Source organism: Azolla caroliniana, unplaced genomic scaffold, assembly GCF_043228905.1.
Source record: "Azolla caroliniana isolate FFs.n. ecotype wild unplaced genomic scaffold, voAzoCaro1.0.p SCAF_5, whole genome shotgun sequence".
Taxonomy (NCBI): domain Eukaryota; kingdom Viridiplantae; phylum Streptophyta; class Polypodiopsida; order Salviniales; family Salviniaceae; genus Azolla; species Azolla caroliniana.
Window position 1 is genome coordinate 5,528,568 of NW_028230440.1, and position 71,560 is coordinate 5,600,127.

General features: G+C 40.3%; 6 protein-coding genes, 1 non-coding gene and 1 pseudogene across 9 annotated transcripts in view; 4 read left to right on the forward strand and 4 right to left on the reverse strand.

The window, feature by feature from the left end:
• The window catches only part of LOC147863872 (pentatricopeptide repeat-containing protein At3g03580-like), a 4,769-nt gene extending 4,173 nt beyond the window's left edge, over positions 1 to 596 (reverse strand). The window contains exons 1-3 of one of the 2 annotated variants that reach the window (XM_087319534.1): positions 481 to 596; positions 334 to 395; positions 1 to 38 (exon numbers count right to left, since the gene is read on the reverse strand). The exon at positions 1 to 38 is cut by the window's left edge and continues 30 nt beyond it. In XM_087319534.1, coding sequence (XP_087175660.1) covers positions 1 to 38; positions 334 to 395; positions 481 to 559 — 179 coding nt within the window. In that variant the 5' untranslated portion in view covers positions 560 to 596. Of the gene's footprint in view, positions 42 to 333; positions 396 to 480 lie in introns of both variants that reach the window. The other variant, XM_087319533.1, reaches the window with a different exon arrangement.
• A 1,148-nt stretch (positions 597 to 1,744) lies between these two features.
• On the forward strand, positions 1,745 to 2,333 carry LOC147863873 (ubiquitin-ribosomal protein eS31 fusion protein-like; the record flags this gene model as incomplete). Its single annotated transcript, XM_087319315.1, has 1 exon — positions 1,745 to 2,333. A coding segment is annotated over one exon (447 nt), but the record flags the coding sequence as incomplete, so codon positions are not given.
• Positions 2,334 to 5,309: 2,976 nt separating this feature from the next.
• On the reverse strand, positions 5,310 to 9,804 carry LOC147863874 (flavonoid 3'-monooxygenase CYP75B137-like; annotated as a pseudogene). The gene is made up of 4 exons (XR_015529836.1): positions 8,881 to 9,804; positions 8,143 to 8,410; positions 6,686 to 6,875; positions 5,310 to 6,188 (listed from the first exon to the last, which is right to left on the reverse strand). The product of XR_015529836.1 is annotated as a flavonoid 3'-monooxygenase CYP75B137-like (transcript).
• A 19,102-nt stretch (positions 9,805 to 28,906) lies between these two features.
• Positions 28,907 to 31,287, forward strand: LOC147863875 (cytochrome P450 76C1-like). Its single transcript, XM_087319163.1, has 4 exons — positions 28,907 to 29,415; positions 29,559 to 29,826; positions 29,937 to 30,125; positions 30,606 to 31,287. Exons 1-4 carry the CDS (start codon positions 28,937 to 28,939, stop codon positions 31,218 to 31,220), a joined length of 1,551 nt encoding a protein of 516 aa, XP_087175289.1. The 5' UTR covers positions 28,907 to 28,936; the 3' UTR covers positions 31,221 to 31,287.
• Positions 31,288 to 35,521: 4,234 nt separating this feature from the next.
• On the forward strand, positions 35,522 to 38,860 carry LOC147863876 (ATP-citrate synthase alpha chain protein 3-like). Its single transcript, XM_087319589.1, has 13 exons — positions 35,522 to 35,784; positions 36,264 to 36,377; positions 36,492 to 36,554; positions 36,724 to 36,885; positions 37,023 to 37,103; positions 37,195 to 37,246; positions 37,353 to 37,467; positions 37,561 to 37,642; positions 37,745 to 37,840; positions 37,935 to 38,036; positions 38,142 to 38,258; positions 38,353 to 38,469; positions 38,557 to 38,860. Exons 1-13 carry the CDS (start codon positions 35,686 to 35,688, stop codon positions 38,626 to 38,628), a joined length of 1,272 nt encoding a protein of 423 aa, XP_087175715.1. The 5' UTR covers positions 35,522 to 35,685; the 3' UTR covers positions 38,629 to 38,860.
• A 1,687-nt stretch (positions 38,861 to 40,547) lies between these two features.
• TRNAA-UGC (transfer RNA alanine (anticodon UGC)) lies at positions 40,548 to 40,620 on the reverse strand. The gene has a single exon. It is a non-coding gene; the product is annotated as a tRNA-Ala (tRNA).
• Positions 40,621 to 41,499: 879 nt separating this feature from the next.
• Positions 41,500 to 47,251, reverse strand: LOC147863878 (uncharacterized). Its single transcript, XM_087319846.1, has 13 exons — positions 46,847 to 47,251; positions 45,687 to 45,856; positions 45,463 to 45,591; positions 45,211 to 45,303; positions 45,040 to 45,119; positions 44,211 to 44,324; positions 43,552 to 43,625; positions 43,381 to 43,457; positions 43,213 to 43,296; positions 43,050 to 43,142; positions 42,865 to 42,972; positions 42,696 to 42,770; positions 41,500 to 42,289 (listed from the first exon to the last, which is right to left on the reverse strand). Exons 1-13 carry the CDS (start codon positions 47,127 to 47,129, stop codon positions 41,798 to 41,800), a joined length of 1,872 nt encoding a protein of 623 aa, XP_087175972.1. The 5' UTR covers positions 47,130 to 47,251; the 3' UTR covers positions 41,500 to 41,797.
• Positions 47,252 to 52,540: 5,289 nt separating this feature from the next.
• Positions 52,541 to 56,175, forward strand: LOC147863879 (Leucine-rich repeat protein kinase family protein). Its single transcript, XM_087319536.1, has 2 exons — positions 52,541 to 55,132; positions 55,701 to 56,175. The coding sequence occupies exons 1-2, from the start codon at positions 52,699 to 52,701 to the stop codon at positions 56,051 to 56,053; spliced, it is 2,787 nt and encodes a 928-aa protein (XP_087175662.1). The 5' UTR covers positions 52,541 to 52,698; the 3' UTR covers positions 56,054 to 56,175.
• The last annotated feature ends 15,385 nt before the right edge of the window (positions 56,176 to 71,560 follow it).

Below are 71,560 nucleotides of genomic sequence, written 5' to 3' on the forward strand. Positions count from 1 at the left end.
AAAGCTGAACTTTTCCTTGCTGCAGGATTACAATAATGCTGCTAAATAGGAGGGTAGTGGACATAAAAAATGAAATCAATTTTGGAAATGAAGATCTTGGCTCAAAAACTATGATATCATTTTTCACAGCAAAAAACCATAATAAATTTCTGGGAATTTACCAGAATACTCTTAGATTTGTAACAAAAATGAGAATACCCCTCATCCATCTGCAAAAATCTTCCGCTATACAGCGGCATTCTGGTAATTTCTGAAACTGGGGAGGAGGGGTATTCTCGTAAATATTTGAAACAGTTCCGTGTATCTTGGTATTTTTCCCATTTTCAAAATTACCTCTGCAAGGATGTTCTGGGGGCAACTTTTCTGACCTCTTTCACAGTTCAAAAGCCTGAATGCTGTAAAGCGAGTTCATGGATTAGCTCACGTACTCTAAACTATGCAAGATTTTAATTCAGACAGATGCGAGTAGCAACAACATACCTTGTTGGTCTGCCAGAGGAAAAGCCTGTGAACCCTGATGTGGTGGAATCAGGGAAGAACATGACGCTAAGGTTTCCATGGAACTTCCCAGAAACAACAAATTCTTGTGAACACAGTGTGATGATATATATATAGATATAGATGTCTGTTTTTGCTTGGATTTAGAGAAAGCCTCCTCCCCAAGTACCCTTGGGTTTCTCTTAATTTCCGATGTACCCCCCATTTGAGGAATGAGAGGGTTATGGATAGCCCTGGTGGTGGTAGCAGTAGCACTAACTAGCCTTCTCTTTGTCCTTGATGGCCTTCTGACCGAACCCATTCGGTTTTCGTTGAGCTATACATCAGAGTCGTGTGGACCGTATGAGACTCTGGTCACAAGTCTCCTATATTTGTGTGACATAATACCAGACTTGTCCTATCTAGTGAGAGCAGTGTTGGCAAAGCTCACTACGAGGATCGAGAAAAAGACATTGGAAAGTTGGGATGCATATTCTCATGTTGTCAGTAGTGCTCAGTGTTGCCTTTTGACGGCCAACATTGCCTGTCATGAGAACGGTATTCCAGAATTTTTGCCCGTCAAATTGACGGTTTACCAAAAAAAATGCCCTTCAAAAAGTAAATACATCGAATATTTGTACGAAACAATATATTATACCCTTCTATCCTTTGCATCTTTCCAAATTTCATATACACGATCCCATTGTATCTCTTCAATGTGTGGCACATTCAATGAGACTCGCATTAAATCATCTAAATGCTCTATATTCAATCGATTTCTTTTCATCTCTTTGATGAGATTTTGCTTAGAAAACCCTCTCTCACACGAAACTGTGCTAGACAGAATAACCAAAGTAGCTTGCCATAATTTCATCAAATGAGGGAAACTATCTTGCCAATCCTTCATTTTGCAAAACATACGCCAAGCTTCATGCATAGTATAGCCTTCACAATTTAAACGTAAAGTGTCAACAAACCTATAGAGTTCCATTTCACAAGCCTTTGCATCATGTAAAATTTGAGGACATGCATTGACATCAACATTTGGCTGTAAGTGAGAAATCAAAATTCCCAACCATGTCTTTGCTTTACTATCCCTAATCACATCATCATCTGCATAATGGCATGGGCTGAATAATTTTGCTGCATTGAAGAGGCTTAAGTCAGGGAATCTTGCATTTAGTCCATCAATAACATTTTGCACATAATTTTGAGATAGTTTAATACAACTTTCAAGTGATCCATCTATAAATGGCCTCATCTATAAACCTTAACTGGTAAGACCATCACTTTAGACGTAGAATCCTCTGATACCATCGACAATGTCAAGGCCAAGATCCAAGATAAGGAAGGGATAGCCCCGGATCAGCAGAGATTGATCTTCGCCGAGAAGCAGCTCGAGGATGGGCGAACCCTAGCAGATTACAACATCCAGAAGGAATCCACTCTCCATCTCGTGTTGCGTCTGCGCGGTGGGGCTAAGAAAAGGAAGAAGAAGACATACACAAAGCCCAAGAAGATCAAGCACAAGAAGAAGAAAGTGAAGCTCTCTGTCTTGCAGTACTACAAGGTGGACGACTCAGGGAAGGTTCAGAGACTCCGTAAGGAATGCCCTAATGCTGATTGTGGTGCTCGTACCTTCATGGCCAGCCATTTTGATCACCATTATTGTGGCAAGTGTGGGCTTACTTATGTCTATCAGCAGAAGGCATAAGCTTCATATTTAGGGTTTGGACTTTCTATGATGGTGTAGGTTGCATGCATGAAATTAGAGTTTTTTGTGTCTGGTTTTTCTTGCGGACTAAATGTATCCTGTTAGTTTTTCTAAATATTCAATTACTAGTGTTCTTTGCATTCCAGAGAGAGAGAGAGAGAGCTACCTTAGATGGGTGAGTAGGACTGCTGCAGGTGTTGCTGAAAGCCTGAATCTATGAGTAGACTGTAGCAGGAAACGAGCAACAAGCTTCGAGTAGGGATAGTTATTAGTGAGCACTGAGTTGCGAGCTTCCAGCAAGGTGCAGGGCTGAGGGAGCAACGAAGAAACAGGGGAAAAGGGGAGAAATGGGGGGAGATGGGGGAAAATGGGGGAAAGGGGGGGAAAGGGAAAGGAAGGTTTTAGATGGGGAAACGGGGCGGGGGAATTGGGAAGAAAAGATTCATAATTTAAAGTCTAGACTCTATTAGTTTTTTTACCTTTTCGTTACACACATATGTGAATCTTTCAAATTCATACACTCCCAATGCAACTTGAACAATTTGTTCCTACTACCTAGAACTATAATACTATTGTATTGGTCTTAGTAAAATTTGACGGTATTAGGAAATTTTAAGCCTTCATTTTTACGTTTTCATAAAACATATGCCCGTCAAGATTGACGGTTTCATTTTTAAATTAACCTTCATATACGGTTAAATTTGCCAAAAACGTTCAAAACGGCCGTCAAAAGGCAACACTGGTAGTGCTTAACAATTTAACTTGTGCAATAGTTCTTTGTTGACTCTAATGTGTAGTCCTTGCGACTAAGCTCTAGATTTGCCTTGTCCTCAAAAGAGTTAATGTCACCTTATAGGTTTTCCTTGCCATGATGTCTTCAATGTTGTAGGGACATCAACTAATATGTATAGATACATAGATATATCACACACACACACACACACACACACACCACAGAAAGTTGGGTCTCAAACCCTAAGACCTAGGGTTACTACTATTAACAACTTACCACTAGGGGTAACTAATTCCTAAAAAACAAAAAGGTTAAGATTCTCAATCTATGAGACAAGGCCTAGCCAAAAGCAAGGATTGAACTTGGGTTCTCATAAATTTATGATTTTTGATATATGACGTAAATCAACACTCCAATAGCAAGAGAAAAGATTAAGTCAAGCCTTGAACACAAGACCCAAGATTTAGAGAGAGAGAGAGAGAGAGAGAGAGAGAGAGTGTGTGTGTGTGTGGTGCGGGATTAAGTTCACAGTATTTAGATCCCCAGAGTTCGAAATATTGTTGTAAGCTAGTCATGATGATGTTTTCTTTTGTAATGAAAGACATTACAGAGAGATAGATAGATATTTTTAGCATCCATAGAGAGGCCAATATGACCCATAGAGGGATATTTTTAGAATCCATGAGGGATATTCATACATTAAAGTTTAGCACCAAGTTTCGATGTGTGAATAAGGCATACACATAATGAGCTCAACCTTCTAGGTGTTCTCTTTAGTGTTATACTCAAGTCATCACGCCCTCTTAATATCATCATAGTTTTCACGAATTGCACTATATGTAGAGCATGTAAAAAGCAAGTGATATTCATCCTCTACTAGCCCACCCTTGCATACCTTACATGCCTTTTATTTGGCTAATTTTGATTCCATAAAGAAACATTCAATACGTAGGTTGTGTGATCGAGTGCGTAGGAATGTTATGGCTCTATGAGAGTTAATACTCATGAATAATGAGGTAAGGTTGAATATAATCAATAGGCCTTCTTGCATTACATAGAACCCAACGTTCAGGATTGATGTTTGCAATGTAATTTTGTAATTTTGTCCTTTTAGCATCATTCCACTTCTTCCTTAGTGGGTCCATTAATCTTTCCTCAATAACCACATATTTCATAGCATTACTTGAAAGGTCTAGGAGATCTTCCACATCCCATCTTTTGATGTGACATTCTTAGTCACATCAAAAGATGGGATGTGGAAGAGAGCCAAATTTTTAGTGTTTTTAGGACATCATCAATAACACCCAAGTGACCTTTGGCCTAGTTACGCACAAAAATGATGAACAAATGGTCAATTGTGACATTCTTAATTATATTGGTGTGTGATAAAATTGCAACTTGCCAAAGTTAGGAGGAAATATTCGCTAAGTGAGTGCAAGTATTATTCCATAACATGGAGATGTGGATATACTACGATCAAAGAAGCCGAAGACCTAGCAAGCGACCCAACCAACTGCACACCCGAGGGATAGTTGTGAAGCTACCATCAAGAACAAAGAAGGGCCAAGTGATGCTACTAGGGAAGAAAATTTGAGAAACGATGAGACAAGTGTAGTCTTACATTAATACTTGATCTTCGTAGACATTTATGTGATCTAATGATCTAACATTAATTACATACCATCACAATCAAATGTTGCAACTATAAGTTTAAATAAACTCACATAAGCAATTAACAACCAAACGAAAAGGTCAAAATCATGAAAATGTTCAATGGCATGAGTAATCAAAAATTGTTTTAATATTAAGGCGAATACTAATCATTCAGGAAAACATGTTATACATTAGCTGGTAGTGAGTTAAGATATTGTTAATAATGAGTTAACATGAGGAATTGAGTTGACAATAAGGTCCTCTAGAAGTAGTAATGGTATGTGCAATATAGATAACATTAATTATGAAAGGAAACATTCACAATATAATACCAAATGTAGCTATTAGTGGTGTCTATTGAATCCTTTGTACATGCCAATCCAAATTGTGTATAAATAAATATAGTAGATTCTAATCAATATTCATGTATCATCAAATATAATTGTGTCAAGAGATTAACCAACACAATTGATTCTATGGTGAAGTTTATGTGGACATTAGAGTTCACAAGAGTATCTACTTCTAGGTAGTGATCATAGATTGAATTCAATGGCTATCTGAGCCCATGGCCATTCAATAGCTAATGAAGCTACTCAATTGTGTTAATTTCCTTCTAGTGATACATTATACAATAGCATAACAACATTCTATTATGTATGTTGACATGTGATGGTAATTGCAATTGCAATTGCATGCATAATGTAATAAATAATTTTGTAGTATTGTTATGACTTGAGAAGAAACAACAAAACACCCCAATCCGGATTCTCACTTAGTTTAATAAATCAATTAGTTGTAAAAGTGGGCATGCATACCTCAACACTCTCTCCTTCAATACACATATTCTTACATGCAATGAACAATATCATTAGAGACTAGTTTGTTTGGGCAACAATTATTTAGTAATTTGCCAAGAGATGAAAGTATAGGGAATAATGGGAAATACCTTAGTTGACATAGAAAACAAACTTGAGATATAACTTAACTAGTACATCATAACACATATTTGCAATTTCAATGAGGTAATCTAGGATAGGCATTTACAACTAAAGGAGTTTCTAGCCTTACAATAATCCCAAGTGATTCATTAAGTTTCGGTTTGCTACAAGCCTTCCACTCAAAACTATGAAGCAGGCTAGCCAAAAGGAACTCGGTAGTTATTACTCCTAGCGGCATCCCTGGGCACATACGTCTTCCTGAACCAAAGGGTAGGAGGTCAAAGTTTACTCCATGTACACTAGTTGCATCTAAAAATCTTTGTGGATGAAATCGTGAAGGATTATCCCACACATTTGGATCATGACCTATTGCCCAAACATTTATGTATATTTCCGTATCAGCAAGAATTTCATAACCAAGTAGTTCACATGATTGTGTTAGCTTATGTGGTAGAAGTAATGGTAGAACAGGATGCATCCTCATGGTTTCCTTTACCACAGCAGATAGATAAGGCAAATTTGGAAGATCTGATATATTAGCAAGTTTTGTATCTCCCACAATCCTCTTGAGTTCACTTTGTAACAAATCCATTTTATCTGGATTTGCTAGCAACTCTGCAAGTGCCCATTCAACTGTGATAGAAGATGTGTCGGTTCCCCCTACAAACATATCCTGTTAAAGAAAGAAAGTTAATTTGGAAATGTTTTAATAAAGGAATTTTTTTGGCACACTATTGCATTGCATTGAGCTCATGTTAGCTCCTACATAATGAGGCTTTCAATTAACTTTCTAGAAGGAAGTAGTCAAATGACAAATTTGATATCATGTAATAATTTGGCACATTTTTATTTTGAGACCCATGCACCTTGTTTTTATGCACATGCAAGTGTCAATCCCCCAACCTCCAAAAAAACACCCATTGAGTCATATATCATATGCATGCATACAAAATCACAATGCATGTGTGTGTGTGCGTGCGCGCACACGCACACACACACACACACACACACACACACACACACACACACACACAAGGCAAAGGCATGCATGCATACAGGTCTCACATATACATACTTGTCAATGTATGTCAACATACATGAAAATGGTTTATGTGTGCTCAACGTAATGGGGTTGATTTTTTTAAGTGTATTCATATAAATATATCATACCATTAAGGTGGACACTATATTGTCGTCAGTGATTTCAACATCTTCATCTTTGATTGATAAAGAGAATATTAAGGAAATCCACATTCAAAGGTATTGTACTTTTCGCCATAGTGTCTCGACGTTCACAAATAATTTCCTTCAAATGATTGTTAAGCTTTATTGAGACATCCTTTGCACGTCGACCACAACCCTTTACCAGTATAAAATCACGGTTCACAACCAAAATATATGCTTAGTAATGAAATTAAAGGTAAAAAAAAGGCCAAAGGGGAAACAAGTTTAAACCCAAATGATGTATTCAAAAAGAGCGAAACCACACATAAAACTGGTGACATCTTAACCAAACATGAAAATGGTCAAAGAGAGAAATCATGATGAAACCAAACATGATAATGTTATTACACTAGCAAGAGTAAAAAACACTCATATTGTAGAACATGGTTTGTGGACCATTAATTTGGAAACTGTCTAACATCAATAGCTTAAGATATTATTATTATTGACTTTTATAGTTCGTATATCCTAATTAATTTAGGAAAAAAAAAATCAACCATGATAATGTTTTTATATTATGAGTAAAACGCTCATATTGTGGACCATTAATTTGGAAACTTGTGGAACATCAACAACTCAAGCTATTATTGTTGTATTGACTTTTATGGTTTGTATAATTTATCCTAATTAATGTGGGACTAATGATAATAATTCAACATCTAACCACACTTTCCAATGTCAGTATTGATGAGTTCCTTAAATCCTTCTCTTTCATCTTTATTTTTGTGCGTTGTAGTATTAACGTAAGTATTTGGATAACCATACGGACATTCAAAGTAACTTGATACTCCATTTTTAAGATGATAAAAAATGCATTTTATGTTTCAATGGTTGCTACATTTTGGAGGTAATCTCCTTGCCAAGTCTTGAAGAAGATCAAAGTGAAACACAAAGAACAAATAATATGATATGTTGAGAGAGGGCCATTACTTGAAGGTCTCTGGAATACCCAAAACTACAAGACTAAGGCATAGTCCCTTTTGTATTCATTAGGTGATCGCCGAAAGCTAGGTACTTATAACATGGACTAGGAGAGTTGCACTTGGACTTGAATGCCACGCAAGCCAAATCACATGAACTTAAAAGAAGAAATACTACTTGTGTGAGGGGTAATATCAGACGAACAATAACAAAAGTACACACCATAAGTTAGTTGTAATATAGCTTCAATGCATAGTAACGTGGGCCTAAATGTAGCAGTAAAGCATGCACCTAAGGAGGAATTTATGTCTTCCAAGTATTTTATGACCTTCAAAGCAATCAATACTATGTGGATTTATCTATGGTTTCCTTGTGTTATGTTTTCATGATCCTTACTAGTAAAATGAGGCTTTAAAGCTAACCATTTCACCGATTCATTATCATAGTACCTCAAGAAACACATTAGCTATAAAGATACTTACCTGGAGATCCATCCATGCCAAAGAGGGGATAAGGTCACTAATATTGTTTTCACCCATGTACTTAATAGAGTTGAGTAATAACTCAACAAAGCTTTCCTTGTGTTGTTTGCTAGATTGAATCTCATCCAAGGTCTTCCCCAAAGTCATCCTTGATATTATGTTGTTAGTGCATTTGTGAAGCCTATTTCGAATGACGAGATTACCATTATATCCGACAGAGTCTCGAATGGAGGATAGCATGGCATGCACTTCTTCGCATATGATTGGCCTGGACAAAACATATAATATAAGATCACTGTATAAATTGTCAGGAACTGAACCCAAATAAGAGGAGATCTTAGTTGAAAGTTTTGGGTTCAATCGTTTTTGTAGTAAAACTTTTATTACTATAGGGCACAATGGACCATCTGGACTTTGAAGTTAGCTTTTTTAAGCAATAATAAGGTCTTTTGATCGAAAACCAACGCATTAGAGTTAACTTATTTAAGCAACCCCTCAGGCAGGTTTGATTGTCTGCAACTTATAGACATCATCACACAACAAATTTACACTCTTTACTTTGAGTGCTTCTAAGCTCTTTAGCGTGGATTAGTGCTTCTTAGATCTTTACTCTCTAATTGACACTTATATTATTCTCTTTATTCTTTGGGTTCAATCATTACAAAACTAAAGGGAGGGCAAATGTGTTCGAGGATTCTCCGTAGAAGATCCGAAGAAAGGTATTGCGAATAATAATACCTGAATCCGAAGAGACTCTTGGGAGTGAAGAGCTGGGTTGTGCACACGCGGCGCATGAGCTTCCATTGGGGACCGGGGTCGGAAAAGCCGATGCCCGTTGGGGGCGAGCCGCAAATGATGGACGCGACCACGCTACGCGCTCGGCTTGAGAAGATGTCGTCGTGCTTCTGGAGGACGAGGCGGGCGGCATCGGGTGACGACACCACCATGAGGCGGCGTGATCCGCCCAGCCGGAACCCCATCAATGGCCCGTATCGCTTGCTCATCTCGCATAATGCCTGGTGCAAGGGCAGGTGCCATGTCAGCACCATAAGATGAGGTAGGTTTCCAATGATGGGCAATGCCCATCTGTGAGGCCCCGGTGGAGGCGACAACCGCTGCTTAGCGGGCGTCTTTGTCGTTGGTTTGCGCCTAGCGCCCAAGGATCCTATAGATGCTACCAACAATCGGACTACTAATATTCCTCCGATCGCAGAGAGCATCAATGCCGGAATTAGCAGCGTGGTGGTGTTCCATAAAATCATCATGATTGCTCCTCAAACATCCCATTTGTATGTATACATTACCTTACACGAAGAGGAAAACCCAAATTGGAGCTACTAACTAGAAACCATTGTGTGTGCTTTGTTTTAAAAGTTGTGCTCTCCAATAATTGAAAAATGTTGTAGCATACATATTATAGTACACACAAATATCTTATATTACATAAAAATCATGAATTCGTTGTCTTCCACCCCGTTTGACCAATACAATTTTGCTTGTTTCTCTCATAGTCCTCTCCATTAATTAGATTTACAATGGGGACTCTATTTTCTTTTATGCACAAAATATGCCTGAAATGCAAATCATAATGAGTGTGGTCTACATCATCGACGCTTTCTTTGCTGTCCGAGGATTGCCAAATTTTCTAGCAGCAAGTTAACTTTCATAAATGCCGAATATCTTGACATTTCAACGATGTTCCAAGTTACGTGTTGTAACGTGAAACGCATATGAGTGTCTGTATCAGCAGTTATTTCTTGTCAAAACTCACATAGAATTTCTAGTGTGGAGTTACATCTTCGTAAATGCTGAATATGTTGACATTTCAACAACATTCAACTATAATCTATGTCTCTCGAGGCAAAACTCATGTTAATGTTTCTCATTCATTGAAAGCGAAGGCATGACATCTTAATGTGTTTCTTATCCAGACCTATAAAAGAATTGTGTTCACTCAAAAAGGGTTACGAGAGTATCCGATGTATTCTGCATCTCCATTTGGTGAAATGATAAGATTAAGAAAGTGACGTACAAAAGTCATGTGATCAATGCATTTACCTACCAAGGTATGATAGAGGTTAAGATTTCTATAGTACCTTGAACCACAAAGATATCCCCATATATTGTGGTTCATCAATCTTGTCTCATCCTATATATGATAATACATAAACTACTTTGTCCCCTTGTACAGCCGATTGCCTTGTCTTCTTGTCATAGTCAATTCCCTCATTGTGATAAAGTGGAATTATCACTCTATAACGTCCTCTTCACACTCTATATGTAAGTCTATTCTACACTTTATATTTTCATTTTCACTATCCATATATATGCTCTTTTTAATGTTGTTTGGCACTTCCTGTCCTCTTTCAATGCCATATATATAATGTACATGTATTTCAGAAAGCTATAGCATGTGTATATAACTACAAATTGATGAAACTTTCTTTGGAGAGAAACGAAAACGATGATAATATTTTGGCCTTCTCTGCAAGCTAGAAGAGTTTAAACTTACAAAATCCATAAACAACAATGCAATATACTCTCTTGTGATGGCAGAGTGAATACATTTGGCTCATGTATTTTCTTATAAAGATCCTTTTTGTATGTTTACGTTGTCGTGAGGATTTCTGGCAATGGCGAGAAAACCGGGTGGAGCGAATAAAACGACGATGTGCAACATTTGCACATCAACATCGAGAAAATGTAAATATTTATGAGAAAGGAAACAGAACTATAAGGTGTTGAAGTCCACTAAGGAGTTAGTGAGAGGTACGTGTGATGATGAGTACTTTAGTGTACATCCCACGTTAGGTAGTAGGTAGTGGGGTAGGAGTTAGAAGAGAGTTAATGTAACACTCCCTAGAATCGAGGCAAATATCCTCCTTTGAAAAGGAGGGAAATATTTTGCTTCCCACATTGTAACGCCCCTCCCTCCTTGGACTATAAAAGGGGGTGAGGGGCTCTTCTTTAGGGGTTCCTCGTTTTTTGTTTGTTCCCCGATTTTGTGTTTTCTCTCTCTCACTCTCCCTCTGAGTTTAAGGATTCCATTTTGTTTGTGTCAAGTGTGTTTTGGTGTTAAGGTTTAGTCCTGCTAGAGCTCTTATGCTCTAAGGGTTTCAGTTTTTGAAGTGTCATCGGCGCAAGGCCTCCACTTGCAATGACGAGCTCGTGAGCTCCCCGACTAGAGGCTTGTTTGCAGACACTCGTTGTGTCGAATCCGTTTGGTCTAGCTCAAAGTCGGAGTTGTAACTTGTCTACACACACACACACACACACACACAAGATTGTGCGTAACTATGTCTCTGTCGGTGTCAGTTGCATTTCTTTCTTTCTAGTTTCTACAGACAAGGGTGTGTGTCGAGTAAGAGCATCGTGCACATATTCTATCTCTCTCTCTCTCTCTCTCTCTCTCTCTCTCTCTCTCTCTCTCTCTCTCTCTCTCTCTCTCTCTCCTTCGATTGCTTACGGTGCGTATCCGGAAATGCTCTAGTTGGTGTCCTGGCCGGTCGTTGGAACCAGTGAAGCTCGTTCTTTCATCCTCCGTTTCTCTCAGGTCCAAGACCCTAGTGGTCCTGCCTCAGATCCTAGACATTGTTGTGAAGATTTTTGGCAACTATGAGAAAATTGCATGGAATGTACAAAATCGAGTGTGGTTCTTCACACACAATATGAAACAATAATAGTGAAGATATTATTTTATATTATTTTAATATCTTGGTACGAAAAGATGGATGTCTTCAAGAGCTTTCGAATGCATTTTACTACATGTGAAACGGACAACTTAGTGTCAAGTTATGTGGGTATGAAGTTTACGAAGAAGAAAAGAAAAAACAAAACTATGAGATATCCCACATAGATAGGACACGTAAGGATCCTAGCATATATAAGTAGGGCCAAAATCTATTACTTTGTGTTTATAAGTGCATTGTAGAATGTTAAAGGTGACTTGAGCTAAATTAACTACATGAATGGGTGTGGCCTAACTACTTGTATAGGTTTTGGTCGACCGGACGGAGCCGCCGAGACGACGACGGGGACCAGGATCGGATCGGTATCGGATTGAACTGGTCAGGACAGATGGATTGGTTAGTTGATCGCGGTGCATGGTGTTTTGAAGATTTTCGGTGTAAATACAAGACCAAAAGCCTAGTAGTATTTTGTGTTTTAAAAAGGATTTGAGCAAAGCTTAAACCTTGCACCTCCAAGATAGGAAGCAATATACTTACCACTAAGCCAAGTCATTTCATTAGAAGCTATATTTTTATCATTATACTTTTACATGTAAATTCTCATACATGAGAGCTTAGATGATGACATGGCAAGCATGCATTGCATGCATTTCATGCATTACGTGCATGTCTTGCACCCTCACATGCACCATATGCATGAGGGCATCTATAAAAGAGTGGAGGAATCAAGCTAATGAAAACTAATGAAAAATTTGAGAAAAATAAGAAACTTGTAATCCTATTGTTGATGTATCTTCTCTCTTAAATCTAAAAGTTAAAAGTTCAATCTTTATCTCAATATCTCTCTTTCGTCAAATCAATCTCTCTCTATCTATCTTAAATACTTTCTCGCTAAAGTTAGTGCAAACTTCAAATCCTTGCGGTCCAGGACCCCGGTGGTTCCGCCTCACGATCTGCACGTAGTGATGGATCTTCACGACATAATTAAGTGGTGAACCCGACGTGAAAGAGGTGGTAAGAAGGATCAAGTCGAGGATCAACCGATACTTGGAGATGGCGTCCTCAAGCAATCAATCAGGAGAGTTCAAAAGGATGATGCTAATTGTCGAACAAATGATGAGATCTCGAGACAACGATGCAACCGTGGAGAAGGCCGTTGACCGTGTCATGGAGCTCGAGGGTCAATTTGATGGAAGGAACATTACGAAGTTCCTTGATGCATACAGAAGGGAGATGAATCAGAGGGACGTGTCTAAAGCGCGTCAAATCACAAGTTTCAAGAGAGTGGTCGGCAACAATATCCAAAGACGCGTCATCGAGCTTCAAGAAGGCAAGACAACATGGTCTGAATTCCAGAAAGCAATATTAGCGGAGTTCGCGACGGAAGATTTGTCGAGGATGACTCGACATGCCTTGATGAAGTGGATAGAGAAGAAAAATAAGAAGATGAGCGCTTTGAGGGTGTACGACGAATTCGACCAGATGTTTAGTCGTCTCCCCAACACGGACCAAGTGCTGCTTGAGGAGGACAAGACTTTGTACTTCTTGAAATCTGTAGATATGAAGGATAGACGAGAATTGGGGACTCTCCTCAAAGATGATACCCAAGTGAACTGGCTTGTGGCAGACTGGGCTGCGGTGAAGCGAGCGTGCAACAAGATCGATACGTGTCATCAATGGCTTGATAATATTGACTTGGTAAGGAAAGGAGTAGAAAAAACAAGACCACCTAAAGAAGTTGTGCCGACTTGGTAAGGACGTTTCAGACGGACGCGTATGTGCGGATGAGCGTGCGGACGCGTGTGTGTGCACGCGCACATGCGTGGACGTACGCTGTCGAGGTATTCCTCGCGGATGCGTGGAATGAGGCGGGACCTCGGGGGTCCTGTACCGAAGAGCAAGAGAGAAAGGAGAAGAGACCACTACGTGCGAGCGTGGATTCACAGGGACACGGCCCTTCGACACAAAGACGCGAGTGGGACAGCGACACAAAGAGACATGAATGTATGTATGTAGTAACAAAGACAACAACAACAAGAACACGAAGTCGGTTACAACCGAACAGGCCGGCGAACAGATGTCGATGCCTGTTCGTAAATGCACAGAAAGAAAGGTGTAGGTTGGAGGTGCTGCCGGAAGCACTCAGGCATTCCTCAGAGCAGCGCGAGCCTCCCGAAACCTGCACAGAAAGAAGCTATGGAGTATGGAAGAGAGAGAAGCCTTCGACCGACAGCCCGACAACACTTCGTCCTTGACTCTTCGCGATCCCTTCCTCCTCCTCGTCTCCCTCCTTTTATAGGCAAGAAGGGAGCCGTTTCCTATTAACTTCCTACCTACCGAATCTACCTACCTAGGATCTCCCATGTCCCTAATTCTCTCCTATGTACAACACAAGGCGTACGTGCATGAAGAGCCGGTTCCTATGCTCCGGCGCACCAATTCCGCTCGTGGACGGTTTTCTTCACGACAACGCGTGGACGTGTATGTGCGGTGCGGACGCTTGTGTGCGCACGCGCGCATGCGTGGATGCGTACACTACGACGCGGTCGGGATGTGCGCATGCGTGGATTCGTACACTACTACGTGGTCGAGACTTTTGTGCGCTGACGCGTCTACGGTTTGGTTGCGACGCACGTACGGATTCAGCACGGGCTAAACTTTATGGATGATTGTGTCATTTGGCCGAATTATACGGACAATCGCATGCAACCAAAAGCCAAGGCCATGCAACTAAAAGTAAAAAGGCATGCATCTAAAAATGGAAGCATGCGACTAAAAGCAGAGGCCATGCAACTAAAAATAGAGGCCATCCGACTAAAAGTGGGCATGCAAAGTAACATTGGGGAAGAGGATCAACGAGGAGCTCGATATATGTCCCATTTTTTCCCTCCTAGTTTTTCTTTTTCTTTTTTTTTCCCCTTCTTTCTTCTTCCCTCTCGGATTGGAGAAGAAAATTATCTCACATATTGATATCAAACTCTTAGCTTTGTTTACTTGAGCTTTCTTGTAAAAAATTATCTCTCGTATTCATATCGGACCACTCCTTGCATGGTTGTTAGCTCCTTTCTTTGAAAAACTAATCTCTCATTTCCATACCCAACCCATTGTAACACGATTTTGAAATTATAAAGAATCGATTTTCTTTTGCAATAAACAAATGATTTGTCTCTCCCACTTGTCTTATGCTTAAAACTTGCTTGTGTTGTACATGTTGCACTAAATCCTTCTAGTCCAGAACCCCGACAGTTCCGCCTCACGATCCGCACATAGTGACGGATTTTCACGACAACGTGGAAAACCCTGAGAGGGAAAAAACCACGGGAGTCCACAGACTCCAAACTATCACTATATATAAGAATGTACAATGGTGGAGCACCGAGGCAACGACCTCGAGCTTGCTATCTTCGCCACAGTCGGCGGTTACAACAGAGATGCGAACTCTTCGTCTCTCTCTCTCTCTCTCTCTCTCTCTCTCTCTCTCTCTCTCTCTCTCTCTGTACACTGTTACACACTCTCTCTTCTTGCACCAACAAGAATGACAACTACACTCTACATAAAAGTTTGCCCTAAGTCATATTTATACTAATATGACTTTTCGGCTATTTACAAATATAGCCTCGATGGACTCTCATAAACATATTTACGAATATGTATCTTCATCCGGTGAGCACTCCTCACCGGGTCTGCACCATCCGGCTCTCCGTAGCCGGGTACTCCTCATCCGGTTTCGGCGGCCTCGGCCGAGTTTGCTCATCAACACTGTTCTTCTCCCTTCCCATCCGGAGGGACCTGTCTCCCAACATTTCCTTTATGTGAGTTCACATAATGAGCTATTAATTGATTAATAGTTTTCCCCTAATGTGAATCCACATAATGAGCTATTAATCGATTTATAACTTTCCCCTAATGTAAGTCCACATAATGAGCTATTAATCGATTAATAGTTTTTCCTTTATGTGAGCTCACATAATGAACTATTAATTGATTAATGGCTTTCCCTAATATGAGTCCACATAATGAGCTATTAATCGATTAATAGTTTTTCCTTTATGTGAGCTCACATAATGAGCGATTAATCAATTAATAGCTTTCCCCTAATATGAGTCCACATAATGAGCTATTAATTGATTAACCGATTGATAGTTTTCGCTTCATTGACCCTCACCCAACCTATGTAATGGTTGGAATGCAAGATCAAAGTTCAATTCATTTTGTGGTTCACAACATCAATTTTATTGAATGTTGATCATTTTGTTGTTTTTTGAATGTTTAAAATATAGTTTCAATTTGGTTTTATCTAATTTCATCATGAAACAATGAAATATTTATGATCTCTATTTTGACCTCTATAAAAAAAGCGCACTTAATAGAATGGCACACTTAAATGGGCACACACTTAACCGAATGTCTATTGTATGTTTGGGGTTAATAACACGGTTTAAATTCTAAACTCTCTTCTCCTTTCCAATTTCAAGACCAATAGAGTTCTAAGATATTATAGACATTTCCTGGCTGATATTATGTTTTTTATTATCTGCTAGAGCACCATATGCCTGAAGAAGGATGACAAAGGCTAAGTGATTTGACCCACATCCTTCTTCTTGCATTTGTTTGTAGAGCATCAAAGCCTTGTACACTTGGTTCTATTTAATGTAAGGAGAGAGCATAATGTTCATGTAATCGCATCCCGGTGAGGCAATGAAGAGAACACATTCTCTACCTCAACTATATCTCAACATTTGCTATACATACTAAATATGGAAGAGTCAGCGTGAGCATAAGATGGAAACAAATGTATTATGGGTTGGTCGAACACCATCATCAATCATAGATTGATAAGCTTTAAAGGCAAATTGGCCTTCTCATTTCTCTATATATGCAGATATGATCAATGTCCATGTAAAGGCATTCTAACAAGATAATTTTGTGGATATTTGGTATGCGTGGTTTACATTCTCACATATTACTAATGTCTTCACTATGTGTTGACCCATGTATGCATCCATATCAACATTAGGAAGGACCACATGGGTATATATATGATTAGCATGATGAAGTGTCTTTCTCTTGCAACATGCTTTGAGCATACTAATGTAAGCCTTATTAGACAACTGAGAGTTATGAAGATTAGGTGTTTTGGACATTTGTTGGCTAGTAAGAAAGTAATGTGATATTTGCAATGTTGTTAACTTTTTTACCTTTAAAAAACGTTTTACCTTATAGTAAATAATGAACCCAAAAGTATGATATTTACCATTCTTCGAGGGTGTTCACCATACTCGAATGATTGAAACATACTCAAATGTGAATGCACGTATGGTACGTATGGTTCATACTATGGTCGAGTGGTTTGGCATCCTTCTTTCCTTTCTTTGGTCTATAATTCCTTATGTTTTGCTTAATGAATTAGTTAGACTCTAACAATTGGTTACCATAATTCATCATGAGAATCTAGGTTTTGCACGTAACACCACTCCTATGCATAATTATTCGAGGGAGGTCAATGTAACTAAGATCGTGATGGGATAACTATCGTTAACCATATTGCAACTAGTTCGAAGACTTGTAGCTTACACTTGTTGGTGGATATTCTTGACTTGTTCTTTCCTCTCATACTTGGATCTAGTAGCTTGCATGCCTTCTTGTTATGATCATTGTCATCCAAATTTGTAGATTTGTCGATTTGTTGCCTTCTGAGCTTAGTTTTTTGAAATATATATCTCAGGTTGTGTGCATCTTCTTCCTAATCAAATTGCAGGATATGTAGCCCTTCTTCTCTTTAGAGTGCCCAATAAAGACATACTTCTCTAGGATAACGTCTAATTTGTTCTAACTTGCACACTACAACATGGACATAGGTTATTGAATTGAAAAACTTCAAATGAGAAAAGTTGGGCTTCTTTCAGTAGAACTCCTCTTTTGGTTTAGCTTAGTTTTATAATATACATCATTGTGCTATTAGCCATCTTCTTTTCTCCCAACTTGGCTCTAATTATGTTGGTGATAGTATAATTCTTCCATTCTATTATGTTTTGCTATGGTGTAGTCCTATATGTGCAATGTCCTCAATTTTCTTGATTATTCATGAACCTTTTGAAATCTGACTCACCAATGACGAGGCTATGTCATACTTTAACACATAGAATAACTTACATTTCCATGTCATGCAATCTTGGAAGCGTTGAGGGATTCTTCACTTATACTTACACTAACACACACCAAATCACTACACCAATTAAGAAATATGTTTGTCGTAAGATTAAATGTATATGAGATTTCTCAATTAAATAGATAACTACTAAATTAAAAACATGTATAGCTCAATTAATTAGTGTATTAAAATGACATGCAGGAAAGAGGCCCTTAATGAATGCGAAGGGGAGAGAATTATGACCAAAAGGTAGCCCCAAAGTTAGGGCATCCAGAAGTCCCTTTTAGATAAGAGTTATTTCCTTTTGGTTCAAGTTTGAAATTGTTAAAAATATATTCTAATGTAAGCATAAAATAAGGAAATAAATAATACAAATAGAATGATGTAGATAGATTCTATTATCATCTTTAGAGATCAAATATGACTTATGAGACCAAAATATTACATTTCACGTAATACATGTGAAAGTGAAAGTGACTCTTGACATTGTCGTGGAGAAAACCGTCCCTAGGCAGAAACCGGGTATAACGTGCGTAAACTGGCCCTTACACGTGGGCACAAGTTTTGTTGTATAGTACGTAGATAGGTACAAGTCGGGTGAGGAGGAATCCTAGGTAGCTCGCATTCATTAGGAGAAAATCGAGGCGTATCCCTGTCCGAAAGGACATGGAATAAACATGATGTAACGGGTGGTAACGGCCTCCCTCCTTGGGCTATAAAAGAGAGGGAGAGGTATTGTAAAAGGGTATCGCGTTTAGCAAAGGACGAAGTGCTGCTGGACTGGGACCGAGCCCTTCTCCTCTCCTCTGTCGTCCCCTTTAATTGTTCTGTGCAGGTTTTGGGAGGCTGACTCTGCTCCGCGGGACGCCCGAGTGCTACCGGCAGAGTCTCCATCTCGCGTTCTGTGTGTATGCAGGCGTCGAAGTCTATCACTCGCCGGTTTGCCGGTTGTAACACTTTGATTTATATATACATAAGCATTCGTTCTGTCTCGGTCTCGCGTTCTGTAGTTGGTTGCAATTCCTGTGATTCTGTGGGTCTGAGCGCGTGAGAATTACATCGTTAAGTTCCTTCCCCTCCCCTCATTCGGCTATTCCTCGGTTCGAGGCCCTCGTGGTCCCGCCTTGTTCTCCACGCACGCGCGTAGCAACGTGACAACGTTCAAGATCAATGTTGTTATCGAGAGTGCACATTGTGACTGTGAGAGAAATTCGTGCAAGCATTGGGTTTGGTCAAAGATGTGTGGAAAGCATAGGCGATATGATCAAAGGCAAAGCATTATATAAAAGTGTGATACTCAGACTCTTGAACTTGTTTCGGTCAAAATGTGCATAGTCGACCACTCTCATCACTTGTTCCCAAACACCCTATCTCACATCGCAATGCATGTGAGCTAAATCGTATGGAAGCAATGGTTTGGATAGCAGACAACGGGGTGGACATCCATGCAATTCTAGGGAGTCGATGTGAGGGACTTTTTGAACATTAAGCATGTCTTCAACAACCCTTTTCATGGTCATGATCTCAATGAGAAGTGATCTTTTGGATCTTTTTGCATGCATCCATGCGATTCTAGGGAGTTGATGTGAGGGACTTTCTTGAACCTTAAACATGCCTTCAACAACCCTTTCCATGACCATGATCTCAATGGGAAGTGATCCCCTCTCAAGTAGGAGGGCGTATCATGATTGTTTCTTAACCTGTAGAAACTTTGTACGGAAATGCTTTTGGACATTTTCAAACTATTTGCATGTAGATTTAGGGATGTTACTGTCACAAATGGGTGGAATGAGGCTAAGTACTAAGAGAGTGTGAGAGCATAAGCAAGACCACAAGATTGTCAAGGACAAGTAGACGAGGCTCAATATTAAGAGATAGCGGGAGATAGAGCTTAGACAAGAGAACACACAAGAGAGAGAGAATAGACAAATAAACAAGAATTGTATATGCTTTCGTAACTGGTGTTCTTCATCTTGATTGTAATCAAGGTGCACCCCAATATTTATACAAGAATGTGGAGGTATGCACGAAAGCTTCTAAGAGTGCATGGAAACTTCTAGAGAGTGAATGAAGTTGCATTCTCTAGAAGGTTCTTGAAATTTCTAGTGATCAATGTATAATGAAATAAGTTGAATCTTATACAATACAATAATGCATAGATGGATGTAGCTCAACTAGTAAGGTTGCCCAATAAGACTAGAAGGTCATGGGTTCAACCCCCACCATTCCATGTGGCATCTTGTTTATGACATTATCCTCCCTCTAAGGCTGCTTCCTAGGCCCGCAGTCGGTTTTTGTGGATAACGTTCATGAAATGCTCGAACTAGGTCCGGGGCATGCTTGAGATGATGTGTTGGCTCCAATGATGCTTCGGAGATCGGCTACCCTTTCCAGAGGACAAGGTATTGAAGCTGGTGATGGAAGAGACAAGAGTCGAGAATTTGGTCGACCTCATATTCTTCTCCGGTTGAGAGCTAGATTGGTGGTGGAGGAGATGGGTGTCGATCGGGGATTTCAGATTTATGGTGAGGTTCTAGAATGGAGACATGGAATACATTATGAATACGAACGTGGGATGGTAGCTCTAAGAGGATACCCATGGAACCAATTTTCTCGATGATTCGAAAAGGGCCTAACTTCTTGTAATCAAGCTTCGAACAAGGACAAGTGGTGTCAATATTGCGACAGAGAAGCCAAACAAAGTCACCTATCTCAAACCGGGGAGCATCTAAGCGAAGGCGGTCAGCTTGCTCCTTGTAGCATTCACCAGCTATGGTGAGCTCCAAGGAAAGATCATGATGTACATCCTCGAAGAGACATGCCCGGTCCTCCGCAGAGGGATTGTCATAGTCAGAGGGAAGCGAAATGTTGAAGCGGGGGTGGAGACCGTAGATTGCAAAAAATGGAGTAACTCTCGTAGATGCATGCAGAGAGTTGTTGTAGGCGAACTCGACAAGTGGGAAAAGGTCAACCCAGTTGTCTTGTTGGTAACTAAGAGAGCACCGCAAGTATTGTTCCAAGATTTGGTTAACCCGCTCCGTTTGTCCATTGGTTTGTGGATGATAGGCGGAAGACAAATTCACAGTACAACCGAAGGTTTGCAGAAAGTGCCACCAGAAATTGGAAACAAATTGTGGTCCTCAATTAGGAGTGATATCTCCGAGAGTCCATCTAGTCAAACCACATTTTTGAAAAATAAATCGGTTGTCTCCTTTCTGATAATGGTTTTGGCACATGGAGCAAAATGAGCCATCTTGGTGAAGCGATCGACCATGATGAATACCGAGTCATAACCATCAACAAAGGGAAGGTCAGTGATGAAATCCATGGAAAGAGAGGCCCAAGGCCGTTTGGGGATTGGGAGAGGGTGAAGGAGACCATATGGTCAATGATGAGATGCTTTAGAGCGAGCACAAACGTCGCATGACTTAACAAACTCTTTGACCAATTTCCATGGTTGTGGCCACCAGTATCCTCGAGATATCAACTCCAAGTTTTTCACAACGCCAAAATGATCAACAAGTGAATCATCATGACACTTGTGAAGCACCCTCGTCCGACAAGGACCTTCTAGGACATACAAAAGATTATCCTGAATTGTAAAACAAGCTAAATCAGGTCTTTTGGGTTCATGGGAGGGGTTTGTGATACTTGCCTTGACCTCTATGGCAAACTTGTTAGTCGTAGTGGCTTCTGCTATTTGCTTGAGCAAATAGTCATCCTGGAGCAAGCAAGTCGCGAAGTTGTAGAATTGGTTAGGCTTTAACAAACTCTGGGACTGTTGAACTGTTGGAGTGAGCTCAAACTCAGACCGCCAAGATAAGACATTTGTCGTCGTGTGTTGAGCACTGGGTCGAAAGATTATCTCAAAATCATAGTCTGCCAAGAAGGTTGACCATCTACTATTTAAGGTTCGTGTGGTAGAAAAGTATATTAGATTTTTGTGATCGGTAATTACTTGGATACGATGTTGCGCCCCGGCTAAATAGGGTCTCCATTCTTCAAAAGCAGCAATAATATAGTGAGAAGCTCCTTGTCGTATATGGAGTAGTTGATTTCTGGGGTCATGAATTTGCGGGAGTAGTAAGCCATCAGGTGAAGCACACCGACCGCATCTCGTTGGGAGAGGATTGCCCCGATGGCGAAATCAAAAGCATCTGTTTCGACTTGGAAAGGCTTAGTGGGGTCAGGATGTAAAAGGACTGGTACCATAGTAAAGGATTGTTTCGGCAAGTCGAACGCCTTTTGGGCAGCTGTTGTCCATTTGAAAGTAGCATGCTTGCGGGTAAGAGCAATGAGAGGTTGTGCGATCACTTAAAATCCTTTGATGAAGCGGCGATAAAAATTGGCAAAACCAAGGAATGATTGCACATGTCGTACCCGAGTTGGGACAACCCACTCTTGGATAGTCTTGACTTTCCATGTGTCCATTGTGATTCCCTGTGTTGAAATGACATACCCAAGAAACTCTACAGAAGTACGATCAAATTCACATTTTTCACTTTTAGCATAGACCCCGTGCTCGCGAAGTTTGGCGAGGACTAACCTGACACGTCGAGTATGCTCCTTGATGTTCGAAGAGAAGACCAAGATATCATCTAGATAGATCACAACAAAGTGATCAAGATATTCTTGGAAGATGTCATTCATCATATGTTGAAATACTGCAGAAGCATTAGTGGGGCCAAAAGGCATTACCTTATACTCGAAATGACCGTAGCGCATTCTAAAGTCAGTTTTCCATTCATCTCCAGGTTTGATTCGTACCATATTGTATGCTCCCCGTAGGTCAATCTTAGAGAAGATCCTCCCAGTTCGGAGTTGATCCAACAGCTCTAGGATGAGAGGCAGTGGGTAGCGGTTGCGAACAGTAATCTTGTTTAGACCCCGATAGTCGATGCAGAGGCGTAAGGAGCCATCTTTCTTTTTCATGAACAAAATAGGAGCTCCTGGTGGTGATTTTGAGGGTTGAATAAAACCCTTTTCAACATTCTTGTTGAGATAAGTTCGCAGTGCCTAGAGTTCTGGTTCTGATAACCCATAAATTGGGCCAAAGGGAGGTCTGGCACCTTCTTGCATATCAATCAGACAATCGTAGCATTGATGCTCAGGCAAGTGATCAACATTCTTTTTCTCAAACACATCCCTGAAGTCTTCATACTTGGACGGTAGTGAGTCAATAGTTGTCCTCATTGGATTACTCGACGTCGAGACACTATGCACTATTTTCCTTGTTGTGACTGGGATGTGAGCATCCGCCTTGGAGCTGATTCCTGCATTAATGGGAGGGTGAGTGCCTACAGCGACATGAGATATTTCTTGCACCTCCGAGCTGGTTTGGGAGAAAGTAATCGAGTGATTGTGCCAATCAAACAAGTGGATTTTGTGCCTTCAGCCAAGACAAACCAAGGATGAGCAGATGTCGCGGTGAAGTGATAACAAAAAACATTAAGGCCTCTTGGCCTCCTGGTTGTCCCCGAGTTGTAAGATAAGTGGGACAGTGGCTTCGATGACTGCTCCCGAATAAAGCATGCGTCCATCGATAACTTCCACTAGGATTGGCTTGGACAATCGGACAACTGGAAATTTGTGTTTACGAACGAACCTTCCATCCATAAAACATGTTGTTGCCCTGGAATCGAGAAGTGCTAAGGACCTAATTGAAATTGACTTGAAATGGATGCTTATCGGAAAGGAGAAATCTTCTCTCGATGTAGCCGAACTATGGGAGCAACATCAATGCAGATTGTCCAACCACATGGCTCCTACTATAGTTGGATCTATCGTTGTTTTCCGGTTGTTGGGGCCGTCTTGTCATATTGTTTGTAGATAGTTGTCATTTATTATTCTTGATTGGGCAAAAACGAATTAGATGGGTGGAGGCTTGTGCAACTCCGGACAGAACGGTCCTAATTAGACCAACTTGACGAAAATCATCCGCATACCGTTGAGGCTATAGTTGGATAATAAGCTTGATCTAATTTATGAACCCTCAGAAGTGCTTCTTCGTGCCATCGAACTTGTCAAGTAAACTAATCTTGGGCTCCATACTTGTAGTGGGATGGAGAGGAGTTGGAGAAAGCCTAGACGAGGAACCAGGCTCTATAGGTAGAACATTTGTTGATGTAGGAGGAGAGTTGTTTTTTTCTTCGAGTTCCATCGGTGTTCCGACTTGAAGCTTCCATAACGATTCCCGAAGGTTGTCATTCTCAAGTTGAAGTTGATGCATGGCTTCCATGAGCTGATTTATTCTCTCGGTAAGATCTGACATGCTAAGGCTGAGAAAATGGGAAGGTGAACAAACTATCACGAACGGGTGGAATGAGGCTAAGTACTAAGAGAGTGCGAGAGCATAAGCAAGACCACAAAATTGTCAAGGACAAGTAGACGAGGCTCAATATTAAGAGATAGTGGGAGAGAGAGCTTAGACAAGAGAACAAGCAAGAGAGAGAGAATAGACAAATAAACAAGAACTACAAATGCTTTCGTAACTAGTGTTCTTCATCTTGATTGTAATCAAGATGCACCCCCGTATTTATATAAGAATGTGGAGGTATGCATGAAAGCTAGAAGACTTCTAGAGAGTGTATGGAAACTTCTAGAGAGTGCATGAAGATGCATTCTCTAGAAGGTTCTTGAAAGTTCTAGTGATCAATCTATAATAAAATAAGTTGAATCTTATACAATATAATAATGCATAGACGGCTGTAGCTCAACTGGTAAGGTTGCCCAATAAGACCGAAAGGTCATGGGTTCAACCCCCACCATTCCATGTGGCATCTTGTTTATGACAACTACTTCCACTCCATAAAGAAGCATTGGTATCACCAAAGTGTCAAAAATGTATTTCTTGAGGACCTGACACATCATTTCTCCATGATTGCACGTGTTCTCAAATGCATAATGTGCTCTCTCGGTCTCAAATTATAGATGGAATGAATGTGCATTTGAGAACACATGCATAATGAAACGTTAGGGAAGTTAGTTTTAATGGTGTGAAAAGCTTGGGAAATTTGTTTTAATGGTAATTTCTCATTCCCATGTAACATCCTTTATATACTTATTCATTTGTGAAATTTTAAACTCTTGGATTGTTTGGAACATTAATTTCTTGTTTTACTATTGAGACTTTTCAACTTATGGGAGGAAACTTACCAACATCACTGATGAATATAGGGAGTATTTCAACTAGCTTCCAATGTTGATGATCCAACTCCATCTAAAAGAAAATATCTAATTTTTGGTAGCCATCTCCCAAAACTTGGGGAGATATGGATGAAAACAAAAGAGAAGGACATTGCATGGAACAACATCTACTTGATACCTTTTCCTTTTCCTTTAATGGTTTGGTTTACCTTTTCCTTTAATGGTTTGGTTTAAGAGGCTTGACAGTTCATGAATAGTTTGGTTTGGTTTTTGTTTTCTGTAAGTTGTTTAATTTGGTTCAATGGGTAAACCCAAAGTTAGGGCTTCCTTAGGGCCCATTTTACGTAAGAGCTCTTGACCTTTTATACAAGTTGGACACTCTAAAGAGTCAATTTCACATTACAAACATAATGATCATTAAATATTCTTAACTAATAAAGGGTAATCCTCCACAAATTACAATATGATCTTCCACAAATTACAATATGCCCATGTTTCTTATATATATTTAACCCATGATGAATATTTTACATTGTTAAAACTAAAGACTATAACAAGGGACCGTCTCTTGTGTAGCATTATGAAAGGACATCTAAACCCAATACAAGGAAGAAATGTCATAAGTTATAACATATCCAATCATATCTCACTACCTTAGTGATCCTTGAAGATCACCAGGTATCATCACCCAAATATAAAGTTGTGCAAGGTGTGCAATGAAAACCTTGTGGAGGATGAATATCATTTATGTATGGCATGCTCAACATATAAGGTAATTTGTGAGAAATATGATAAATTGTTAGACATGCATGATAATGTGAGTGTCATATTCAATTTTCACCAAGAAGACTGAGCACATGTGTGTGTGCATTATTTACACATCGAGAGTTTTAACTACAGAGCAATAACCCTCTTCTTATAGGGAGGAGACAAATACAACATGGTTTGTTGATTTGGTCAAATTTGGCCTCATTGTGGACAATAAAATATATATTTTATTCATGAATCAATTGATATTGTGGTTGAGAAGTTAAATAGGCAACCAATATTTAACCTTCCTTGATGGGGTCATGAAGGTTTTATTGATCAACATATAATGTCATTTGCATAAATATGATGAATTGTTAAACAAGCATGATAATGCCAGTGTCATACTCAAATTTCCACCAAGGCCAAGCACATAGGTGCATGCATTATTTGCACATAGAGAGTTTTAACTAGAGAATAGTTTCCAAACTTCTACCCTTGACGCTATATAGTTGGCATCAACTTCTGTGGCTAGGTCAAGTTGTTAGGCCAAATGAAATGGTTAGACATCTTGGTTATCCCTTGGGATGGAATGCAATAGGGAAAAGAAAGGTTGAATGGGTTCTGCAAAAAGTGAGACAAAAGCTAAGCTATTGGAAGATTGCAACATGGCCACTCCATATCAGATTGAGTATAGTGCAATCTATATTGATGGTTTACATGCAGTATTACTTATTTATGATTGATTGGCTGAAACACATTATACAAAAGATTAACTCTAAAATCATAAGCAGCTTTTGGTGCTCTAAGTAGTCGCATTGAGGTATACAACTCCTATCACTAGAGAAGATATGCACTCCATGATTGAGTGGATGGTTAAAATTTCTTGATTTGCATTTGCATATGTTGGCTAGAAAAGCTACTTTATTGCCAAAATTTGCTAAAAAAACATTGCCTTAGGCAAGAATGCTATCTGATATGTTTGATCATTTGAAAACCAAGTCATTTGGCTCATGGGATACTAACCATTGGGATTTTATGTTTGGAAAGCTTGACAGGCACATCAAAGGTTGTCCATTTAGCTCAAAGCTTCTAAAGCGCTGGAAGGAAGTATTGCACCACATAAAATGGAGAGGTAGGAATTCAAAATCAGGGAACCCTTTACGCCTCGAAAGCTTACACTGGAGTGAGCTATATTCCCACAGTCACTAGCTGAACAAGAGCCTAGGAAAGCTTATTTTTTAGGAAAGACGGAGCTAAAATCAATTGCAGATGTGGTAAATGACCAAGATCACTTATTGCACTTCAATGACATGACATGTCGTTATAGTTTGAGTGCTTTTAAGCTCTTTAGTGCCTAATTGACACTTGTATATTTTTCTTTATTCTTTGTGGGTTTTCACATCACTTTGAGGTTTCCCACTAGTAATAAAAGTGTTACTACAAAAAAGAAGAGAATAGTAACCCCCCTTCATTTAAGGAAGGAGACATATACAACATATGGTGATTTGGTTCCATTAGTCAAATTTGACCTCATCATAGACAATAAAATTATCTATTCTATTCATGCATCAATTGATATCGTCTTTGAGCAGTTGAATAGGCGTCCAATTTAACCTTCACGTTTGCGACTCAATGAAGGTTACAATTTATTGATCCATAAACATTTTTATGGCAACCATTAGGTATCACTTTATTCCTTTCTGGGGTATCAAACCAAATAGCAATAACAAACAATAAATGGGGTCCACTATATAGAAAATTTGTTGAGTAAGTTATTGTCACTTCTTCCGATCCGAATGCAATATCAACCATTGAAATAAAGATTAACAAAGATTTGGTTCTGTGTTGTGTGTCCTTTGATTCCTTTGTGGGGTTCAAACAATATAATTGGGAAAGCAGGTTGTGCCTAGAGTGCTTATCAAAAGCAAGTTTGACAAATTGTCATGTCTTTCATTGCATTGGGAATTCAAGTCATGGGACAAGGACCTAAATTAGTTATAATCCTCAAAACGAGAGTGTAACTCATTGAACTAGAATACAATTTGATGAGACTGCACAAGTATGTGCCTAATGTAAATGGACTAAGACATATCTCCTAGTGAATAACACAAGTATGTGCCAGCAGTGCCACGTGGTTGAAATAACACACACAAATGGTTCAAGAGATGAAATGTGGCAAATCTATTGAGCTATATACTATTGATGCTCAAGACAACACTCAGAAAGAAAAGTGTCGGATTGATATAGTGACAACCAAATGGAAAGAGGAATCATACAATTAATGGAAATTGCAATGCTCTTGCACTTACATAATTGGGACACCTACAAGGAAATTGATGGGACATACTCAATTAACACATTTTCTCATCCCCAATGCTAGTTTACATTATAAGAGCTATGACTTCTCATAGTCATAATCATAAATTCGACAATGGAGCATCAGAGATGAATGATTATATGATATTGTGGATGAGGAGCTAGAATTGTGCTACAATTTGAAGCATTCATGACCACCCAACAATGCATTCCACCACCAATTACCATATGCACCAACCATACTATGGCACTTATATGGGCATTTGAATATAGGGCTACTCTCTACTTCAAAGTATAGCAAGTGAGCTTTATAAGGGATACAATAGCCACATTTACACCCCATAAGATCCTCTATATCATGACAAGAGAGTGTCTTGTACACCATAGGTTTGATATTTTCTAATGCTCACACAAAAATGCCAAAATAGTCTCATCATCTTGGTTGCTCTTTTTCTTGAATATGTTGTACCATCAATTTGTCATTTTTTACACTTTTCACAAGTTTCCAAAAGAATTAATGTGTATTATAGGGCATGTGAAGAAGATATCAAGTAGAAATTATGTGGCCTATAGAGGATATGAAGGGTAGAGCGGATCCATGTGTGAATTGATTGGTATGCAATAGGATAGTTAATTTATGGCAACATATATAGGTTTAAACAAATGGTTCCCATTTTCCAAGTAGCTCCTTCTTCATTTTCAAGACATGAATAATACTATCACGATTTTATTCACACTACTTATGGCTGCAACGCTAGTTGTTGTCAGAGGGATGCTAGTCCGAATATTGGTATTATTTATGCTAGCCATTGGCACCATCGACCAATGGATGAGGACATCCACAAGGCCATTGTCTCCACCCGGGCCGCATAGATGGGCATTACCCATCATTGGGAACCTACCCCATCTCATGATGATGACTCGAAACCTCCCAATGCACCAAGCATTGTGCGAGATGAGCAAAAGATATGGGCCATTGCTAGAACTCCGACTTGGTGGATCACAACGGCTCTTGGTAGTGTCATCGCCCGACATCGCATCTCTTGTCCTCCAGAAGCACGATAAGATCTTCTCGGGACGTGCACCCAATATTGCCACCTCCATCCTTGCCAGCTCACCCTCCCCTGGCATCGCATTCTCAAACCCTGGATCCAAGTGGAAGCTCCTACGACGTGTGTGCACCACCCAACTCTTTGCTCCCAAGAACCTCATCACATTTAGGTGTTCCTTTTTGCATTCATACCCCTAACACTTCAAAAATTTCACCAACACACTCAAGTAGATGTCTTGTTAAAATAACATATTATGAGTTATTTGGGTTCAATTTGTTAAACACTAAACTTATTTTTAATTTTTTTGTCTAGGCCTATCATATGCGAAGAAGTGCATGCCATGTTATCCTCCATGGTAGACAATGTTAGATCTAGTCATAATCTCATCATTCGCAATAGCCTTCAAAAGTGCACTAACAACATTATATCAAGGATGACTTTGGGAAAGACATTAGATGAGATTAAGTCTAGCAAACAACACCAAGAAAGCTTTGTTGAGTTGTTAGTCAAAGCTATTGAATACATAGGTGTGATCAATATTAGTGATGTTATTCCCTCTTTAGCATGGTTGGATCTCCAAGTGAGTATCTTTAAATTTTGTTTTATGGATTTAAACTTGTTCTCTTTAGCGTTTTCTTTTTACCTTTAATTTCATGACATAGCATACATTCGATTTTATCATATGTAAAGAGTTGCGGTCGACGCATGAAAGATGTCTCCTCGAAGCTTCACAATCATTTTAAAGAAATCATTAGTGAACATCGAGACAATTTGGCGAAAAATACAACACCTCTAAATGTGGATTTCCTTGATATTCTCCTCTCTATCAAAGATGAAGATGTTGAAATCACCGATGATAATATAGTATCAACCTTAGTGGTATGATATTTAAAATCATTATCGTGGATGCATAGTCATGTGCATGTTAATTTATATGTATATACTTGCTAAATTAAATTCCATTAGACTACGCATGAGTGAACCATTTTAATGATGTCGATATATTGGTTAACACACATAGAAAATTGCCTATTTACGCTTGACAATTCCTGTATGTGTGCATGCACATGTGTTTATAGATATATCTGAGATTGTGTGCACATATGCATATAATCCAAATTAATGAGTGGTTTTTGGGGTTTGGGGTTCTACACACATATATATAACACAACATGGGGTTCACAAATTAAAATGTTGCATCAAATTAGTACATGATATTAAAATTTTCATGTTGATTAATCGATTGAAACCATGTCATAGTGCATGAACTAACATTAGCTCAATGGAACCTAATCTACTACCATATTCTTTTCCTTGATTATAAAATTTTCACATTAGCTTTCTTTCTTTTTTAACCAGGACATGTTTGTAGGAGGAACTGACACGTCTTCTATCACAATTGAATGGGCACTTGCAGAGTTGCTAGCTAATCCAAAGAAAATGAAACTTTTACAAAGTGAACTCATGAGAGTTGTTGGAGATACAAAACCGGTTGATATATCAAATCTTCCAAATTTGCCTTATTTATCTTCTGTAGTAAAGGAGACCATGAGGATGCATCCAGTTATACCATTGCTTCTACCACGTAAGCTAACACAATCATGTGAACTATTTGGTTATGAGATTCTTGCTGATACACAAGTATACGTAAATGTGTGGGCAATAGGACACGATCCAAATGTATGGGATAATCCTTCACAATTTCTTCCTGAAAGATTTTTAAACCATGACAAGATTAACATGCGCGGAGTAAACTTTGACTTCCTACCTTTTGGTTCAGGAAGACGTATGTGCCCAGGGTCACCTCTAGCACTCATAACCACTGAATTTATTTTGGCCAACTTGCTTCACAATTTTGAGTGGAAGGCTTGTAATGAACCAAAACTCAATGAGTCATTTGGGATTATCGTAAAGTTAGAAACTCCCTTAGTTGTCAAGGCATATCCCAAATTGTCTTTGTTGCAAAATCATTGAGTTTGCAATGATGTGCGTATGCTTTTCTTTTTGCATTAATTTAAATCCAAGGTATTTCTCATGATTCCCTTTTGGTTCAGCACTTGATCAATAACTACATGATTCTTTCCCAAACAAATTTACTTAATTAGTCTTTCCCAAACAAACTAGTTTGTAATGATATAATGATATTATCTTTTTTGTTTTTGGAAAAGAAAAACTTATTTATCTTTTGTTAAATAGATTCTCATGAACACTAGTTAGTTCCATACACATAATCACTTCTTGCACTATTTGTCTCTTGACTTTAAGAAGCAAAATGTGGGCACTTGAGTACATCCATCAAATGACCATGGTCTAAGAAAACTACTAAATGACAATATATGGCTAGCTAGAAGTAGGTGTACTTATACAATTATGCCCCTATTTCATAGGGGTCTTTAAAACATACACAAAACATGCTCATATATCAATATAAAGAGAAAATCTTATGATCGGCCCAAAATTCAAAACTCGAAAGAGTGAATCAGAGAATGGGTTGCAAATGAGGAGTGATCCTCATTATATAGGCCAAATATGGTCATTGGGACTAGGCGTTGGGACTTAGCCATTGGGTGGTCCCTTGGGACTACTTGTTGGGACTGGTTTGTCCCAACCCAAGGTGGCGCCTTCTTAAGGTCTAGGATGCTTCGTCGTCGTTTTCAAGCTTGATCTCGATGGCCATCCACTCCTTCCAGTCGATCGACTTTACGAACAACAAGACTTTATCCATCCCCACTAGTCTTTGTTCCCACTCCGGGAGCCGAACAAAGCGCCGCTTGAACTCCAGGAACGCCATCGTTGCGCCCCAGTGGGTTTTCGCCGACGCTACCCACTAATCAAAGTCATGCCGACCCCGACTTTTCGGCCTCCCACCTTCGTATGCCTCCAAGAGCGCCTCTTCGAAGGCCTCCCACGAACTATGAGCTTCTCAGAGCTCCTTTACCCTTGTGTGCATCCAGATGGCTACCACATGACAGAAGAATTCCAACCTCAACATCTCATCTACATTTTGCGTCACCATTTCCGCATTGTAGGCTTCCAAATAGAATGGGACTTTGTCCCCGTTGAATTGGTCGACTCGATCGACCACGCTCTTGACAGCTTGTTGTGCCGCTTCTCGTCTCATTGTCGCTTGTCCGAACTCCATCACTACCTTCGCCATTATGTCAGTGAAAACATTGTATTCCATCTCCATCTTCCATTGCTGCCCCTTCACGTCAGGTTCACCAAAGATGTCGTGGAAATCCGTGCGTACATGTATCAAAATGGGGCGGGACCCCCATGGTTTGGGACCAGAGAGAGAAGGAAGAGGGACAACCAAGTTTTGTCGGTGTCGGATACGCCGGTTGTGACGCTGACCAGAGCGTTTCCAAACTCACATCGGAAGCAACTGAGAGAGAGAATTAGACTTAGAATTAGAATTAGAATTTTTATCGTCCATAAAGAGGCCAATTTTGACCTAGAGAGAGAGAGAGAGAACGTGCGCACACCACTTCCTTAACACGTGTGTCAAAATGGGGCGGGACCACCGGGGTTTGGGACTAGAGAGAGAAGGAAGAGGGACAACCAAGTTTCGTCGGTGCCGGATACGCCGGCTGTGACGCCAACCAGATCGTTTCCAAACTCACATTGAAAGCAACTGAGAGAGAGAATTAGACTTAGAATTAGAATTAGAATTTTTATCGTCCATAAAGAGGCCAATTTTGACCTAGAGAGAGAGAGAGAGAACGTGCGCGCACCACTTCCTTAACACATGGTTTATATATAGAAACTGAAAGAACAAAAACAGTTCGACACAAACAAAGACAGATGTAGAAAACCCTTTATATATATATATAAAAGAACCGCTGAATACACCTCCGAATTTGTGCCAGAGTGAACATACCAGATTACAGCAATTGTCTGCTGCCAAGCCGTCAGTCGGGGAGCTCTCAGGCTCATCGCACAGAGTGGGGTCTTGCAAAAAAGATAGAGCAGAACCGAAACCCTCAGAGCATATGAGCTCTGACCCGACTAAACACTAAACCAAAATGGAACCCCCAAACCCTAGTAGACTAACATGAATAGGATACAAACTCCGATCGGTGAACTAAACAAACACGAAACAGAAAACCTGATTGGGGAACCCAAACAAAACAGGGAAAACTCCAAAAATGGGAACCCTTTCACAAGAGACCCCTCCCTCCTTTTATAGCACAAGTAGGGAGGTATGTTACAAGTCAATCAAATATCCCCTTTTCGAGGGGATATTTGCCTCGATATCCGGAGCGGTGATTGATGAGAGTACATTAAACACCCTCACTTTCACACCCCACTATGTATGCAAGTGCACTTATGACACTTATTAACTGTATCGGCACCGCATTTCGCACCCTTCCCTTTTCCTTTTTATTTGTACACACATTTAACAAATGTACATGTGCACACGGTGCACATTGCCTACTTTGCCCGATCCACCCGGTTTTTTCTCACCGTAGCTAGAAATCCCTACGATAACGTGGCAAGGGAAAAATCAAGATGCAAGGAGAGGATCTCACTACAATGATGGTTGTGGTCATGGACGAAACAATGCAAGAAAGGGAAAACACGATCAGCCTAGACCGAGTCATAGGGACAATCATCAGAATGACGAGCCAATTCAATGAAAAAGACATCTCACGCTACCTAGAGGCATACAAAGCCGAGATGTTGATGAGGGACATTCCCAAAGCAAAGCAACTTAGTGGCTTTGCAAGAGTTGTAACGTCGAGTCTCCATGGGGAGATACTTGAGATGATTGCAAAGAGTCGCTATTGAGTGGAGTTTGATAGAGGGGTGCTTGAAGAGTACGATTTAGAAGCGTAAGGATGACCAAGAAAGACCTAATGGATTGGGTCGAGCTCCCTAGGAAGGGGAGAAACACAATAACGATACTTCAAGAGTTTGAGAAGCATTTCGTTCGGCTTGTGACACACAATATAACGATGCTCAATACGAGTAAAGTTCTATTATTTCTCAAAGTGTTGGAGTGCAAGACGAGAGAAAGTCGGCTCTCTACTCGAGAATGAAGACGCGATCACCATGGATTGGGTCGTCGTAAGAAGGGCATCTAGCCGCTTCGACAAGCGACGTCAATGGTTACACAATAAAACCTCCACGATCTGCCAAATGTCCATTAGAAGAGAGACACACCTTGCGGGAGTTCCCAGAGCCCTAGAAAAGGAGGAGTCTAGAAAACTAGGAATGGGGCCTACGACAAATGTGGTGGGAAGGACCGAGTGGGAGGATCGACCATTGAAGAGCTCACAAAGATGGTGTGGGACCTCCAGATATCACAAGGAAGGAGAGACGGTGGTCACCCCCCCTCAAGACCGGTGTTAGAGCTTAGATCTAAAGTAAGCATATGATACGGATAACAAAGATAGATTAATAAGAAAGGGGAGAGAGAAAGAAGGGTGTCAATCCACCCGACCACCCTCGAGCGAAGGGATCGAGACAGACTCAAGCCTTGATCGGCGCCCCATACCATCGTCGTGGCGTCGAGTCGTACCTGGTGCTGGCGCGCTCGCTACAAGAGTTGACCCACCACAAGAATAGAGTCTCGATGTAGTCAAGAGATCCTCAAATGAGGGTAGCTAGGCCTGATATTTATAGCCAGACCCAAGGCCCCCAAGCAAGTTCACACTTGGCGTAATGGGTTGTCTCAATCCCGAGGATTAAAAGTAATCCTCCCCTTCTTTACACTCTCGTTTAACCCTCACATTTGTATCCACATGTATGGAATACTACGGTACATTCTCAACACGGGATATTATATGGTCATGCCCGTAACAACCGGGGTTCTGCAACTGCGGAAAGATTGATGATGTGGTGCAACAATCCCGATCACCTACGAAGGGAGTGGGTGAACTTCCAAGAGGCCATTGGACGAGGACAAAGTGTGGCCCTTGGAATTGGACACCAGCCCGGGGATGAATGGAAGAGGTTGGTTGATGGAAGGGCCGGAAGCACGGGGACAAATCGAAGCCGGACCATAGCATTGCATTGGAAGAAGGGGCCCCTGCACAGACTCTTATGTTGACCCATCACCCACATATACATACATACAAGAACAGAACAGAGGAGAAGAAGAAAAAGAAGAAGAAGAAGAAGAAGAAGAAGAAGAGTCTCCTCTGTTGTGCTCTAGAGATTGAGACCAGTCAGCCAGACGGACTGGACTCCTCTGTCTGCCCCATCTGGGTTTTTTATTATTTATAACTTCAAAGCTAAAGACTGCACAGTAGTTAAGCTAGATTAAGTACAGATCCATCTCTCTCTCTCTCTCTCTCTCTCTCTCAGATTTCTTTGTTTGTGGGCTTTCTTGGTTAGACCAGACCTTAGATCGATCTCTGTCTCTCTGCATCCGCTCTCAGCTGTCTACTTGTCCTACAACAGCAGCTGCAGCAGAGGAATCCATATCGATCGAATGGCCAGGAAGAAGATCAGAGAGTACGACTCGAAGAGGATCCTCAAGGAACACCTCCAGAGGCTCGCCAACATCTCCCTCGCCATCAAATCCGCACAGGTACACACGTGCATACACACACATACACATACACATACGTGCGTGTGTATATATGTGCATACGCACGCATTATACATGCTTGTGGTGATGAATCTGATCAATTTCATTCATAAGAATATATATGTGTGTGTGTGTGCATACGCACGCATTATACATGCTTGTAGTGATGAATCTGATCCAATTTCATTCATAAGAATATGTGTGTGTGTGTGTGTGTGCATACGCACGCATTATACATGCTTGCAGTGATGAATCTGATCAATTTCATTCATAAGAATATATATATATATGTGTGTGTGTGTGTGCATACGCACGCATTATACATGCTTGTTGTGGTGATGAATCTGATCCAATTTCATTCATGTGAATATATATATATGTGTGTGTGTGTGTGTGTGTGTGTGTGTGTGCATACGCACGCATTATACATGCTTGTGGTGATGAATCTGATCCCATTCCATTCATGTGACTGAGTGAAGGTGACCCAATCCACAGACTTTGATGAGCTGGTGAGCAGGGAACCATGGCTCAACTCCACCAAGCTCGTCGTCAAACCAGACATGCTCTTTGGCAAGAGAGGGAAGAGCGGACTGGTATTTATATTTCTCTATCTATATATGCTTATGTTTTCTTTCTTTCGTTCTTCTAGGGTATATAGATTTATTTATGAAATTCCCAGTCTTTATTTACTTTTGGTTGCTGTCTAGGTTGCTCTCAATTTGGATCTCGCTGGAGTCCAGGCGTTTGTGAAAGACCGCCTCGGAAAAGAGGTGTGTATGGGAGTATAAGGCAGAGTAATTGAAATCTAGTAAATGAGGTTTCGTAGTTGATTTTTGGATCCCATCTTGCTATAATCTTCTAGAAGATGGATACGCACCTTGTTGATTTTGGTATCTGAATTGAAATCTACTAAACTGCTTCTTGTTTGGTTTTGCATAGGTTGAAATGGGTGGAGCCAAAGCCCCTATCACCACATTCATCGTGGAACCGTTCGTGCCTCACGATGATGAGTACTATTTCTCAATTGTCTCTGAGCGCCTGGGTGTGACAGTTAGTTTCTCTGAATGCGGAGGAATTGATATTGAGGAGAACTGGGACAAGGTAAAGGAATTAGGCTCCACCTCATCTAATAAATGAGATCTCCAAATGCTGCATGATATAAATGCATACAAGATCCCATGTTTGTTCGTTTCTTGAAATTGGCCAGTAAGTAATATATACTAGTAATTGATGCACAGGTGAAGCAAGTTTTCGTCCCAACTGCGCAGCCTTTGAGTACTAAACTTGTCGCCCCTCTCATTGCCACTCTTTCTTTGGAGGTAGGTCATCGTCTTTGGTGTTAATTTTCTATTATTGAGAATTCTTGGTTCTTCATGTTTTCTGATGTCAATTAATGATTTCCATATTCAGATCCGACCAAAAATTGAAGCCTTTATCAAAGGTGTATTCTCGGTTTTTGAAGGTGATGCCATTTTGCTACAATTTTGCAATATAGACAGAGGAGAGGATCTCTTATAGTCAGATGCTTAGCGATGTTTTGGCTGAAAATACTTACTTTCTGCTAACAGATCTTGACTTCACATTCTTGGAGATGAACCCTTTCACTCTTGTTGGGGGGGAGCCGTTTCCTCTTGACATGCGGGGGGAACTTGATGACACTGCAGCTTTCAAAAACTTTCAGAAGTAATGATGGTCTTTGGAAAACTCTACGATTATTGAAATGTTTAGTTATTGGTCATGCTAACTAACACTAAGTTGGCACTGAAAATAATGCAGGTGGGGTAATGTGGAATTCCCACTGCCATTTGGAAGGGTCATGAGTCCATCAGAAAAGCTAGTATATGCTATGGATGAGAAAGTATATTCCAGATTGCCTCATTTTATTTGCTTTAGTAAAATGTTGTAATGATACTTTTTTTGTTGGTGTGACATTGCTGTTTGTTTTGTCTTCCGAGCACAGACTAGTGCATCCTTGAAGTTGGCAATATTGAACCCAAATGCACGCATTTGGACGATGGTTGCAGGTGGAGGTGCAAGTGTCATCTATGCCGATACAGTAAGGAAACCTAACTGTACTATGCTTCACTTAATATTTCCATGTATTTATTTCACTCCCCTATGAACCTAACATACAAATGAATTGTATGCAGGTGGGAGACTTGGGTTATGCCGCTGACCTTGGTAACTATGCTGAGTATAGTGGTGCTCCAAAGGAAGACGAAGTTCTTCACTATGCGAGAGTGCTATTGGATGTAGGCTGAACTCTAAAACCTTGAAAAACTGAACCATTTTGCATATCTTGTTGTTTTTTCTTTTAGAAACAAAATGTTAATCAAAAGATGGATATTTGATATCAGTGTGCCACAGCCAATCCTGATGGTCGTCCAAGGGCCCTCATTGTCGGTGGAGGCATTGCTAATTTTACAGATGTTGCTGCTACTTTTGGGGGTATCATTAGAGCAATGCGTGAGAAGGTGAGAGAAGTCATGAACTTTACATGTGGCCGAAAACATGGATTTTTATCATGTGCGTTAAAGGATCTTAGGAAACTTATCTTTCCATGTACAGCAAAACCAAATGAAAGAGAGTAAGTTGCGAGTGTATGTGCGGAGAGGTGGGCCAAATTGGGAACAGGGTCTTGCAAAGATGCGAGCATTGAGCAATGAGATCAACGTGCCAATTGAGGTATATGCAGACTGTCCTTCTGATTCTTTGTACAAGTTATGAGGTCCCTTTTTACTAATCTTACTTTGGTTTTTTTGTTGTTTTTAGGTGTATGGTCCGGAAGCTAGCATGACGGGGATCTGTAAGCAAGCCATTGATTACATTGAAGTGTCTGCTTGAGTGGGTCTCGTCGAGAAAATTTTCCTTATTAATCTGGTCAATTTAGAACATCACTGTAAGAGCTTAATTATGCTCCTAGGTGTGACTTTATTTTAGGAGAATCTGAACATTTCTTCTAAAAGAAGCAAGCAAAAGTAGAATAAATAAGGGTACTCACTGTCCTTGATTGTAAATTTGGATCTTGTATCCATTGAACATGTTTGTTTGGAAAATATTTTCTGTTCGTTAGAAATCTGAATTCGAGTGAGAACTCCATCGGGTATAAACTAAAATATCTCATTGTGAACAACGGAATTGGATACATACACCTATATATAAATAAAATTTCAAATTACTGGCAAGTCAAGTTATTTCAAACCCTGTTTGGTAAGAAGAGAAGCCCAATATGATCACGAGTAGTAAATGTATAGTTTATGTTTCTTAGGTATAAAACTTGTCCTAGGGTGCTTGAACGGTTTCATAGTAAAGCTGTTCTCCAAAATAAATATCAAGATGTGAACATGTGAATTGTCTATTTTCTCTTTTAAGCTATGGAATTTATATTTATTGTTTTTATGGCGAGTTGGATGGTATTGTTCTCTTTGCTACTTTCACATTAAAGCTTATCAATCAAAATTTTAGCTAACTAATTGTTTTGACTAAATCAAATACATGCCTTTTTCTCATACATAGAATGCTGATACATAGTAAAGCTGTTCTCCAGAATAAATATCAAGATGTGAACATGTGAATTGTCTATTTTCTCTTCTAAGCTATGGAATTTATATTTATTGTTTTTATGGCGAGTTGGATGGTATTGTTCTCTTTGCTACTTTCACATTAAAGCTTATCAATCAAAATTTTAGCTAACTAATTGTTTTGACTAAATCAAATACATGCCTTTTTCTCATACATAGAATGCTGATATCATGAATTGGATGGTATTGTTCTCTTTGCTACTTTCACATTGAAGCTTATCAATCAAAATTTTAGCTAACTAATTGTCTTTGACTAAATCAAATACATGCCTTTTTCTCATACATAGACTGACTGCTGATATCATGAATGGAATGGTTGTGATGAGACCTATTATTGGCAGCAAATTCATTGAAAGTAAATTTAAGAATTCTTCAAATTTCCCAGATGGTTACACACTCAACTAGTTCAAGGAGTGTATGAATACTAATGCCGACATTACAGATTATCAACAGCTTTATCGATGTTTATTGAGGTTTTGATCATTTAGTAATAAATCTTATCAACTGTGAAGTTTATTTGCAGCAGCGATCCGAAATTCATCTGCTTGTCTACAAATGTCAATCAATTGTGACTGCAAGTTCAAATAGAATTAAATTGTTTCATGTCTAGAAGAAAAGAGAGCCAGTCAAAGTGCCTATTAGTCCAAATCTTTCTCCAGTACTCTTGAATGCCACCGACTTTATGGGTCCTGAAGGTCAAAAGAAAGAATCTTTTAATAATGATTTATTCATATAGATGAGGAATAAGTTTCATGATGTTAGTTTTTCATATTTTTAGGCTAGTTTTTCATATTATATATATCTACGACTTCCATTGATTACTATGAAGTGGACATTATTTGTGAAGCATACATAATGTGATGCATCATCGTCTCTTATTTGCAAACCTAACGACAAATCAGATTTGTAACCCATTACAAAGTAATCAAAGAAAGAGAAAAAACTCCAAACAATAAGTATAAATGATCCATGATTGATTTGTAGAGGAACTTATTTCTCTAATAGGCGTTTCAAACAGGGGTTAGGCATTCAGAAAACAAGAAAGTAGAGGTACGGTCAGCAGCCAGCTAATACAAAATTTAATAATGATGGAATGGAATACAGCTTTTTATGGTTCTTTCGATATTAATTAAAGAGGATTGGTTGATCAAGTAATGGTTTAAACAAAGAGCAGAGATTTTATGGAGATGACGGGCATCGATCCCGCTACCTATCGCATGCAAAGCGATCGCTCTACCATTTGAGCTACATCCCCTTATGAGATAGGATTGTTTTCTGTCTATAATAATCATAATAATTTAAAGAAAAAACACCAAATTTTACCAAAAATTCATGCTAAATTGCTAATGATATTAACACATGCAGTGGAATCACTTTGGAGATTGTCTACAGGCATGAAACGCATAACTAATTTGTGTGGGTGGGTTGAGGAGTGTGAGGAGACATTGTATCAAACATTTGATTTGGTTGGGTAGAACAAGGCTGTGGCAAAGTTGGCCAAATACATTTAGGTGTACCCATGTGGATCAGATATGGCTTGCAATTTTCTCGGTGACCTAGCAATTATACAGGCCATGTGCCTTGCTTGTATCCCTGTACGCCTTCTCTGCTATTGAGAATAGAATATTGAACATTTTGATGACTTATCAATGGCAAAATCACATCGTTAACATAGAATTGTGAAAGACATTTGCTCTACGATTACCAAAGCACATTTCATGGCCAGAGGGATGATAGAAGTAGAGAAAGAGAACAAAAACAACTTTGCTTCATTGCTTCTCACTTACATCAAGTATCACTAAATATTTGACTTTAAATTTTCATCTTCCACATAACCACCTGCCACTCGGATTATTTATCCCCTTTACAAAAAGTCCATCTCCATATTTCATCTCAATTATTTTATGTTTCCATGCCCTCCCACACATAATTCATAACTTGATTAACAATCTTGGGAACATTTTAGTTACAACTCGGTTAATCAATTGACTTAACATGCACACGAAGACAGATTAAACACTAACCACAACCTCAGTTTAAATTGAAGGAGCTCAAATGCATACCTTCACATTTTATTTAATAACTTCTCATTGGCACTGAACTCCCCTCGTAAAGCAATAGTATTTATAAAACATGGCATGGAAAATCAGTCAGTATTAAAACAGTAATTAGAGCGAAAATTTGTCTTACAAAATTTTTAAGGATTTTATAAAAATCCTCTATATTCTGGTCGTATATTATCCCCAGCATTTCAAAAATTTGACATTGGTCATCATTATTTTATCTTCATCATGAGACCTGTGTGCAGCTGTTCTGAGCAAGCATTCCAAGTCTATCAATCGATGATTTCAGGGGCATGCACTTTTTCTTTCGTCTTCACCTTTTCTTTCTCCTAGTCACTCAACCATGGGTGTGCCTCTTCTACCTAAACCTCACCTTTTCTTGTCTTTTGAGAGCTTCTTTTTCCTTTTCTTCATTGCTTTGGGTGTTTTGTTTTTCCGAGCTTCTCGCTTCTCCTCCTTCACTTTCTTCTTGTGAGCCTTGCGAGCATCTTTTGGGTCTCCCTCGTCACATTTTGGATTATTGACACACTCCTGAACATCAGTGTCACTGTCATCATCGCTAGAATCATCACTGCCACTGCTCTCTTCATCATTATGCCTATTAGGATCCTCTCCAACATTAACCTCATTATTGGTATCGATCCTCAGGCCTTCAGATTGCAAAGGTGAAACCTCAGTGATATCATTAACCTTTGGCTCCTCCTTATCCAAAATTGATGGCACAAGTCGAACACCTGATAGGTCATTCTTCAGTCCAATAATTGTCTGGTAGTATATGCCCTCTGTATCCTTCCCACTCGCTATCCGTTGCATATCACGTTCATAATCCTTCACTTGATCTAGTGTTCTTGGAATGAACGACTGCATAACAATCATAAACTGATGTTTATTATCTATTTATTTAATGAAATGAGAATGGATTTATACATGTTATAATGTGACGAAAACATAATGTGTTACACATACAACGGTCAGAACTACTGATATATATTAGACATTGCAGTTTTCACTCAGGCAAACTTCACATGTTTTCAATGTCACAGAGCATATATATATGTGCACTCCTTCAAATGTTTCTAGTCTCAAAGACAAGAATAGTGTTCTGCTGCGTTTTTTCTTTCAACTAATTTTCCCATGGCAGGCAATTCATCAAGGTTTCCCATCAATCATGAATGTATCAGTTAAAGGACTGTGTCGTCATATATGCAAGCATCATAAACATTTTATCTATCTCCTGTTCTACTTTCCAATGTTTAATATGACTCACCTGAACAAAGACTGCTTCTGCCACTTTATCCTCAGGTTCTGGCCTCTCGTTGCGAGACTGAATGTTTTCCTGTATCTGTACAAAAACATTGCCCATGACACAAATGAATTAAAAACGTTTGTTTTTATGTAGACAATAAAGAAAACTGATTGTAATTTGACAAGCATACCTTCTCAAGATAATTGTCCACATCATCATCAGAGATTGATGGATCCACAACAAAATCAAATAGCTCGCGAACCATCATAACTGATACACCATTTTTTCTGAAGAAATCCTACATCAGAAAATATCCATGAATCAGCATCCTAGTTCTTATAAATCTTTGTGCATAAAAATTTACAGCCAACTGACCGTCACATGTAGACAGTCTTCTCTTAAGAAATCAAGGGCTCGAGGATGATCCAAATCTACTGATTGTGACACATCGATGATGTGTAGATGACCCTAGCATCCATACAAAAAGATTAAGAGCAGAGAACCTCATGTTATTAAGGAAACAGGGACTTGAAAAAACCTCATAATATAAAATGTTGTATTCACTCAGATCCCCGTGAACAAGTCTGCACTTTTGAAACATCAACCGCATCATGACAACCAACTGGATACCAAACAACCAATGTACATTCAGTCAGATCTCTCATAACATCCTTTTTTCTCTCCTGCCTAGCTACTGTTATCTTACCTCTAAATAGCACTCTCTCAACTTTGAGTCCGAAAGTGAAGCATCCTTCAAGCGAGGAGCCGGCCAACCATCATGACCTAATAATAACAATAATAATGGGGACAAAACTTTTATACAAGGAAATTCTTTTTTATTTCTGATGAGAACTGTATCTATTGAGGCAGTGATTACCTATAAAAGCCATCACTAAAACATGCAGCCTAAGCAGTAAAGGTGATGGGCAGCGAATTCCTGCACTTTTTAACCTGCAAAAACAAAAACAGAAATCCATTAATCCAGGGTAGCATTGCACTTTGAAAGCAAGAGAAATATATAATGACATGCACAGCCTGATAAAAAGTAAAAATAAAATTAAGGACTTCTTGTGCCCATGAGTTGAGATCGTATGGGACTTCAAACAGACCTCCATCTTCATAAATACTTGGTTTCGAATATACATCAGCTCCTATTTAGGATAACCACCTTAAAACAACCTAAACCCTAAACCCTAAACCACCCTAGCTACAAACCTAAACGATGTCTAATATTTCATATATTTAGTCTATTTCCTTTAATAGGCATTAGTGCCATGAGTGATCAGCATGTCGGTACTGAATCTCTGGTCTCACCACCAAACAAAAGCAACGTACAGCCAAATTTCCAAGAATAACCAAGTAATTTTTAGAAGAGACTAACACAGCAAGTTAGCTATCCTATTCCTGTTTCAAGTTATTCCACTATCTCCCAAGTAAGGTATTACTCAAGTTATTAAGCATACCTTTACATAATCCTTTCACATTTCATTTTCATAGTTAACTTCTCAACCTATGAATTTGAGATAAATCTAGTACCTTGCAAGATTTCGCATTTCCTTCTCTGCCCATGTTTTCACCATCTTTCGAGGATTGTGTTTGCAATATCCATGCCTGAATCGATAATCACCTTGCACATATCTTTCCCGGTCTCTACATGTGGAGAAGAATGGCTAAGAATATGTACACGGCACACTTAGAAAGTTATTTGAAATCCATACAGTTACAATTACTGTTGCTAATTACTGAAGAAATGAGATGGGCATATCAAGTGTCTGAATGCACCCAAACTGGATTCAAAAAGAGTTATTCTAGTTTCCTGATTCAGCAGAGATAACTATGAATCATGATCTCAGTGCGTTCTGGGAACACGAGAAGCATTGTAGATTATGGGAACTTTGAAACCTAATAAAAAGTGTGTTCCTCACTTTCCACGAGAGACAATGTTTCAGCTTCAATTTCTCCTTAAATAGCAAAAGTGTTACATTAGGGAGATGTAATGGCACAAGAAAAACTTGATATTTTCTTTTAAATTTTAGATACGCACTTCTTAACACACCTATGCAATATTTGGTGGTTTTTAAGTTGCCTAAATAAATATCGTTACTATGTTATTTTATGTAGGGCCTTAAAAATATTGACATGATTGGTTATGTTCTAAGATTCTTTTGTCAGTGCTAATCATTATTACTGGTCAGACACTGTAATCTAATACTTATAATTCTGATCTGAATCACTCTAATTAATCATCTAACTGTCAAATAATTCAAATGTGAATTGAGTGAGTATGGGCAGATGCAACTATTAATTAACCAGTAGCAATATAAAGATGCCAAGTGCTATTTGTATACTGTAGAAAAGAACCCACTTGAACACAAGTATTGAAGTTTTATAAATCTTTATTGCTAGCTCATCACCAGTGCTTGCCGTTGCATGATATACATTTGCCTACAATCATCACATAGTAGTATTAGTTAGCACATGCAATGTACATAATATTTAAAATAAACTTAAAAAAACAATGAAGGATTCTTAATACCTCTTTACCAGTGGAAATGCACCCATTTATATCACTGAAAACCCCTTGATTTAACATTTTGAAAAGGACCATTCTTGTCCTGGGATCAATTGCCTGCATGAATGAAAATCCTCATTTTAGTTCAAAAACCATACCACTTTGCTGTACTTTCAGCAACCACTTCTATCTAGTACCGCACAATCAAAATAGTGCTCAAGTGACAATTAGACAGTCTATCAACATACATACTAAAACACTTTTCACAGGACTTACTTGTTCAACAGTTGCACGATCCGCCTTCTCAAACACTCGAGTTTTGTTCTCTGAAATGCGACGAACACTTTCACGAATAGCTGTACTTACAGAGTTGTCCATTCCCACAGATGTTTTGGATCCCCATTCCTAAAATAAAAAAATTTACATTTTACATCTGCAGAAGTGTTTGTGGTTCCTCCCATGTTGTGAAATAAATCTATAGTGCACATAGGACTACATACCTGCAGTGGGCCAACATTTATACGAGATGTGTATTTCTGATATTGATTACTCCGGGATTGCATTGAATTCTGGGAAATTACAGAGCCACCATTTGCATTTGGGCGATTTTGCAAAGAGAACGATGATTTATACGCTGTCGGAATATGAGTGCCACCCCTAGATTGCAAATCTGAATATACATTTATACATAGTAAGCATGTGTCCTGATAGTAATCACATGGAGATCAAATGAAGTCAAAGCTCCCTTCTTTAAAGGTCTTGATAATCTATACATAAATCCACAATTTTGAAAGGCTAACAGCGAGAAAACGAGAGGATAAGGAAGAAAAAGATTGTAAGCATTCAAAGTTGTAGAAGTTACCCCAGTTGTCTTGATGGAGTTTTGAATGAATTCAACTTGGAACCTAATCGAGAATATCGATTTGAGAGAGGAGGTTTAAATGTGAAGAGGAAGAACAGAAAACTACTTGTAAGATCTATTCCACGAATCGTGGATTATAATTTATTGGATGAAACTGAGATTTGAAAATTAGGAGAGTCAACAAACTATTTAAGACTGAAATATTTACATGTCTTCATGATGAATAATGCATTCATTTCATATTGTAGTTCTGAATAAGATTATCATAAAAAGTGATGTAATGCCAAGCTTGTCCCCAAGCCAGTGAAGTCCCTCAAACATCTAAGAGTTCATGTATAACTACAAGAGCTGAAATGCCGTCATGAAGGCTACATCCACAAGAATAGGAGGTGTGATATAGTGAATGCATCATCAAAAACAACACAAAACTTACAGTTACATATAAGCATAAGAACAAAATCAAACAACAATCATATGGGATAACAGAAAACAACAGAGTAAAATTAAATGACGAGGACGAAATCAGAAAGACAAAAAAATCGATCAAAACAAGCAATTGAAGAGAAGGAAGAACCTAGTATGCCAAACTTTCATATGAGAACTACTGGTTTGCACAAATTCCTCATACAAGTAATTGATGGAAGAGATAGAGAAACTATCCAGATTCTCTGAAGACCTTTGCAATCAGGTAGAAAGGAAGAAACTATTAAAACCAATATTCGTAATGAAAACAAGTTCAACATTCATGGAGAATAAAAAAACAATAAGCTCGCCGGAGAATATAAGGGCGGCTCTTACCGTCATGAAGATCAAACCAGTCCAAAGCACCCATAACTTCATCGTCGTCGTCGTCGTCGTCTTCGTCATACTCATCATCTTCTTCTTCCCCTTCCTGGTCTTCTTCTTCTTTGTTCTTCTTGACCACTGATTCGTCTTTTTCTTCTTCTTCTTCTTCTTCTTCTTCCTCCTCCTCCTCCTCCACTTGTGTTCCTGCTTCTGCTAATGCTTTCCTTGTTTGCTGAGGATCGAACTCGGTGGGAGCCACAGGATGCAGAATCTGAGTTTCCTTAGACGATATCATCGTCGTCGTTATCTCTGTTCTTTCCGGAGAAGCCTAAAACCTTCAATGAGCATGACCTCTGTTTCTGCCACACAGACTGTGTGTGTGTGTGTGTGTGTGTGTGTGTGTGTGTGTGTGTGTGTGAGAGAGAGAGAGAGAGAGAGAAAGAGAGAACCCAATGGAGACCAGGAGGTCATGGGTTCAAGCCCTACCTTCCACAATGGCATCTAGTACGTATGTAAATGAAGAGCATATATGTATGTATGTATGGACTATTAATTATAGAGAGGTGAGAAATTTGGGTTTCGAACCCAACCCATAGTGCTTGCTAGTTACTGCCTTCTCGGTTAGTAAAGGTTCCCCGATGGAGACCAAAACGTCATGGTTTTGGGTTACCTTGTTAGAGACCTCTCACGATATTTACGCACCTCCTAAAAGTATCCTATGTTGCCCACACACTATGCTTTTGCTTTGCTAGTTTTTTTTTTCAATTGTCGTCTACTGAACCCCTCGAAGCTCGCCTCACTCGTGAATTAGCCTTTGTGTTCATGCGCATGTACCCTCTAGTTGTTGCCAATGTCGGATCGGTTTAAAACGCTCAATCTCCCATTGAAGCTATCAAGATCCATCGACAATTTAGATAGGTCGTGGAAAGAGATGTAAAATAATATAACGTGAAAGCATCTCCTTTATATCTCATATAAGAGCCTTTAGACATCCCACTGATTCGATGTAACAATTTATAATGTATAGATTCATGAACATAGTGTATTAGCTGGCGTGTAGGGTGGGTTTATACTATTGGAATTTGGAACCATCCCGGGTTTTACAGGAGTGATGCCTAGAGTTAGTGGTGGTTTTGAGGCTACCGAATAAGGATCCCAATAAGAGAATTTGTTAGCCCTTTGCAAATGACTTGACGGACTCTCATAATTCTTTTCAATTCTATAGGAATTACATCATGGAAGAAATCAAGATCCACCAACTAAGTTGACAAAACTGTTAAAACTTTTATAAGTGGTAAACGGCTTGTGCTTTGTAGCCTTAAGAAAGATTGCAAATTTAATTCTTGAGAAATGAGTTTGATATTGTGTTTGTTACAAAAAATCATTCATGATTTTTAGACTGAGTTGCATGACACCAACGTGGTGCATTACACCATATTTTCCATGTCTTAATTAAATATATTTCTTTCTTATACAATATTATTTTTGGCTTTAGTCTTTTGATACTTAAAACAAGAATTGAATGTTTTTATGCTTCAGCCAAACCCACTGTTGATTAACACAATCTACGATGAATGTGGATTATTCAACTAAAAAATGGCCCTAAACTTGTGTATATGTATAAAACATACCCTCCCCTTCACTCATCCTTGGTTGCATATGTTCAATGGCATTCTTATAACAGGATAAGTTCACAAGGTTTCAATTGAGATTTATTACCAAATATTTCTTTCAACTTGGAAGGAAATATCGACATGTATATATTAGGAAAATTGCAAATATAGCACAAAATACTTTGGGGCAAATTCTCATTAGAAGCATTTGAAGTGATAAATAACAAAAGCAAACATTTGTCCTCACAACATTCCGTAACTTTCCTCATATATGTATAATGTCACTAAGAGACAAAGTTCAAACAACAATTCATTTCTTAGGACCCACCATCTCCTACCCATAATCTTAGTTTGACCATCATCATGTAGTTCACTACTCAACCAACTATTCAACCTTCTCCTTGTCGACGTAATAATTGATCCATCGTGAAACTAAACACTTCTCGAGCATATTGTTGCATGTATGTAAACAAACCCATTCAAAAAACTTAATAAATTGCTTACACCTTTTTTTTAAATCAGAGACAAATCAATGCCAATTGTAGTTGATCAATGTTAAAAGTATGTAAAACACTATCAAACATTTAAAGTACAAAAAAGTTTTCCCATTTTAATCAGTGATGTGTTATGTTTTACATCATTGTGTTGAAATTCAAACTATCTTGAAGAAATCCACAAATGCTTGAGGGGTAGGAAGATGAACTTGCCAGGGCATTCCAAAGAGATTCATTCACATGCAAGCGCACACGCGACAATCCTTGCTCAGTCTTTCAGACTTCATTTCTTGATAGTCTTTGTACTTTTATCAAAGAGTTTATAACACTCTTACTATGTATACACCCCAATGTACTTTGTTCCCACTTTTTTAGCAACATTATTGGATTTTGTCAGCTATTCTCCAATGGAGGTGGTTTGAACTATGTACTTTATTGTTAGTTACCTACATTAGGTATGTATACTCATCTTTCAAGACATTATTAACTTTAGTCTTTGCAATATAGAATTTGTTTTTCATCATACTAAATACAATAGATTTTTACACAATTGTACCATCTTGAATTTGTGTTTGTAATGCAATTACAGAATCCCATAATAACACTTTTGGTGACCACGATGAGCTATCAAACATTTAGTCGATGAACTTGATTATCATTTGAAAGGGTTGATAGAGTGTGAATAAAGCAAGAAGCTTAAAGAAGCAAAGACAACGGTGTGCATATGATGAAGTTGAATTACAAAATGGGTCTAGCAGATTTAGTGGAAGGTGCTTCGATACTTGTGAATAACATCAAGGACACAAAGGGCAAAAGCAGATACCCTAAAGGGGGCGTGGAGAGAACAGTCCATTGATTTATCACAAAACCACCGCAAACTCCTAGAATTCGACTTGACATAAAGTAAAACCCCAGCATTATGGATTACCTTGAAAAAAAACTAAGTGCATTGTTTTTTCATGAAGGCTACCTTGGGCTTCCATTACAAATCGAAATGTAGGGGTAACTTAAGTAAAATTGTGATTTAAGGATGTGACATGTTTCAACTACATAACATAGACGATCCCATATTTAGGCTATCAAAATGGCCTTTTACTTGTGAGAGGGAGACAACCTCATCAGTAAGTCACAAGGGGTTAAATCATTACGAGGTTTATCTCCCTAGGTTTACCATCCCCAAATTTGCCCTCCATAGGCTACCTTTCCTTGGTAATCAAATTTTCAGCTTCATGAAGGACATGAGGATCACAATGCATGTCTTGAAGTTTGAGAGGTATTTGAAAAGCATCCAATCATTAATGATCACCACAATAGGCCCAATTTTACTGTGCTATGAGTTACTTACAAAGATAGAAAAACCGGAGTTGTGAAGTGCTATAAAGGTGAAAACAAATTTTTTGAGCGCATGACATTTTACCCACATAGGGTAGAGACATGCATGAGTATATTATTAAAAAAACATTGTACGTAAAAGAAGGTTGCACTTTTTGAGAGGTGAAAACTTGCACCGAGATTACTCTCTCAATTTTAGGGTGAAGTAAGCATGTCCTCAATTATTTACTTTATGAGGCAAAAGATCAACAAGGGCACACACGATAAATTTGACTAATGGCAGTTATCCCATCACTTAAATATATAAAGTGTCTTGTTTAATTTAATAAAGTGAAGGTGGAGACGAGTCGAAGTACAAGAGAGGAATGGTGTAAGAGAGAGAAAGAAAGAAAGATATATTAACGTCTTCTAAGACCAAAATTGGTCCATGAGAGAGAGAGAGAAATATATTAACGTTTTCTAAGACTAAATTTGGCCCATGCAATAATTGATTACAATAATGAGAGAGATGTCGGCCCTCTCCAAGGGGCATATGGTTTGAAAACGAAGAAAAGAGAGAGAGAGAGAGTCACAGAGAGTAAAAGAAACGCCTTATTCAATGATGAGAGAAAGCATACCTTATTCTAGTATGAAGACCGTCCAAAAGAGCACCTTTTCTAAACAATGCATGAATTCTTCTTCCTTTTTTTTTTCTTTTTCACACTTGTTATGGTCGACATCCTCCAAAAGACAAGTGCTTCTCGAGATGTTCGATGATTTATAAAAAACAATTGCCAAAGTGCACGACGACGCCTCGAAACAACATTCAGGGTCACTTTTTATCCCTAAACTGGGAAAGGATATCGGCTTCCTATCGTGTGACCTTACAATGTTCAAGCACTACGAGTGCATAGATATGGAAGCTTTAGTCTCTCCCCCCCCCACCCCCCCCTAAGTATTCTAAATGGAATAATCCCAATTGTGGTCTTCACTATCTAGTAGACAAATGAATGAATAGGAATGACCCTTTTATCCTTTCCTTCCCTTGGACCAGAAAGTGAATGACTCTCTGCATACATACATACATACATACATACATACATACATACATACATACATGCATGCATGCATGCATGCATGACAAAACTATACTTATCCTGTCATCAGTGTAAACACTTTACAAGATTTTAAAACTCTATGTGATAGGCGGGGGAAACAACCATTTCGGAGGCTGAAAATACCAATAACGAGTGCCGTAATTGGATGTCATGAATGGAGTAGCCGTCTAGATGATAAGAAACTCATGCTGTTGAGCAATTTTAGCATCAAAATCTCCAACTATACCATCCCATTGGCCCTTCAGAGTATGAACAATGTCTAACCAAATATTTGAAACCAAATCACCTGGTGATGTTTTAAGACAATAATACTACACTTACTCTTTTGAGCCTGCCAATTTGGACATGACGAATATGGACGTAACTAAATACATTACTATGCCATGCATATGATGGTTTGGCCATAGGGACATTACATACATACATACATACTGTATTCGATGAAATGTGATATACATACATACATAGACACTACACTGTATTGAATTCAATGATATTTGACATACATACATACACACACACACACACACACACACACACACACACACACACACACACACACACACACACACACACACACACACACACACACACACACACACGTTGTATTCAATGAAATTTGACATACATACATACCCACCTACATGCATACATACCTACTTACATGCATACATACATATACATACCACCTACATGCATACATACATACATACATACATACATACATACCCACCTACATGCATACATACCTACTTACATGCATACATACATATACATACATACATACATACATATACATACCACCTACATGCATACATACCAACCTACATACATACATACATACATACATACATACCTATATACATACACATATACATATACATATACACATACCTATATACATATACATATACATATACACACATACATACATACATACATACATACATACATTCAATGAAATTTGATATGCCCTTTGAAACGTAAGTGAACAAAACAAAAAGAAACAAAAAAAGAAAACAGAACAGAACAGAGGTTCCTTTCCCCTGCCCCTGTCTCTGTCTGTCTGAATTCAGAAAGACTTGCTGCAGCATGAATGAACATGGCCATGGCTATGGCGATCAAATAACACCTAACCTTCTTCATACACACATACATGCATGTCTCTATCTCTCTGCTCTGTTCTGCTCTGTTCTGCTCTCTCCTTCTCTCTGTCTCTCTGTCTCTCTGTCTCTCAATGTGATGGAGCTCTCTTGATCCCCAGCTACAGATCAACCACCACCAAAAAGCTAATGCAACCGCAGCCAGAGCTCTGAGAGAGAAAAGAGATGGGTTTCTGTGTTAGGGTTCTGTTCAGTTCTCTCTACTTGCTATGCCTCTGCTCCTGCTTCTGCTGCTTCTGCTTACTCTGCAGGTCTGCGCCTGTGGAGCAAATCAGAGCTGTTCTCGGAGATCTGAAAGGAGGAGACACCTCTTCATGGGATACGAGTGGAAGCCATCCATGTAGCTGGAAGGGGGTCCTCTGTAACAACAGCAACAGCATCAGCGATGGCGATGGCGATGGCGATGTGGTGGAGCTCTCTCTCTCAGGATATGGCCTCCATGGCTTCATCTCCTCGGACATTTCTCTCCTGGCTCAGACCCTCTCCTCCCTCGATCTCTCCAACAACTCTCTCTCGGGTGCCATCCCGCCCTCTCTCTCCGACTGTCTCGCCCTGTCATATCTCAACCTCAGCACCAACAAGCTCTCCGGCTCCATCCCTGCTTCGCTCGGAAAGATGCAAGACCTGCGAATTCTCGATCTTTCTCAGAATGAGCTCATCGGTTCCATCCCTGACAGTATCATCAACAACCTAACATCCCTTGAGATTCTCATACTGGATTCGAATCATCTTAATGGAAGCATACCTTCCGATTTGAGCGCCTTGACTGCCCTTACACAACTATCCCTCGCGAAGAACTCCATCTCCGGCCTCATCCCCGACATGAGCAGCCTGTCCAGCTTGCAGATATTCTCTGCATATCAGAATAGCCTCAGTGGCCCCATTCCTGAGATGGGCCTGCCCAATCTCCACTCAGTGAATCTCGCATCGAATCAGTTGGTGGATGAGATTCCGAAGAATCTCTGCTATTCGAAGCAGCTGAAGGTGCTTGTTTTGTCTAACAATGACCTCACAGGCCACATACCCGAAGAGCTCGGTTCATGCTCCACTTTGCAGAATCTGAGGCTTAGTTGGAATTTCCTCGACGGAAGTATCCCCGAGAGCTTTGGGCAGTTGGAGAATCTTGTTTATTTCGAAGCGAATCATAACGGCTTGTCAGGTGAGATACCATTAAATATCTCTAGTTGGAAGAATCTAAGCCTTCTCAACCTCGCACATAACTCCTTAAGGGGGAATATCCCTTCCCAATTGGGCTTGGCTTCTTCCCTAGAGGAGCTACTATTATCTGGCAACCAATTCTCTGGATTGATTCCAATCGAGATTATGCAATGCAAAAACTTGAATGTGCTCGATTTGAGTGTGAATGGATTGAATGGGTCTTTACCAGACACCCTTTGCAGCCTGCCCAAGCTCACAAATCTTCAGCTCGAGAGCAACTTTTTCTCGGGCTCCATCCCTTCCTCTATTGGAAGTTGTGGCGAACTGTTAGAACTGCAATTGGGAGACAATGAATTGGAGGGGAACATCCCAGCAAGTATTGGAAACTTAGTTAATCTTCAAGTTTCACTCAATCTGAGCTTGAATAGACTGAGTGGTAATATTCCTGACACACTTGGGCGATTAAGCAAGCTGGTTTCATTAGATCTCTCGGACAATCTACTTTCGGGTGAGATTCCACCAAGCCTAGTTGGAATGTCTAGTCTACTGGATTGGAATTTCTCGCACAATCTATTGTCAGGGCCTGTCCCATCGATGGGTCCTCTATCAAACGGCTCTTTGAGTAGTTTTGCAGATAATGCAGGGCTTTGTAATGCTCCTTTTCCTCCATGTTCAGAACTATCTGGAGGCTCTGAAGGAAAGGCAAAGCACTATGCATTCACCTTTTGGAAGGCAGCAGGAGTTGCCATTGCTTGTGCAGCTGTAGCCTTGATAATTATTGCTGGAATCGCTGCTATTCTTGTACGGAATCGGCATTTCTCATCCACAGTTGATGCCTCCCCATCACCCACAGTGACTCGGATCTTCTCGGAAGAGCTTGAGAGATCCATTGACTTCAAAAGCATTAAAGAAGCAACTGCAGGAAACTCAAATGTGATAAGCCGCAACCATTTTAGCACAATCTACAAGGCTTCTATGCCTTCAGGTTTACTCTTGTCAGTCAAAAAGCTTCATTCCCCTGAGAAAGGCCTAGTTATTCATCAAAGGAAGCTTGTCTTGGAGCTCGACAAAGCATGGAAATTATCACATGAGAACATCATGCAATCAGTGGGATACTACCTAGAGAATGATCTAGCCATTGTCATTTACGATTTCGTACCATCCTGTAGCCTTGGTCAGAAGCTTCACTGGAATTTTGAGAAATTCTTGAGTTGGTCCAATCGATATCACATTGCCATAGGTGTGGCTCAAGGCCTAGCATTTCTTCATCACTCGTGCAACCCGCCATTGTTGCATATGGATGTTAGTTCAAGCAACATTTTCTTGGGTCCTCATTCAGAGGTGAAGGTTGGCGATTGTGAAGTCACGAAGCTCTTGGATCCATCCAAACACACAGGGAGTGTTAGCGCCGTGGCTGGATCATTTGGTTACATTGCTCCAGGTTAGAATGACAGAAAGAAAATACTCTCATATATTGGTAAAGCACTCTTTTAGGGTTTTACAAATATCTAACCATGCCTTTGTTCAAATACAGATAAGTAAGGGTATCCATATATCTAAACTGTTTCAATTTGAGGCAATTGTTTAATGCGACAATGGGTGGGGCTAATGAGTAGGGATTATTGCTATTAAATATGTAATTAGTGTTAACGAATGATTCTCTTACTAGAGTGAACTGAATTAAGGATTAATCACATGAATCTCTTTACGAGTTAATGGCCGATGTATGCACATTAATATCTCTACCGATTGAAGTCATTATCCACATCGTATTCAACACATTGCTTAAAATAGTTCAGAATGGATACAATCACTTCTCCGTTTGAACAAGGTCAGGCATCTTTACAAGAAGTCCCAAATTTATATAGGTTAGAATAAGGGTATATAACTGTGCATCGCAAATTTTAAATGGTTTAGATCAAGGATCATTACTTCTCTCTCTCTTTTCAGGATAGCTTGATGTATCTATCCTTCTGATGTTTTAATCATATAATGGTAAATTTTTGCAGAATATGCATTCACCATGCGTGTGACATTAGCGAGCAACATATATAGCTTCGGTGTTGTTCTCTTGGAGCTTCTCACGGGCCGTCGGCCTATCGAGGAGTCTTTCGGAGATGGGTTGGATCTCGTGAACTGGGTGAACGGAGCTTCCGCGAGAGGAGAGATGCCCGAGCAAGTATTGGACGCAAGGATCAGCGGTCAATCTTTTGCGTCTCGTCAGGAGATGCTAGCCGTCTTGAAGCTCGCCGTGCTGTGCACTGATGCATCTCCTCTGAAGCGGCCTCGGATGCGGAAGGTTCTTGAGATACTTCAGGGTGCAAAAGTGCCATCGCAAGCACATTCACCCATCCTTTCATAGATACATATAGAAAAAAGTCTTATGCTATGCTAAAGGGCATCCATTGAAGCTCCCATTACTTCTGATATATATTAACACATACCTGAGGTTTTGCAAAGTCTAAGTCACTCTTCATTACATTGTCTCTGTTTCTGTCTCTCTTTTTGTCATATATATATATATATATATATATATATATACATATACATATACATATACATATACATATACATATACATATACATATATGATTGTTTGAATAGTATTGCAGTGTTAAACAGGTGAAGTTGCTCTAAGAGAGAAAACTCACATGCACAAGAGTGATGATGCTACCATAACGTGCCGAACATATGAGCTCAAATCCTGTGGGCCACCTTTCAATGTACCCTCTTGGTGCATTTTGTCCAACGTTTTAACTTCGGAAAAAGAAATGAGCTTCCATCCCCCCCCCCCCCCTTCCTCCTATTTGTGTCTTCAAATCATAGGTAATAATGTCTTACACCAAAAAATCGTGGTTTTTGGCAGTTTACCTCCATTTTCAAAAGCCCTGCTCATAGTCATTGTTAAGAGTTCACATTGAGAGTTTGCTTGACAAAGTTCGCTAAAAACCCTTCTCTAAGACAGATTAGAATAAATCGCATTGATTGTCTTCTTTTTCCATGGGCTGGAAAATGAGTCTTCCTTTTCTGAAATTCATTTTCCACTTTTATTGCTGAAATTTATGGTATGTGTGACTTTGGCTTCAATTAGCACTAAACGTCATCGTTGAATTATAGTTTATTGAGTTTGTTTGTTTGCAATGTACTTGTCCCCAAAGTTCTCTTATTTTGAAAGGAACTTCCAAGTCTCAAATCACATAGTCGGATCCCTCTCATTGAATACTCCAAAAGTGAGTCTTCAACAACAGTAAATTGTGTTTGTTTGTCTCGAATGCACTTGTCCCCAAAGTTCTCTTCTGATAGGAACTTCAAGTCTCAAACTCCATAGTTTGGTCTCTCCCATTGAATACACCAAAAATGAGTCGTTCTATGTAATCCGTTGTTTTTCTGAAATTGATGATATGTGAGACCAGAATTGAAAAAAATCAGACCACTGTAAAATGATTGTACATCGAGTCCCCCTATAGTGTACCTATCCCCAAAGTTCTTTTTGAAAAGAATTTCAAGCATTCAACTTTATAGTTCGACCCTTGTCATTCAATACTCCTTCCCCGACACAAGCCTCAGAAATCCTTGATAAAAAATTGTTAGCCTTTTCCTCAAAAGGTGGACTTCGCACTTTTCTACACTCACTTTTAGTTTCTAATATCTATCTTTTTGAACTTAGAAAAAGCAACTAAAATTTAAACAACAATATGTAAATTTCTTTCACAATGTTGTTAAATCTTCAATAGGTAGTGGTTGTGATGTTATTACTAACTTATTGTTTGATCTTGTCCAATTACTTTCATCTCAAGGTATAGAAATTGTCGCCGCATCGATTCTTGTACCACCTACATAATTGCACGTTAGGCTCAGTTTCGATGTAAATCTTAGTTCTCAATGGCAAGAAAAGGCATTCACAAGTGTTCAAAAAGTTCTTTATTTGAACTCCCTATACTCTCTTGTATAGAATATTTACTTTCATTTTTATCCAATCAATTAAACAAATAATCTCATCAAAATCCAAGAAAAATAGGCATCCACACCACGATTGATGTTTCAATATCCTAGTTTTCATTGAACTAAGAATCCACACGACAACTTGCAATCGATCCAACAAATAGGACGCAATTGGCTAGATAAAGAAATCAAAGAAGGGAATATGATATTTTTTCATTTCATATTGATGTAGTTTTACTTGAAGATATATTTCCTTGTAAGGGGTTTATCATTTGGATGAAGTTTATGTCTCTAACAAGCTTAGCATAACACATTGCCCTTAGGAACCTACATATTTATCCATAGTGAGGGAATGGATCCCTTCCCAAAACAATGGGCCTCACATTGGATTCTTGGAACATAAACAACAAAGTATTAACACTATCCTAAACATACAAGACTTGCCCTATACACAACAAGCTAGGATGAAACAAACACCTTCCACCCTTCAAGCTTTGATGTTCCTTGATAGTAACACCATGAGCAAGATTACAATCTTAATTGTTGACACAGAGTACTTTTTTGCACCAACTCAGTCACAATTTGGATCTTGATGCTTCTCAATCATTTCCTCATTCTTAATATTGTTGTCTGGATTGTGGATGCACAATGACTTTGTTGCACCAACTTGATAATCCTGTTGGTACATGATGGATGTGGATAAGGTAAATGCACATTGAATATTACAATGGTGACTTGAGTCTTGGCATGTGTTTCTATATTTAGTACCACAAAGTATACAAATTAAATGGATCCAATACAATGACCAAAATTTGGCCATTTTGGATATTCAAACTTATAATTTGGAACCTCGGGTATCACCTTGATTAGGGTACACTTCACAAAATATGTTTTTAAAAGCTTTGTTACTATTGAATGATGTTACAAATAATATAAACATATAGTTTTACAAAACTTAAAGATAGATAAATAGTACATGCAAAGGGAACTTTTGGGGATAAAAACAAGACTCATAATAAAAGATCATCTTGGTAAAAGGTATTAGACTTATAGATATTATTGTTACTCTTCAAAAGATGATAAAGGAATTAAGGCTCAATTGTGGGTCATTTATAAGAATAGAGGAGAAATCCCCGAGGCATGCCCAACCTTCAAGTGAATGATGCAAACAAACAACACAATGGCTTTGAAAGCCCAAGATGTGGTAGACCATAGGAGTAAAGAGGAAAAGTTATGGGCCATTAGGAGTAAAGACAAAAAAGGTATCTAATGTATCCTTTTGCCTCCCTTGCCAATTGTATTTAAACCCTTGTGGATGAGCAAGTGGATGATGTTCTTTTGTTAAGAAAGTCAACCCTAGTAAGTGTATTCACTTAGTTCTTAAGAGGTGTTCATTTCTACTCTCCTCCATTGTAGTTGTCTCTATGATAATATGGTGTTGTTATTATACGTTATCGTTGTGCTCCTCTTACTTAATTAAGTGAAATTATGTGATTATCTACCCCTTGTCTATAATCATGTGTTTTAATTACTAATTGCGTGTGTGGTTCTTAATTGGTTGTGCTTGCCCTTAGGTGTTCATCACCTCGACATTTCTATTTGAATGATTATTTTGAGGGATTACCTATTTCAGATGTGTGTTTGAGTCGACCTCAAAACCAATCAACAACCTTTAATCCATATTTTACTCAAGTCCCTGGTGCAACTAGCCCTTCTTATAAGTACAATAATTGGTACATGATATGTTCGCCTCACAATTAAGCTATACCATTATAAGCAATTTTTTAAAGTAGTATTACATTAGGAATATGAGATAATCAATACTAACTAATCTTCATAACTCCCTTCTATTTAAACCTTGTAGTGCATCAAATAACCAAATCCAATACTGTTTAATATTTGCATTGCATTTTTCTGTTTTTCTAAGTACAATTATGTTTCACTTAGTACTCACTTCTCATACTATTTGTGTATAAATATTAATTGATTGTCGTTATTTACTATTATAGCAAAACCATGCCATATCCAAATTCATTGAAAACACAACATTGGGTAGGGGTATGGAACATCAATGGCCAATACAATGTCTTATCCACGATATGCACACAATGTTTTGAGGTTGATGACTTCAAAGTTCACATTATGCCAATCTAGAGGAGAAACTATGTAACACTTGCAACAAAGATAATGCATGAGCAAATCCCCTTGAGATGTTGAGCATGTGACATGAGAAAGTGACATAGATTTAGAATCTCCAAACTTGATTCTAAAGGTTTTGATGCACATTGACTATGTTTGTTATACATTTTGCACTTAAATACATGTATGTATATGTATTTACATCTAAAAATGTAACTATGTATTCTATTTTAAGTTATTAGCATAAGTTGCTTGCTATCATCCTTGTTCTAACTTCTCAATTATTCTTTGTATATTCTAGATTTTTCCAAAAAAGAATATACTCCTTTAGTTAAAATATACACAAACTCGATCCCTTTCTTGGGAAGGCGGAGCCAAGACTATCCCATCTAGATTTTGTTTGTTACAACCTCCAAGTAGTGGAAGATTATAATCAAGTTATGTTGTAATGTCAAGTTCTTTGGGAGGATGCCATGGTGTCGTGATGTGGTGTGTGTGAAGGGAGAAAAGGAACTAAATGTCCAAAGTTTACAATAGCTTAAGGTTTGGTTGAAGATGTACCTAGAAGGAGATGAAGCTAAACTAAGAACTAAAGATAACTCAAGTTGCCAAAGCCACCATTTGGACGACAAGGTCAAGGCTTCAACCCCCTTACGGGCAATCGAAGAAAAAAATTGAGTTGTAATATAATGTGATGACAAAGAAGCAAGTAGTATATTCTACATACATACATACATACACACACACACACACACACACACATGTTAACGAGCCTTTTGCTAGCATCAAGAAACCATGAAACGATACGATCTCACACACACACACACACACACACACACACACACACACACACACACACACACACACACACACACACACACACACACACACATGTTAACGAGCCTTTTGCTAGCATCAAGAAACCATGAAACGATACGATCGAGTGCATGCTAAAAGAGAGGTATTGTTTTTATTCAATAAGGAGCTCAAAAATGCTATAATATAAGCAAGAGGGCTAATAGTTAGTTTCGTTGTTTTGAGAATTCAAGTGCCTAGGCTTTGACACGAATCAAAATAATAGAGTAGCAAATAATGAGGGGGTGGGGTGTGGTATTGTTTTTATTCAATAAGGAGCTCAAAAATGCTATAATATAAGCAAGAGGGCTAATAGTTAGTTTCGTTGTTTTGAGAATTCAAGTGGCTAGGCTTTGACACTAATTGATATAATAGAGTAGCAAATAATGAGGGGGTGTGGTATTGTTTTTATTCAATAAGGTTCTAAAAAATGCTAGGATATGAGCGAGGGATCATTGTTAGTTTTGCTGTTTTGAGAATTCAAATGCCCGTGCTTTGACACTAATCATCGAAATCATAGAGTAGCACGTCATGAGGGCATCTAGAAAAACTACGATGGAGAAAGGCATTTTGGGTCCTTTATGGATAAGTTTTTTTAATATCAAGTGCATTTTGGGCTCTTTGTGGATAAGTATACTAGATGTATTTATTTTTTATACTTGTATATTAAGCAAATAATAATACAAAAATGAGCAATTTGATAGAGTAACTTTAAAGTATACTACGTATAATACCAATTGCAAGGTATGATACGTATGTAAATGTTAAATATACAATGCATAAAGAACCTTTGTGGGGAGACTTACGCAATACTAAGGAATCTTTGTGGGGAGACTGATCTTTGGTCCTCTTGGAGGGTTTCAAAAACTCATAATTGTTGTAGAGATAAGAATGCTCTTTGTAGCTTGTAAATTCACAAAGATCAACTCCTCGTATTCTTGTGTCTTCTCAACACTCAGTTGTTGTAAGTCCTTAAGAAGAAGTCATTGAATCTCTTGCTCTAGTTCCACAAATTTGGTTGTAAGACATGTTGGTTGTTGTTAGTATAGTTCCATTACTCCTCAGTTTTGGTGTTATTCTATGGACTCGAGAAACTAGTGAAGCAACTTTGGTAGGAGCCAATCATAGTGACTTGGGAACAAGAAATGGTGCACTAGAGGGTGCCAAGGGAATCAGTTCTTGGAGTGTTTGTGGTTGCTAGAGATTGAGGAACATTGATAGAGTCAAGTACGATGTAAGAAAGATGCTAGTAATTGGACTTTGTGTAATGATAACTACCTCAGCACTTAATTAAAAATGTTAACAAAATTAATGTAAGGAATTTTCTAACCCCCCCCCCCCCCCCCCACTTACAATGGGTGTGACCATGAAGTATGGTCACCCACACACTACACTACACTACACGGGTAATGAAACATGTTGAATTGCCAATTGGCAAGACGAACATTCCACCGAGGAAAGGATTTCCACTTGCTCCAATAAAGAAATTTGCCACATTAATACTCCCTTCAACTTTCGTAGATATGCTTTCACTCCATGTCTACCATCGAATACAAAAGCGTTGCACATATTCCAATTATGATGCAATCCCCAATATCTCAAATAGAAAAACAATCTCCATCTCTAACTTTGGGTCCACCTGTGTAATTGTGCAAACACCCACTGTCTAAGTGTCAAATAGCACTGGGGTAAAACTTGCCAAATTTGAGAAATGTAACTCCAAATCTGAGAAGCAATCGGGCATTGTATAAATCGATGAGTACTATCTTCCATTTGAACAGTGCAAAAAAGCAATTACCCGTTGCTAGTCCATGACACTTTAGAGCTAATCCCAAAGGCAATCCTCCAATCAAAACTCTCCAAATGAAGACCTTTGCTATAAGTGGCAATTTAGAATGCCAACTACGTTGTAAGATTTGCCACTACCCATGATCAGATTTGTGTAATCTCCATTCTTCTTTAGCCTTAGATGATACCATCCAAGAGACTCAATAGAGCAATGATACAAAAGATTAGTAGTCACTTGTAACAATGATGTTTGACCCTTTAAACACCAATCAATCCACGATTGTTCTCTTGTTTGTAGAGGTAAGGGACCTTGCATCAATGGAATATTTTGTAGTTGTTGCCAAATAAACCTATAATTAGGTGGAATGCGTAATAATTGCCATGCTTCAACAAACTCCAAAATTCTTTGAGATGGAGCCTCAACTATATCTCCCACCTCTTTGACCCCCAATCTCTCTCTCTCTCTCTCTCTCTCTCTCTCTCTCTCTCTTGTTAGTGTAACAAACATTGCTTCAATAGCTCGACTGGTTAGGGCGTATGGTTGTTAACCATAAGGTCAAAGGTTTGGAGCGATTGGCTAAAGAAAAGGTTCTCACATGAGACTTGTCAATGTTCCTACAATAATACTATATAAACAAACTTGGAATGCTAGATGTAAGCTACAAAAGAATCATAAAGAGTAAAATTCTCTCATCCGGTTGGGTTCTTGACATAAGAAAATGGTTTAGGAGATGGGGTGTGGATGATCTTAAGCTTTCGGGTGATATTATGCAATATGTAATGATTATTAAGGATGAAGTGGGAAGATGCTAAGAGGACAAAGCTAGAATACTACATTGCAAATGTCAACCCTGAATGTTGGTCTCAATATAAAGCAAGAATGCTTATTGATCGTATCCAACCTTATCTCATTACCAATATGAGTAGTAATGCTCGTAGAGCCCTAACACTACTTCGAACTGGATCTCACAAGTTAGGTATTGAAGTTGCATCATGGTAACAAAATGTAAACATTTTGAAGGCATGTAAAGTATGCAATGAAGGCATGGTAGAGGATGAATGTCACTTGCTCTTCACATGCTCGACATATAGTGCAATTCGTTCAAGATATGCTGACATACTAAGAAGGAGTGATACCTTAAGTGCCATACTTAAGACACCACCTAGAAGGTTGAACTCATATGTGTATGCTTTATTCACGCATAGAGACTTTTTACTTTAGTGTATGAATACCCCTTTTTAGGAAGGAGACACATATCAAGAACACATGCATACTTTGGTCCCATAGGTCGAAATTGGTCTCTTTATGGACGATAAAAATTCTAATTCTCCCTGGACATTCTTTTTGGGACTTTTATAGAGGTGGGTGATGGGGCTTGGTCGCACCCCCATCACCTATCATTTGGACATGTTGTATTAAAGGTGTATTCAGCCTAAAACATATCCATGCTTTATAGTTGACATGTCCAACATGGCTTTATTGATTGTAGCTGAATAAGATAATGTCTTATCTTGAAATCCTCCAATTAGAATATGATTGTGTTGTCAAAGACCTGATTATGAGGGAGAGGAAGGCCAAGCGGCTACATGTCATATTATTAGGGCTTATTCATTGGTAACCTATGAACTTAGGTTAAACTAAAAAGTAAAATGGTGGGAATCACATCTAAAATGATAGTTTTCTAGCTAAAGCTTGGATCCCTACACAAGAGGTCATGGCTTCAAGTCCCCTAAAACCTATAACATTTTGAGGTGTCATGAGGGTCTCTAGGATCGTGACTCATCTTAACAATTGGCCAACGCCCATTAGACCAATTATCACTCAACTTGGCCCACCTCTCTTCTAATGGTTATTGATTGTAAACTTGAGGTCATTCATCATTTACTACAATTTAAGATTGTCCACCTCTTGGCAAACAAATATCCACCATCATACAACCATCAATTGTCAAGCCAAAGATAATAGCTTAATTCTTAGTGAAGGCTTAAATTTGGCTTGATTATAACTCTATGTGGTGATCACTCAACTCTCATTCCATACCTTTTTCTTCACTCTTCCCTATGCATCTTCTAATGCTTCATCCTTCACCTACTCAATGATGTTGCTTCTTCACCCTCTCTACTTCATTACTAGCATTGACAATGACGTCCCATTGGAAACAATAAAGTGATAGAGGGAACACTATTGCAATGGTGGTGACATGCCCTTAGACAACAACAATGGCAACCCAATGGAAACGAAACTATGGATTTGGGATATCGAATATCACAACTTGATGGCATCTCTCATGTAGGGCAAACATTACTCGATGGTTGAGCCTTACTCTATCACTATGAACATTGAAGGCTCTCTCATTATTCACCTCATTATTGTTTGCTCCACAAGATGTGGTTCATCCCATATTGTGCCAAGATCTCCCCAGTGCGTCAATTCATATTCACCTAACAATCACACAAGATCTGTTGGAGTTTAAATAAACTCAATACATACCAATTGTGCTTAACCATTCACCTGTTAGAAGCAAAAATCAAATCCACATATATGCTTGGAAGTGGACATTGCTAAAGATCTTCAAAAGGTCATCCATATTTTTTGGTTTTCTTGTTAAGCTTGAAAGGGAGCGTAGACACCAACTCAATTTTCTTTTTGTATGACAATGAAGGATAACTATGGTTGTTAAGAATATAAGCCTAATATCCGCATTTATGTATCATTTTTAATGTAGAATCACAAAAATCCTATGGTACTCTAGAATATTTTGGCAAAGAATTTTGGTATAGATTTAAAGTAACACTAAATTGAAAGAAGCACTAACTACAATATCATGACAATTGTTCATTATTCAATATAACCAATGTAACACATGGAATAGTGTCTCTCCTAGTACATCCATCCATTGCCCTTAGTGAGCACAACATCCCATACATAACTCGCCCTATGTTGTTTTATGACTCCTGATGCCTCATATGGCGACTCCATTACCCAACTTGTAATCATCTTGCCATGCTCACAAGGAATCTAACCCTCTCTCACAAGCACCCAATCACTCTATATGTGATGTTTGGCTTGTTGCATTAATTGGAAATCTAACCTTTCGTTACCACTATGTGACAAAAACAAACTATAGAACAATCTTTGAATGGTGATGGGTGTGCCTTGTAATTGTTGTCTTTAGGAAAACCCACCCATGCAATCAACCATGATTGCTGCATTTGACGCGCCATCAACCACTACCTCCGCTAGTAGGCGTCACCAATCCATCCAAAAAAATAGTTCAACTATATCGACATGCTTGATCCTAGCATCCAAGAGATCGATTCTATCTTGTCATTGCCTTGGGTCCAATAAAGGGAACCACCATTTGAGTGGCCATGCTTCCATCAATATCAACACCCTAGTTGGGCCTCTCCTTCTCTTAGGTGCCAACTATTGGTCTCTAAACACAAGTTACCATCCTACCAATGAAACTTTGAAAGTATGATGAATACATTATTTGCCCCACCTTACTCAAGATATATGGATGTAGCCCTTCTTCAATGTTTGCATACTACACCCAACATTTATATAGTGTATGCTACTCGGAACAACATGGATCAATTAGGTACCACTTGAATATGAATAATCAAAGAAAATTAAAAGGGAGATTTTGAGAAATTACATTTTGTATGGTTCATTAAAACAAGCAACATGGATAAGTGGAGATGCAAGAAAATATAATAAAGTATGAATTTTGCATACATTGTCTTTTTTACAAGTGAAAAATGCAATTTCTTGAAAATAGGACACACTAAGGTGAAAGGCAAGATACTCAACCCTCCAATCCTAATCATATAAGGAGGCAATGTAGGGGTAGGAAGGATGTTCATTGTAACATACACTTGACTACTTTATGTGAATTGGTAAAGTGATAACACACTTAATAGTTATCCCACACCGTTAAATTGAATAATGCAATTTATACCCTTATTCCTAAATTCAAAATTAACCAACACGTTGTCGTGAAGAAAACCGCCCACAAGAGGAATCGGAGGAACAAGGCGTGGTAAACGGCTCTACACACACACGAGCGCCAAGAAGTACCTAAGGACGAAGTAGGTACATACGAGGATCCTAGGTGGGTAGATCCGGTTGGTATGCAGTTAATGCCAAACGGCCTCTTGACGGGCTATAAAAGGAAGAGGGAGAATAGAAGTGAGACATCTCGCGCGGAGAGGAGGAAGTGCTGCCGAACCGATTTCGAAGCTCCTCTCTCACTCCTGCTTTCTCTGTCTTCTGCTCCATTGCGTACCTGTGCAGGTATCGAGGAGGTTTGTGCTGTTCCGTGGAACGCCCCGAGTGCGTCCTGCAGCACCTCCGACCTGTTTCCCCTTTTCTGTGCGTCGCGACATACAGGGGTCGGCATCTGTTCGCCGCCCTGTTCGTTTTCGTTAGTATCTATTTCGTGCCCCACCGTGGGTTGTAACACTTTAGCCTGTTATTTTCTTGCATTCATAAGTACACATCTTTCGTGGTTGCGTCCATCTGTGTCGGCGTTTATTTGTGATCTCTGTTTGTTGGGCCGTGTCCCTGTGCAATCTTCGGTTCTGTGTAATCGTCTCTCTCTCCCCTTCTTCTCTCTCTCTCTTGCTCTTCGGTCCAAGACCCCCGTGGTCCCTCCTCCTTTCTGCACGCAAGGGTGTAGCAACCCCGACATCTTGGTGAACCCGACGTGAAAGAGGCGGCAGAAGAGCAGAAGATGAGGGGGTCGGATCTCGCAGAGGCCATGGCTTCGGCCGTGGATCGGATTGTAAACGCGCGCGAGAGCACCGGTGCCCTCGACAGAGCTATTGAGGCGGTCGTCGGCACGATCGGCCGGTTCGATGGGAGGGATGCCACAAAGTATTTGGCGTCCTACGGTGCAGAGATGCTGATGCGGGACATTCCGGAAGAAAGGCGTCTTGCCGGATTTCCCCGAGTGGCGATGCCGAGCATCCATGCGGAGGTGCTCGAGGTGCGGACGGAGAGCCGTACCTGGGAGGAGTTCGAAGGTCGGCTCCTAGAGAAATACGGGCTGGACGACGCGCTCCGGCTTTCGAAGCGAAGGTTCATGGAATGGGTGGAGTCCCCGGGGAAGGGAAGAAACGCGTCGGCGCTCCTCCGGGAGTTCGAGGAAAACTTTGCGCGCCTTTCGGCGCTTGACCGAACCATCCTGGACACGAGCCGGGTCTTGCTGTTTGTCAAGTCGGTCGACGAGCGGGATCGGGAGCAAGTGGGCTTCTTGCTGGAAACCGAAGACGGGCTCACTACCGACTGGGCGGCTGTCAGGAAGGTCTGTGGCCGTTTCGACAAACGGCGAGAATGGGCGGATAACGGGGCGACCGGGTCGGGCTCGGTCGCAGCAAGGAAGCTCGAACCAGCGCCACAGGTGCGCAAAGAAGAGACCCGGGAGTGGTTGGAAACCGGTTCGGCTTCGACCGGCGTAGTCAGAGGCTCAACCGGAGGAGCGGCGCTGGAGGAATTGACGAAGGCGATAAAGGACCTCCAAATCGCGCAGGCCCGAAGGGAAGGAGGCGAACCGGCTCGTGACCGACGGCCGGCGGCAGGAAACAGGTGCATGTGGTGCGATGAAGTCGGCCACATCCGGAAGGACTGCGGCGACTTCGCGGAGGCGCTGAGGAACAGGGTGGTATACCTGTGGGAAGGACGGGTGCATGCCAGCGACACCCGAAGGGCCCTGAGCCGCAACGACGGAAAAGGTGGTATGAAAAGGTTGATGGAAGAGGCGGCGGCCCGACACGCGGAAACCGTCCACTACTCGGCGTCGGCCGGCATTCGAGTCGGGGGCGGCGAGGCCCGAAGGGAAAGCGAAGCCGGATTCTGGCCGACGATGCTGGAAGGCCTTGCCGGTGCAAGGCTTAAAGGGGAGGAATCGGACCGTGCGGAGAAACGGGTACGGGAGATGACCGGGTGGAGCGACCCGGTCGAGGAAAAGACGGGCTTCGTGGAAGCCGCTTGCCGGAACTACGAGGCTCTGGTAGAAGAGAAGCGGGTGGGGAGACCCGGGACGACCGGTCCCTCACAACGATACGAGACCCGGTCCGGGCCACGACGGGACGAAGCCGGCGGGGCCGGTACGCAAGATAGACCCCAGAAGGGCGGGTACCGTCTGGGGACGGAGATAGAAAGAACCACGGACTTGCGAAAGGTCCTGGAGGAACGGATCCTCGACAGCAAGGTGGAGCTGTCGCTACGGGAGGTGCTGGGAATCGCCAAGAAGGAGTTCCACGACTCCATCGTGGACTTGGTGAAGCGGAAGAGGCTGTCGACGGAGACAGAACCGGAAAGACCGGTGGAAGTGCGGACGACGCACCTAGACGACATGGCGCTGGGAGACGAGTGGGCGGAAAGCCACTATTCGAGACCACACTGGGCCCGAGCGACCACGGAAACCCCGGTGAAGATCGGCGATGTCCGGGAACCGGTGATAGCTTTGGTGGACCACGGATCGGAGATCAATTTGATGTCCATGGACTTCTATAAGAAGGGCAAATGGCCGATCAACACCAAGCACGGGTGGAAAATAAGGGCAGCAACGCGCGCCACCGAGGAACTGCACGGGGCCTGTCTGAATGTGCGGGTCAAGATTGGCGACGTCGAGATTGACCAACACTTCTTCGTGCAGGAGACGTCTTCGCACCCGGTCATTCTGGGAGAACCGTACATTACGGCGGCGCGGATGGAGACCAAAGTGCTGGACAATGGTTCGGCCTACGCGAGGGTCAAAAGCCAAGACGGGCGCCATTCGGTCCAGTTTCTGACGGTAAGGCCGAACCACGAACGTAACCGTGATTCCCTCGGTTCCGAAAACCGAGAGGATTTTTAGAGAGGACTGCCAAGGCGTGGGGCCGCGACAGTCCGGACACCCCGGGAAAACCCCACACCTGTACGATAAAACCGAAGAAACCTTGTACCATAGGTAGGGAATTTTTGTTCTCCGACAGCGGAGCGTGCACGACAGTCGGCATCGGCGGCCGAGAGAAGAGAAAGGCGGAGGGGAGACTTCAAGCGTGCGGAGTTCTCGGCCCTGACGAGGAAATCAACGGAGCCGTGGAGGCGGTCTCATTCGACGACACCTTGGGAATGCTGGGAAAGGTAGTCGAAGAAGGCCTTAACGAAGACCGGACGATACCGGTGTGTTCCGAGGAGATGTACGAAGTCATCGCGGACTTCGGTCGAGGGCTCGAGTCAGTTCAGACGGCCCACGTAAGCACCAAGTACAAGACTGTGGACCGGAAGGTAAGGCCAGTCGCGGCACCCTTACCGGAGGACAGCGCGTCGAGAATCAAAGGGGTTGCATCGGACCCTAGTCTACGAGATCCGGCCTGCATAGGACACACCTTCACCGACGAGACGCTCCGAGAGCTCAAAATCGGTGGGGGCGGGTTCCTACTGCCGGCGGAGGAAGGCCGGTTTCGGAGAATGCTCGGAAGGCACGGGAAAGCCTTCGCATTCTCGCCGGAGGAAATCGGGTGCGTAGACCCGACGATCGTGGAGCCGATGGTGATATTCACGGTACCGCATGTACCATGGAATCTCAAGCCAATCCCGGTTCCGAGAGCTCACATCCCGAAGTTGATGGAGCTGCTGAGGCAGAAAGTTGATATGGGAATTCTCGAGCCGTCGAGCGCCCCATATTCGAATCGATGGTTTACCGTACCGAAGAAAAACGGTTCGTTGCGCTTCATCCAGGACCTGCAGCCGGTCAATCGAGTGACCATTCGGAACGCAGGGATCGGACCGACCATCGACGAGTTCGCGGAGGCCTTCGCCGGAAGGTCAATTTACTCGGTCGGGGATCTATACTCAGGGTACGACCAGTTCCAGCTAGCCGTGGAGAGCAGAGACATTACGACGATGCGAACTCCCCTCGGCCTAGTTCGGATGTGTACACTGCCGCAAGGAGGGACCAACTCGGTGGCCCACATGGTGAATGCGATGAACAAGGTTCTGAGGGACTGTATCCCGAACATCACCATGCCGTTTCTGGACGACATCCCGATCAAGGGATGCCCGGTGGAGGAAAAGGACGAGACGATCGGGCCGGACGGATGCCGGCGATTTGTGGCGACGCACATCGACGACTGCGAGAAGGTGCTGCAAAGGCTGGAGGATGCGAGACTCACCTTCTCCGGGGAGAAGTCGGCCTTCGGGCAGTCAGAAATCATGGTGGTCGGACACCTGTGCGGACCATATGGCCGGAAACCGTCTCCGGCAAAGGTAGAAGCCATCTCCGCGATGAAGCCCGACTGCAGCTCGGTCACGGAAGTACGAAGATTCCTGGGGGCATGCGCGTTCTCCCACATATGGATCCCGCATTACGCACACGTCGCGGAGCCACTGTACGGGTTGCTGAAAAAGGGGCGAAGGTTCGAATGGCTGGACGAGCACGCGGAATCGGTCCGGAAGCTGAAAGAGGCCCTTGCAGCGGCACCGGCACTCCGGAAGGCGGTATACGGGAAGGGTACCCCGGTATTCATAACGGTGGATACCAGTCCGACCGGGATCGGATGGGTCGTGAACCAGGAAGACGAGAACGGCGATCGGTTTCCGATCCGATTCGGCGCGAAAGTCCTCAGTGAACGGCAGCGAGGATACGCCCAGGTTAAACGCGAACTCTGGGGTATTGTTTCGGCGGTTAAGGCCAACAAAGACTACCTGATAGGGACAGAAGTGATCATCGAGACGGATTGCCTGCCGATTCTCGGTATGGTTTCCGGATGCGCGACTCCGGACCTGGCGATGCTCAGGTGGATAGCGTACATCAAGTCCCTGGACCCGGAAATACGACACATTTCCGGGAAAGACAACGCCATGGCCGACATGCTTTCGAGGGCGAGGTTCGACGACGAGGGCGGCATGGTTTCGGAAGACGAAGAAGTCGGCGTGGATTTCTTCGAGGCGGCATACGTAACGACCGACGGGATGAGCACCCCGGCGCTTAACGAGTTCGACGCGAGCAAGTACGACGGGGAGTGGCTGCAGATCGGCGGGTTTTTGAAGACAATGACGCCCGATGCGTCGTGGACGAAGGACGAGGCCAACCGGATCCGGAAGAACGCATATCGATTCTTTCTCCGAGATGGGCATTTGTGGAAGCACCCGAAG

What these genes read in the sequence shown, in the direction of transcription:
- LOC147863878 (XM_087319846.1), bottom strand. Translation starts at nt 47,129, where the DNA reads ATGATATCGTCTAAGGAAACTCAGATTCTGCATCCTGTGGCTCCCACC. An exon ending in GAAATGCGAAATCTTGCAAG is followed by an intron (nt 43,626 to 44,210) that starts GTACTAGATTTA and finishes TTGTTTTTGCAG; the next exon opens with GTTAAAAAGTGCAGGAATTC. An exon ending in AAGACTGTCTACATGTGACG is followed by an intron (nt 42,973 to 43,049) that starts GTCAGTTGGCTG and finishes TTTCTGATGTAG; the next exon opens with GATTTCTTCAGAAAAAATGG.
- LOC147863876 (XM_087319589.1), top strand. Translation starts at nt 35,686, where the DNA reads ATGGCCAGGAAGAAGATCAGAGAGTACGACTCGAAGAGGATCCTCAAG. An exon ending in TGTATTCTCGGTTTTTGAAG is followed by an intron (nt 37,247 to 37,352) that starts GTGATGCCATTT and finishes TTCTGCTAACAG; the next exon opens with ATCTTGACTTCACATTCTTG. An exon ending in GCTTTCAAAAACTTTCAGAA is followed by an intron (nt 37,468 to 37,560) that starts GTAATGATGGTC and finishes AAAATAATGCAG; the next exon opens with GTGGGGTAATGTGGAATTCC.
- LOC147863875 (XM_087319163.1), top strand. Translation starts at nt 28,937, where the DNA reads ATGGCTGCAACGCTAGTTGTTGTCAGAGGGATGCTAGTCCGAATATTG. An exon ending in TAGCATGGTTGGATCTCCAA is followed by an intron (nt 29,827 to 29,936) that starts GTGAGTATCTTT and finishes TCATATGTAAAG; the next exon opens with AGTTGCGGTCGACGCATGAA. An exon ending in ATATAGTATCAACCTTAGTG is followed by an intron (nt 30,126 to 30,605) that starts GTATGATATTTA and finishes TTTTTTAACCAG; the next exon opens with GACATGTTTGTAGGAGGAAC.
- LOC147863879 (XM_087319536.1), top strand. Translation starts at nt 52,699, where the DNA reads ATGGGTTTCTGTGTTAGGGTTCTGTTCAGTTCTCTCTACTTGCTATGC. An exon ending in ATTTGGTTACATTGCTCCAG is followed by an intron (nt 55,133 to 55,700) that starts GTTAGAATGACA and finishes AAATTTTTGCAG; the next exon opens with AATATGCATTCACCATGCGT.